Here is a 72,089-nt window from a genome sequence, read left to right on the forward strand (position 1 = left end):
AGTTTCTGTTCTGTTCCATTTGTCTACATGTGTGTTTTTGTGCCAGAGCCAGGCTGTTTCAATTATAACTGCCCTGTATTATGTCTTGATATCAGGTATTGTGATGACTGTAGCTTTGTTTTTCTTATATAAGATTGCTTTAGCTATTCAAAGTCTCTTGTGTTTCCATATGAATTTTAGCATCATTTTTCTATATCTGTGAAGCATCCTATTGGTATTTTCTTTGGGATCATTTTGAATCTGTAAATTGCTTTTGGTAGTATGGACATTTTGATGATGTTGATTCTCCTAATCCCTGAAAATGGAAGATTTTTTTTCCACTTTTTAATGTAATACTTTAATGTAACACTTTAGTGATTTGTGATTTTCTTTTTTTTAAAATTTTATTTAATAAATATAAATTTCCAAAGTACAGCTTTTGGATTACAGTGGCTTTTTCTTCCCATAACCTGCCTCCCACCTGCAACCATCCCATCTCCCACTCCCTCTCCCATCCCATTCACATCAAGATTCACTTTCAATTATCTTTATATACAGAAGATCAATTTAGTATATGCTAAGTAAAGATTTCAACAGTTTGCACCCACACAGAAACACAAAGTATAAAATAATGTTTGATTACTAGTTATACCATTAATTCACCTAGAACCACACATTAAGGACAGAGATCCTACATGGGGAGTAAGTGCACAGTGACTCCTGTTGTTGATTTAACAATTGACACTTATTTATGATGTCAGAAATCACCCTAGGCTCTTGTCATGAGTTGCCAAGACTATGGAAGCCTTTTGAGCTCACCAACTCCAATCTTATTTAGAGAAGGTCATAGTCAAAGTGGAAGTTCTCTCAGAGGAGGTGGTTTTAAAAGAAGACTTCAGAGTCAAGAGTAAAATAAAATTAAAAACAGCAAAAATATATTTTCACTCAAATTTACTAACAGGCTACTGTTAAAGTTTATTCCAGGTTACTGATTAGAAAATAATGTTGTATTCTGTCTTAGAGATTATGTTGAGATATATATATATATATATATATATATATATATACACTTTCACACTATACTTTTAGTATTTGCTTTTCATTTGAAATTTTACCTTTTTTTTTTTTTGAAAGACAGAGTGGACAGAGAGAGAGACAGACAGAGAGAAAGGTCTTCCTTTGCCGTTGGTTCACCCTCCAATGGCCACCATGGCCGGTGCACTGCACTGATCCGAAGGCAGGAGCCAGGTGCTTCTCCTGGTCTCCCATGGGGTACAGGGCCCAAGCACTTGGGCCATCCTCCACTGCACTCTTGGGCCATAGCAGAGAGCTGGCCTGGAAGAGGGGCAACCGGGACAGAATCCGGCACCCCGACCGGGACTAGAACCCGGTGTGCCTGCAGCGCTGGCCTGAAATTTTATCTCTATTTTACAGGCTCTCAAAAATATTTTTTTTGTACAGGCAGAGTGGACAGTGAGAGAGACAGAGAGAAAGGTCTTCCTTTGCCGTTGGTTCACCCTCCAATGGCCGCCACGGCCAGCACGCTGTGGCCGGCGCACTGTGCTGATCCAATGGCAGAAGCCAGGTACTTACCCTGGTCTCCCATGGGGTGCAGGGCCCAAGTACTTGGGCCATCCTCCACTGCCTTCCCGGGCCACAGCAGAGAGCTGGCCTGGAAGAGAGGCAACTGGGACAGAATCCGGTGCCCTGACCAGGACTAGAACCTGGTGTGCTGGCGCCACAAGGTGGAGGATTAGCCTAGTGAGCCATGGTGCCAGCTGGCACTCAAATTTTAATAAATAAATATGCACTCAAATTTAATAAAATCAGTTTTCTCATTTAAGCCACTACTACCAAAGACTGAAATTATAAATGTTAATGTATGAAATAATTTTGTCTGGTCTTTGTTGTAAATATTAAGGACAAGTTTGCTTTTTAAAGATTTATTTATTTATTTGAAATGCTTACAGAGAGGCAGAGGCAGAGAGACAGAGAGAGAAGTCTTCCATCTGCTGGTTCACAAATGCAGAAGTTGTGCCAATCTGAAGACAGGAGCCAGGATCTTCTTCTGGGTCTCCCATGTGGGTGCAGGGGCCCAAGGACATCTACTGCTTTCCCAGGCCATAGCAGAAAGCTGGGTCAAAATTAGAGCCTCTGGGACTCAACCAGTGCCCACATGGGATGCCAGCACTGCAGGCAGTGGCTTTACCTGCTACACCATAGTGCTGGGCCCTGAGGACATACATTTTTAAACAGGGAAATGTGGGGAGCAATCCGGACTAGACTGAGTTACTGGAATTAAGACTTATTCTATGCATCTGCTCTCCCACAATATGGCGCTGGGAGAGAAGTAAACAGCTTCCGCACAGCTGCCTCCAGTTCAACCAATAAACTGTAGGACTTGCTCCTGATTGGAGAGCAGCGTACTCGGCGTGTGGGCAGCCGAGTTAGGATTGGCGGAGGAGGACTATAAAGGAGGAGAGAGACGGCATGCACGAGGGAACATCTAAGGGGAACATCTAGCTGAAGGAACACCTGTGCAGCCCCCGAAGAGAGCCGGCCAGCGGTGTGCCGCTCCCCTGCGGAAGTGGGGAATGTGGCCAGGGGGAACTGCCCTTCCACGGAGGTGGAAGGGATAGTAGCCAACCCGGGAAGAACCAGCAGCAAACCCGGGGAGGGCCGAGCAGACGAAAGAACAGCGCAGGGTCCTGTGTCGTTCCTCCACGAAGACGGGGAGCGACATAATGGTGCCGTGACTCGGATATGAAGCCTAGGCAGGGCTTAGTGTCGTTCCTCCACGAAGAGGGGGAGCGACATAATGGTGCCGTGACTCGGATAGGAAACCTAGGATGGATAGCAAATTTAGGAGGGAAGAAACGGGAAGAAACGGGAAGAATTGGGGAAATATCGGAGAGACTAGCAAACAGCCTAGGGAAAATACCGGAGAGAGAGACTAGCAAACAGCCTAGGGAAAAGCCGGACGAAAAGGGTGCCGGAAGAAGCTATTGAAAGCCTAGGCATAGACTCAGATACGGACTACGGGGGGAAGCTGGGAGAAATCTCTAAGGTCGAAAGCGAAAGTGAACGCTAGAACAAACAGACTCGGATGCAGACTGTGGGGAGAGGCCAGGAGAAATGAGGGAGGAGTATTGTTGGAGGAAAGCTTGGGGAAACATACCGGGTAGAGAAAAATGTTAGGGAAATTGAAGCCGTGGGGGGCAGGCCAAGGCAGACACGAAAGCCACTTTGGGGTTCTCAAGTTAGCCCGGGAATAGGGGGCGAAAAGTTGAAACCAGAAGCTGAAACGTAAGCCAGATTGGGATCCGTCTGATTAGCCCGGGGAGCAAAGGACGGGAAGCCAAACCGTGGGGCGGAGACGTATGCTGGGTTGAATTCGCCAGGCTAGCCCGGGGAACTTAGATTGAATGCTAGTGGCGGACACGTAAGCTACGCTGTGTTACTCGCGGAAGCCGCCGCGTGCAGAGAGAGCACGGGGCGTGAATAGATAGGGAACGGGGCTGGCGCAAGGCCGTGGTGCAGACGCGAAGGGCGTGGAGACCGCGGAGCGCGCGAAGCCAAGCCGCGCAAAGCCGGGAAGCTGCGCAGATGAAAGAGGCGCGGGCTGAAGCGGCTCAGCCGGGAAGCTGCCGAGAAGTAGCCTCGGGGCGGGCACCGGGAAGCTGCGGGGATAAGAGAAACAGAAGTTTTAGAAGTAAAGTGAGAGAAATAGGAATGCTGGAAGATAGAAGTGGAATGGGAGAAATAGGAATGCCCGGAGATAGAGAAATAGAGAAATAGAAAGGCCTCCCCTCAACATGGCAATTAGAAGGCTTGGATTCGGTCTGCCCGATTAGTGAGGCGATGAGCACCTGGGCGGCTAGCAGCTTATGCGCCGCAGGTCACCGAAGACAGGCACGAATTAACATCAGTAAGGCCTCCCCACAAAAAGGCAATGAGAAGGCTTGGATTCGGTTTGCCTGATAGGGCTTGTAAGCCCCTGCAGGCTCGACCAGAGCATGCGCTGCAGGGCACCGAACACAGGCACGCATCAGCGCCTAAAAACCTCCTCACAATATGGCGAAGAGAGGACCCGGATTCAGTTTGCCTGATTTGATAGGACTTGTAAGAACCTGTGGCAACTCTAGCAAGTAGAGCAGAGTGTGTGCCACGGGGCACCGAAGACAGGCGCGTATCAACGCCAAAAAATAAAAAGAAAGGAGGATCTGTGGGGAGCAATCCGGACTAGACTGAGTTACTGGAATTAAGACTTATTCTATGCATCTGCTCTCCCACAATATGGCGCTGGGAGAGAAGTAAACAGCTTCCGCACAGCTGCCTCCAGTTCAACCAATAAACTGTAGGACTTGCTCCTGATTGGAGAGCAGCGTACTCAGCGTGTGGGCAGCCGAGTTAGGATTGGCGGAGGAGGACTATAAAGGAGGAGAGAGACGGCATGCACCAGGAACATCTAAGGGGAACATCTAGCTGAAGGAACACCTGTGCAGCCCCCGAAGAGAGCCGGCCGGCGGTGTGCCGCTCCCCTGCGGAAGTGGGGAATGTGGCCAGGGGGAACTGCCCTTCCACGGAGGTGGAAGGGATAGTAGCCAACCCGGGAAGAACCAGCAGCAAACCCGGGGAGGGCCGAGCAGACGAAAGAACAGCGCAGGGTCCTGTGTCGTTCCTCCACGAAGACGGGGAGCGACATAATGGTGCCGTGACTCGGATATGAAGCCTAGGCAGGGCTTAGTGTCGTTCCTCCACGAAGAGGGGGAGCGACAGGGAAATAATCTGAAGTTTAGTTTGTTTACAGAAAAGCAGATATGTTGTATCTTTTATTAATCTGGATTGTGTGATTACATTGTAAACTGGTATAGCCATTATGTAAGTCAGTATAGTGATTTCTCACAAATCTGAAAATAATCTACCATATGACCTAGCCGTCCCACTTTGGGGAATGTACCCAAATGAAATTAAATCAGCATAGGAAAAAGTTATCTGTACCCTCCATATTTGTAGCAGCTCAATTCAGAATAGATAGGTTATGGAATCAACCCAGATGTCCATCAATTCATGATTGGATAAAGAATATGTGCTTGGGCCCCTGCCATCCACATGGGAGACCTGGATGAAATTCCTGGCTCCTGGCTTCTTCCTGACCTAGTCCTCGCCATCATGGTCATCTGGGGAATGAACCAGTGGATGGAATATCTCTGTTTCTCTGTCTGCTTCTTTCTTTCAAATACATAAATAAGTCTTTAAAAAAAGAAGACACTTGGCTTGCTATATGTGCCCAAGCACATTTGCACCTTATCAGGGAGCTGAATCAGAAGTGGTGTAGCTGGGAGATGAACAAATGTTCATATGGGATTTTGGTGTTACAAGCCACGGCTTAACCTATTATGCTACAAGGCTGACCCCTCCAACTGATTTTATGCAATTAAGAAAAATGTGTACAATAAAACAGTACTTTAAGGTTTCCACACAAGAGGAGTTCCTTCACTGTTCTTCTGGAAACCAATCCACCAAAATCAGAGGAAAGGACACAAGTTGAAATTTGTATTCCTTAAAAAAATTAATTAATTAAGAAAACTACTAAAAAAAGAAAATGTCAACATTTTTAGGCTAAAGAATTTTACCTACTAAAGAAAAAGTATAATGTCTAGGATATCTACCATGAAGGCTATACAAAATGTTGGGCCTGTCATCATGTACTTATTTGTGGGAAAGTTGAATAAAATTTGACACCTAAATTTTTCCTTTCTATTGGCATCCTAAATGAAAAAAGGGGCTGGCCATTGTGGCACAGTAAGCTAAGCTGCCTCCTCCAATGCCAGCACCTCATATTGGAGTGTTAGTTCTATTCCTAGCTGCTTGGCTTCTGATTCAGTTCTCTGCCAATGTGCCTGGGAATGCAGTGGAGCATGGCCCAAGTACTTGGGCCCTTGTCACCCACTTAAGAGTTTCAGGTTCATGGCTTTGGCCTGGACCAGCCCCAGGCACTGCAGACATTAGTGGAGTGAATCAGTAAATAGAAGATCTGTCTCTCTCTTTCTCTCTTTGTCAATTTGTTTTTCAAGTAAATAAAATATTTCAAAATAAATAAGCAAAAAATATAGGCAGCTATGGTATATATAATAATGTCAATACAAAATATTTAACTAATTTCACAATAATCTCAGAACTATTGAGCATTAATTTTAACATAAAATATGTAAATTAACTATTAAATTCAGTTTAGTTTCCATTGTTTTATTCATAAGACATATGCTAAGCTTTATCTGTGCCAAGATTTAAAATAAATAATCTCTGCTATAACTATTATAATTTATTTTAAGATGTTGTAATATTTTTCTTTGCTTTACATCTAATTAAATTATTTTCAATAAAGGGCTATTATAAGTAATAACAAATACAGCTAGAAATGCCAAAGTGTCATCTACTTGATTCACATTATTTCTTGCAATCCTCTGTCACATCTCTAGGGTTCTAAAGATCAACTTCAACCTTCTTTTCTCTTTAATTCTTTCCCAGTTTTTCACACAATATATCAGCATTGTTTCTCTTTTTCTTTCTTTAAATCTGCAGTTAAATATGGTTATCTTACAAATCATCTTGTTAGAAAAGTGTGATTCTATTCCTAAATTGTTATATTTGCTTAATTTAATTTCTATGTTCTCAAATATTTTCCTTTCTAATTTGCACATTTTGCAATTCATATTTTACTTTCTTCCAAAAGGCAAATATTCTTGAAAATTAGTAATTTCACTAACTGATCAGTTTCTTTTAATAGTATCTGCAGTACACATTAAAAAATAATTTTAGAGTTATCTGTATCCCCATGGTTTTTGCAGCTCAGTTCATAATAGCTAAAATAATAGAATCAACCCAGATGTCCGTCAACTCATGACTGGCTAAAAAAATTATGGAACATGAAATACTACTCAGCAATAAAAAAGAATGAAATTCTGTCTTTTTGCAACAAAATGGAAGTGACTGAAAAACATTGTACTTAGTGATATAAGGCAGTACCAAAAGGACAAATACCATATGTTTTCCTTGATCTGTGGTAAGTAATAGAGTATCAAAAACATATTGTATAGAAATGAAATTGACATTTTGAGATTTGATCATTGTTTATAGCCCTTAACTCCACTGTTGAGGAATATCTTTTTTGTTATTCTTACTAGTTGTTAAACCCTTTACTAGTACAAAGTTAATCTTGTGAGTATATGGTAAACTGAAAGTAGATCATTATAAAAATTGAGAGGGAATAAAAGAGGAAGAAGGAAGAAATGTGGGATTATGCATGGGAGGGAGGATAGGGTAGGATGTATCGCTGTTTTCTTAAATCTTAAATATAAAATAAAGGAAATTTGTTGACCTTAAATGAAATGAAAAATATAAATAAAAATAATTTTAAAGTATTCAGCTGTTACAAATTACATTTTTGAAAGATTCGTTATTAATGCTTAATTAAGACAAAATTTAAAGATAGCAAATTTTAATAAGTTACTACTATGAATGTCATATAATTATTAAAATTAACATTCCATCTTCATGAACTATTTCAATATTTTTTGAAAATTAATCACAATATAGGACATCACCATCCAATGTCTTTCATACAGCATACATCTGCAAAGTACTATAATCCATGGATAAAGAATATTGTATATGTTACCATACACATAATAATTTTAAGTTTATTTCTTGGTAATACTTGTTTTATTATATCATTGGGGTGGGGAGGAAGATGGACAGGGAGAGAGAGAAAGAGAAATCTTCCATATGCTAGTTCACTCCCAACATGGCCGGTCCAAAGCCTGGAAGCAGGAGGTTCTTCTGGGTATCCCACATGGGTGCAGGAGCCCAAGGGTTTTAGCTAGCCTCCACTACTTTCCCAGGAGAATTAACATGGAGCTAGATTAGAAATGGAGCAGTTGGGACTTGAATCAGAACCCATATGGTATCCTGGCATTGCAAGCAGCAGCTTTACCCACTGTGCCACAATACTGGCCCCTATAAACAGTTTTAAAATTCTTTTTGGAGCAAGACATTGTCTAATTTCATTAAAGAAGAGTAATAAGTCATTTAAGTGTAGAACTTTGAATTAATTTTAACTGTGTGAAAAGATTTCATTTTATATTTATTCCAATTAATAATAAAACAATAATTTTAAAAAGCATTTTGGATTTAGAAAATGGTCATTTTAAACAATTACTGGAGTTGTAAATGAATACAGACTTGCTTGAAAATTTAAGAACATTAAAGACTTTTCAGTAAGTTTCAATATCATAAACTAATACTTAAATATTGAAGAATTTACACAAGATTATTAGAAATCTAAAAGAAGATTTATATATAAGATGTTCCTTGTGGCACTAATTATATTAACATAAAATGAAAACAATAAAAATTCAATTGTTAAAAATAATGAAAATTTCATATGTGGACTTCTATACTGCCATTAAAATTATGATTTTGAAAAATAAGTATTGAATTTTCAGAATTATTCAGTTATGAAATTAAAATATTATTTTCCAAGAATTTCTTATCCCACAAGACTAAGAAGGTTTTCCTCCAGTAAAAATCTCTGAAAGTGTGCCAGCACCCCAAATTCTCCTGTTCATTGTCAGTGTAAATTACACAGCTCAGAGATGAGCATTTGATCCAGCAGTTATGATGCCTGTGCCCCATACTGAATTACCTGCATGCGATTCTTGGCTCTGGTTTCTGATTCTGGCTTCCTGCCAGAGCAGATTCTGGAAGACAATGGCTATGGGTCAAGTAAATGGGGTTCTTGCCACTCAGGTGCAAGACTCAGCTTCTAGCACTGGTGCTTGTCCTGCCCCAGGACATTACAGGCTTTTGATGAGTTTACTAGCCCATGCAATCTCCCACTCTTGCTCAAATTAATATTTTTTAGAAAATATATAGTTTAAACATTTCCTTAAAAATAGGATGTCATTCCTCAAACTTCAGCATCCCTATTCCCATTCTACTGTTTGATGCTCCAGTTATGATTTCATTTTTTTACTACCAAGAGCTTTTTTTGTACTATACTAATCTTACTTTCCACATATCTAATTTTTCCTATCAGCAGCCAAAATAATTTTTTTGATTCTATTAATCTGTCATAGAAAAGTATTGCATCCTGGATTTTTAGTAAATTTACAGAATCTGTTATAAGGGAGAAAAGAAGAGGTATAAATTATGGATTTTTTTGCATATAATGTTCAATTAATTTTCACATACATACATTCATATGTCCTTCATGTTAAACATCATACTAAGCTCTTCAGATAAGATAGATAAGATCCTTATTCTTACTTAGCTTAAAGTCTAATGGAGAAGAAAAAATAAAATTACAACTCTAAATTAAGATATGCTGTAAGAAAACAGAATTCTATAACCACATAATGCAATTTGATCTACACTGATCCCAAGGAAGAGTTCCCTGAGGAATGGAATGGTACACTGAGAAATGAAAAATCAAGAGAGAGCTGCTAAGCAAAGGGAGAAGAAGACAATCCAGCCAGAATACAGTATATGCAGGCATTCAGCTGTGGTTTGCCATTGATCAAAATGGTTTAGCTTCTTACATGAAACAGTAAAAACCAAAATAGGTGAATAACATTAAGTAACACTTTTCATAGAATAAAGCAATAATTGATAAAAAGACAAAAAGTGAACAAATCAAGTCTCAGAAATATCCCAGCTCCCAACATGAAGGAATTCTAGGACACGAAACAGGAAGATGGATCTGAGGCAGACATCATGAACCTGAGAGTCTGGTAACACCGAGGCAGTTGGATATCACAGGATACCAGCAAGGAAAGAACAGTACTGGGAAGGAACTCTGGAGGTCTGTGGAGGTCCCACTTGGGTATTGAGCAGAGCCATGAGCAGTGCTTGACCATCAGAAAACTGCCTAAAACCAAGGGTATATACTGGAAAATGTTACAGGAAATCCTTCCTGGTGCACATGGAATTCCACGGCAAGGCATCCACTCCCATCAGCCAGGCTGACAAACTTCTAAGTCATGTAATGATTAATGAATTCATGAGAATGATTTTGCCTTAGGAGTGGGGAATTGACCCTATGCTGAAAATTGCTCTTACCCATCCATCGCAGAATAAAAACAAGACTGGAAAGGAGCTAGCTGTTTATAAAGAATTTAATTATATAATAAAATAAAGCTCAAGAAATAAGTAGATAGATAGAAAGTATTTTATTAAGACAAAATTAGAGTTGTAGAGATTGAAGTTGCGTTGTCATTGATTGTCATGATACCAGATGGAAACAAACACAAATTACATAGTATATGAAAAGATAACATCTCTGAGGCATTGTGAACTGTGAGAAAACTTCAAGTGTCTAATACAAACCGCAAAAGAAAGAGAAAAGCAGAAAAAATCTGAAGGAGAAATGGAAAAAATATTTTCTCAACTTAATAAAAACTATAATCCCACAGACCCAAGAAGGATGAAGGTGGCAGAAAAGAAAATGAAAGTAGAGTATTACTGTTTTCGTAGGCTATTACTATCATATGATGTTGTGTATGGTTACTTGATAGAAAACTATGGTAATCTTATACTATAAGTGCTAAAGCAATTATTAAAGTTGCAAAACCAAGTATTAATCATCCTCCCCAAAGAAGAAGGAAGACAAAATCATAAAAAGTGCTTGATTAATCTAAAAAGAAACAAAGAAAAAGGAAGAAACAAATAAAAGCTGGAAGTAAGATAAATCAAACAACATAAAGTCAGAAAGACCTAACTGTACCTAATAAGAGCATCAATTTGTCTTATGAATAATGTTATATTATCATAGACTCTATACACATTAATATACATATTAAAAGAATAACAATGTGATGATATGAAATTTATGTGAATAAGCATCACAACTTATATAAAATAAGTAAATTCATTGTAAGACAGAGACTACCACATCTCAGTCAAGAAGGAATAGATAACTGAATTGCTCTGCATGTCTAAATGTAAATAATGCCATAGTTACAAACCTTTCCACTAAGAAAATGTCAGATTCACCAGATCTACACTGGTGAATACCCTCAAAATTTTAAAAATAATGAGACTATATAAAACCATTTCCAAAAGAATAATGAGGAGGATCGAATTTGACCTCACTCTATAATATAAGCATTACCCTGAACCAAAATTAGAGGTAGCTAATTCAAGAAACAGAACTTCTTCATAAGAATATACAAATTCAACTATTTTTCAAACAGACAAGATAACTCCCAAAAGGTGAATGAATGAATAAACAACATCTATCATAAACAGAATAGTATTTAGTGCTAAAAAGAAATGAGCTAGCAAACCATGAAAAGACATGGAGGAACTGTGAGGCATATCTTCAAGTAAAGGAAACCAATCTGAAAAGGTATAAACTATATGATTCTAAGTATGTGACATTCTCAATGAGGCAAAAGTCATGCAGACAGTATAAAGATCAGTTGTTGACAGGGTTTGATGGGGGAGGAAGGGATGAACCATCAGAGAGGATTTTTAGGGCAGTGAAAATACTCTGTAAAATAGTATAATGGGAATAGTATAAATTGCAAAATAGTATAAATGGAAGATCCTCCCTTCTCCCCTCCCCCAACTTTGTAATTCTTTCTTTTTCCTCTCTGTAATTCTGCCTTTGAAATAAATAAATAAAATTTGCATTAAACTTAACAGTAAATAAAATTGAACAGTACATGGAAAATAAAATAAGTAATGTTCAAATGAATGAGGGTTTATACTTGAACGTTATTAATGTTATTCATATCAATGTTATTTACAACATCAAAAAACTGAAAGAGAAGAACTGTGTGATCACTATAGTGGGTAGTGGCATTTGACACACTCTTAACATTCGTTAGTGACTAAAGATCTCAGGAAACTAAGCATAGAAGGAAACTTTTTCAACATGATAAACAGCATCAATTATAAAACTACAGCTAATATATGTAATAATGAAAACTGAATACTTTGCCTGTAATATCAGAAACAAGACCATTTATGTTTTCACTACCTTATTGAAGATTTAAAAGGCATGCACATTCTATTCACAAGCCTTATCAAAAATCATGGTAGGAAAACCCCAACCTCAAACTCTAACTTGAAGGACAGCTTCTTATTTTAGTAATAAAGTTTTATTGTTTTATTGGAGCTGATTTACAGATTAACTATGGCTTCTGTCACATTAGAATTGCAGACAAGTTGTTACAAAATCCCACAAATGCAGGGGCCAGTGCCGTGGCTCACTAGGTTAATCCTCCACCTGTAGCATCGGCATCCCATATGGGCACCAGGTTCTAGTCCTAGCTGCTCCTCTTCCAGTCCAGCTCTCTGCTGAGAGGGCAGTGGAGGATGGCCCAAGTGCTTGAGCCTCTGAACCCACATGGGAGACCAGGAAGAGGCACCTGGCTACTAGCTTCAGATCGGTGCAGTGCCAGCCATTGCGGCCATTTGGGGAGTGAGCCAACAGAAGGAAGACCTTTCTCTCTGTCTCTCTTTCTCACTGTCTGTATCTCTACCTGTTAAATAAAAAATCCCACAAATGTGAAATATGGACTGTCTTTAGTAAGATATTAATTGGAGAAATAGAGTAATTGATACTCCACATTAAAAATCTGATGGAATGTGCCAAAAAAACTCATAGAATGAGTAGATAATTTTAGCAAGATTGGAGAATGCATACTCAAGATTAAAAAATCATCTGCATTACTGCATACCAGAAAAAAATCAGAATTTTACTATTATCTCAACTTTATTGAGAAATATGAAATATAGATCTATGAAATAACAGTTGCAAAGATTATTGCCTAAATATTCTCTATAAATGAAGAGAACTTTGCTCATTACTATTCTCTAAGAATTATTTGTTTATTTATTTATTTTTGTGTATTTACATATTTATTATAAAAGGCAGAGTGATACAGAAAGAAGGAGACAAAGTGAGAGAGAGACTCCATTTGCTGGATCAGTCACAAAAGGAGCCAAGGACTCAATTCTGATGTTCCAAACGGGTGGCAGGGGTCCCAGTATTTGAGACATCCTCTGCTACTCTCCTAGGTGCATTAGGAAAAAAAAATGGATTATAAGTGGAGCAGCTGGGACTCAAACCAGCAACCCAATACAAGATGCCAGTGTCACAAGCAGCAACTTTACATAAAGTGTCACAACATGAGACCCAAGATTCACTATTATTAAATCATTCCTCTCCCCACCTTAACTTTTAGAATCAACCAATTTCTAATTCAAAGCAGGCCGATATGTTTTTTGTTAACTGACAAATTAATTTTGAATTCATATGGAAGTGCAAAGGATTTAGGTGAGCCAAATAATTCTGAAAAAAGAATAGAATCAGACTGATTTCAAAAATAATTATAAATATATACTAATTGTAAAAAAACAAAAATATAAAAAAATAATAATTCTAATAGAGTGGTAATGATATAAAGAACATGACATATGTCAATGGAACACAATAGAGAATTCAGAAATAGATGCACACATGAACAAGCAGTTATTTTTGACTAATGCACAATAACAATGCAGTGAAGACATGCAGTATTAAAATGCATGTATTGACATGCATGTAATTAAAATACAGTATTAAAATGCAGTAATAAAATGATTACATATTTATATTGAAACAATGAAATTGCATTCATACATAACATCTTTTACAACAGTGAATGCCAAATGTATAATAAAACCAAATTTTTAGCTGAGAACAATAATAAAACCGCTAGAACAAAGCATGGAATAAGATATTTTGACTTCCCTCTAGGAAAGATCCATTAGATATGACAGAAAAATAAAAATCTATAATTGAACAGAGACAAATTAAGCATAATGAAAATTTTAAACCTGATCAAAATATATTATTTTTCAATTAATTTTCATTTAAGTTTCTTTATTTTCTCTTCGTTGCTTTGTAATTATTTTTAAACATAGAAATATTTTATGTAATATGTACAAACTTCATGAATTTCATATACACAAGTTTAGCAACATAGTGATTTTTCCCACACTCTAACCCTTCTTCCTCCAATTCAAGTTAAAATATCCTTGCAAAAATGCTTGATATCTATCTATCTATCTGTCTGTCTGTCTATGGGTATCTATAATATAAAGAACTCTTAAAGCACAATGCATTAGAAGCAATCTGATTCTAAAATAATAAAACATTTTTATAAAATGGTTCACCACACAGAAGGTGTACAAATGACAACTAAGCACATGGGAAGGTGCTCAAAATCACTAGTTATTTTGGAAATGAATATTAACCACATAATATCAGTTCTAACATAATGCCTAGCAGAATGGGCTAATGTTTTTAAAATAGACAATACTTTGTATTTGTGAAGATACTTAGAAAGTGAAATTCTCATATGATGTTGGTGAGAATTGGTAATGGCTCCAGTATTTTGGAAAATTATTGGCAGTTTCTTGATTAGCAAATATGAGGACATACAAGGACACTTTTTCTGGGTGATGGATATGTTAAGTAACTTGCTCATGATGATGGTTTCACATGTGTAGACATATCATAAAAGGTACCAAATTGTGCATTTTATAAATATGACTTTTATTACACAGAAATCACACTTACATAAAGATAAGGGGGAAAACTATGATGTGGCAACAAACATCTAAGACTGTGGCTGGAATATAGAAAGAAGGATATAAAATGGTATAAGAGAAAGGCTAAAGTATCAAGATTCTTAACTTTATTGATGTGACAAGTGATAGCTGAGTTTCAAAAAAGAAGACAATATAACTAGATCAAAGTTTTTGAATGGATGTAATTATTTAAAACACTGATTTATAAGGAATCCACTGGCAAAACAATTCATTCATTAATTAAAAAACATTTAGGATGTACTAACCATATATAAGGAAATGCACACGAGGATTTCAATAATTTGTGGGAAATTGGCATTAGAAATGTATCTGTTACAAAACACATTTGACCCCCATGCACGATATTTCACAATATTAATTTCCTTGAAGGTTCCACATGTATACTCTCCTTCAGAAATATGTAAATATACAATTTTGATACTATGTGATATATGAGTTGATATTGGGATGAGTGTTTTCCATAGTGGTTAAGATTTCAGTTAATATGCTCCCATATCATACTGGGATCCCCAATTTTAGTTCTCAGCTTGGACTGCCAGTCTAACTTCATGCTAGTGCAGAAGTCAGAGGCAGCAGGAGAGGGATTAAGTAGTTTGATTGCTGCCACCAATGCAGCAGTCCTGGATTGACTTTGTGACTTCCAGGTTTTTCCCTGTACAATCCTGGCCATTGTGGACATTTGAGATAAACAAGAGGATAAAAGTGCTCCCTCTCTCTTTCTCTTTCTTGTTCTCATTCTCCCTATCTCTCTCTCTCTCTCCACCTATCTCTATCTCCATCTATCTATATCTCTCTCCCTGTCTCTTTATCAGTGCCACATGAAAATATTTATAAAAAATTATAACCAACCACAAGGAAAATTTTGAAATGGAGATAATATATAAAAAAAAAGAAAGGAAATGAATTGAAGAAAATAATTTTACTTATGTTACAAATGTGAGCACACATACTAGGCACATTACATCTGCTTTTTTCCAGCAAAGTTGAAAAGAAAAGTATAAAATACATGAAAACAAATTGTGAGATGAAAGATACAATAACTGTGAATGCTACATTAAATTGCTGGCACTCACTGATTAAAACACTGACTTAGAAATGGGAGTAATAACTATATAAGCATTTTGTTTTGAGTTTAGTTTTTAAATAGTAATGTTTAATTGAAACAAAGTTTTTAAAATAAATTGAGTCATGTGTGACAAGAAAGAAGCAACTAAGAAATATATTGGGCTCTCTCTCTCACTATCCACTCTGCCTGTAAAAAAAAAAAAAAAGAAATATATTGGGGGGGGTCCATTACTCAAAATATCCACATATCTTTATATATAGGCTGCAGATGAGAATATTCAGTTCTTAATTATTTTGATTGAAAATCAAAGAATTAACATTTTTATAATAATTTACCCTAGTATCCAATTCTAGCATAAAACCTGTATTTACCAATAGGAAATTATAGTTAAATTTTTATGAAGCAAACACATGCAGAAGAATACCACTGTCATCTACTTACATAAATGTTTAAAAACTGAAATTTTAATAGAGTTTATTGTGTTAGGAGTTGATCATGAGCCCCCAAAAGTACTGAGAATAAAAATGATGTTAATGATTAATTACAAAAATATGGACATAACTCTTCTAGTTCGGACTAAACATCTAAAAAAGGAGCTATTGTGGAAAGCCATTATTAAACAACTAGTCTTGAGTTGGCCTTCCAAAATAGATCTACAATTTTAAAATTTTGGATAATGGAAGGCAAATTTTTATTTTTGAGATGCAGAGATAGAAAGAGAAAGAGATGCTGAGACAGAAGGAGACAGGATGAGAAAAGGGAGCTCCCATTTGCTGAGTCACTTCCAAATAGCCCCAACACTCAGGCTGGGCTAGGACTGCTTGCACTGAAGCCTGGTGCCATACCAAAGTCTCAATCAATGTCTTTCACACGGTGCCAGGAGCCCAGTTACTTCAGATGTCACTGCTGCCTCCCAGGCATTGGAATTAAGATGGAATTGGGAACCTGGGCTTAGGTAATCTGGTGTGAGAATCAGGTATATTAACCAGCATTTTAACTGATAATCAAAATGCCCACCCAAAGAGGCAACTCTTAAACAGAAAACAACTGATTAATGTTGCCTCAAACTTACGAAAGAACTGACCTGTAGCCATAAGAAGTAGGCTTCCAGAACCAGATTTAAATGTATTCAATCAGTGACTTTGGGCTTCTCTCATCACCCAATGTCAGTCTCTTGTTTCTGAACGACAGCCAATCAGACACTAGCTCATACCAGAAACACAACGTGAGTGCCAACCGATTAAAAACAGTCTCACCTTAATAAGCAGGCTTCTATGATAGACAATCGCAAAACTTTTATGACTTTTAAAGTCTACCAATTGTTAAATTCCACTCTTTTCCAAAGACTACATATGACCCATAGCTTATCTGTTAAGGAAGACTATGCCTAAACAGCATAGGTCTCTATTACTATACAAGGTAGTAAACCACAGTATTATCTTTTTATTTGAAATATTGATGATTTATCACACCTTAGTGATACTTTTCTAAGTCCATTATAACTACTACCCATTTTTTTTTTGACAGGCAGAGTTAGACATTGAGAGAGAGAGACACAGAGAAAGGTCTTCCTTCCATTGGTTCACCCCTCAAATAGCCGCTATGGCTGGAGTGCTGTGCTGATTCGAAGTCAGGAACCAGGTGCTTCTTCCTGGTCTCCCATGCAGGTGCAGGGCCCAAGCACTTGGGCCATCCTCCACTGTCTTCTTGGGCCACAGCAAAGAGCTGGACTGGAAGAGGAGCAACCGGGACAGAATCTGGTGCCCTAACCGGGACTAGAACCTGGGGTGCTAGCACCACAGGCAGAGGATTAGCCTAGTGGGCCATGGTGCCAGCCTACTACCCATTTTTAAAAACTTTTTTTAGTAAAATACAAATGGCAGAACATGGCTGAAAATAGGATCTGCATCCATCTCAGCCAGGAAAAGTTTCAGAACAATGAGAGAAAAAACACATTTCCCAAGATTGTCTGAGAAAAAGCATTGGTAAAGAAGTGATGAGAACTACAAATAGCACTGAGACAAAAAAAAAAAAAGCAGAGAGGAAGAAACAGAGCATGCTTCCACTCCTACCCAGGGCACTGGCCAGGGAACACCATATCTCTGGGAAAAGACTTCTAACTATACAATGTTAGAACTAATAAGACTGACTAAAGGAACACTTCACTAAAGAAGTGATGAGAACTGAAAATGGAAGACTCCAAAAACCAGCAGGAAAACAAAGCCCAGCAGTACTGCTGCTGCTTCCTGCATCTACTGCCCTACACTCCTACCAAAGCCACTTAACTGGTGAATATCAGCTTTCTGGGAAATGATTCTGAATATCAGAAATGAGGAGACAGCTAAGGGAAAAACTTCAGTAAGGAAATGGCAAGATCTGAAAACAGTATGAAGACTCTGAAGGCAAACCATGGGAGGGAAGGAGGGAGAGAGAGAAAGAGAGAGGGAGATAACAGCTGCTGTTACCACCCAGGGCTCCATAGCTTCCATTTTAGGGCCCAAAATCTTGTCAGAACATGCAAGCAGAACACATCACAACCCCCATCTGTTGCCATTGATTTCTCAACAGTGTTGCAGTGGATTCCTTTCTGAGATGAACAGCGTGGTGGGGGCAAGAGGCCCGGAGTCACCACACAGACCCCGGGAGTTGGGTGAAAGCAGGCTTGAGGTGAGCAGCCCGCAGACTCGTTTATTTCAGTTGAAACTATGTCTTATATAGCCAAGACCAGCCAATCTGGTCAAGGGGCGGTCTATGCCCCATCCAATCACAGACTGCCAGGCAGTTTCCAAAGCCATCCAATCACAGCCTGTTGCCAGGCAGTTTCCAAAGCCATCCAATCACAGCCTGTTGCCAGGCAGTTTCCAAAGCCATCCAATCACAGCCTGCCAGGCAGTTTCCAAAGCCATCCAATCACAGCCTGTTGCCAGGCAGTTTCCAAAGCCATTCCTGAGTAACTAATGCTCGCTTGCCAGTGGCCACCTTGGCATGGCCCTCTCATTCCACCACACCCATCAACACCCCTGTTGCAGAGTGGGGGGATTACACACCCTCACTGATTTTTTTACAGTCTTGAGGGCTGAGTTGTGTCCACAAGAATACTTTGCTCAACCTGCCTTAGGAGGATCAAGAAACCCCTCTGTACCAGAAGACCCCAGAGACAGCAAGGGCAATTTACAGAAAAGAGAACAGGCCCCTGTGAATCCTGCACTCCTGGGAGTTCTGGGTCAAAGCCCTAGAACTAAACCTGCTCGTTCTGTCTCATCCAGGAAGTTCCCTGTGATTTTTTGAAACTAATTGTCAGGAGCAGCTGGGATTCATCCAAGAGGACCAAATCTGAGAAAGGACATCCCAGAGTTATTACCATAGGGTGCTAGGGGGCCAGAGGAAAACTCCAAGTATCACTTCTGCATGTCCTGTGGGAACTGAACTCATCTGCTATTACCCTGAAACTCTGGGACTGTTGCTGCTGGTGCTACAACTCCTTGAGTAGCTTGTCTTACACTTTCATCAAAGAGAAATAGCAAATTTCAGAGATGAAAACTTCAATAAAAATAATCATCTGGGAGCTTGAAAAACAGAAAAGGTCAAATAGAGGAAATAATTTCTAATCTGGAAATACTTTAAAATAATCCAGTCAGGTGAAAATAAAGAGAAAAGATGAAAAAATAATAAAGGAAGACTGCATGACATGTATGAAACCATTAAATAAATAATCATATTATAAGGACACCTGAAGTAGAGGAAAAGAAAAAAAGCGTTGAGAACATACTCTTTGAAATAATCAAATAAATGATCTAATAATGTAATTCAAGGACTTATGAAAACAAGAACAAACCAAATCAAAAATTAGCAGGATGTAAGAAATGAATTAGAGTAAAAGTAAATGAAATTAAAACTAAAACAAATATAGTATTCAAAAAGCTATTTATTAATATGAACAAAATAAACCTTTAGCCAGACTAACAAAGAAAAGCAAGAGTGGAAAATCATAAGAAACTACTGTAAACAGCTATTGGCTAACCAATTGGACAACCTAAAAAAAACCGACAAATGCTTGAATACATATAATCTATCATGTTTAGATAAACAATCTAGGGCCTGGTTATGGTATGGTAGTTTAAACTGTCTTCTGTGATGCGGGCATCCCTTATGGGCACTGTTCTCAAATCCTGGCTTTTCAAATGTTCTCAAGTCCTGGCTTCTAATGCAACTCCCTGCTAATGCTCCTGGGAAAGCAGGATAAGATGGCTAACATCCTTGGGTGCCTACTACCCATGAGGAGACCCAATTCCTGGCTCCTGGCTTTGACGTGGCCCAGCCCCAGCTGTTGAGGATATTTGGGGAATGAAACAGCAGATGGATAATACTTTTCTCTGTCTCCCCCTCTCTCTGTAGCTCTACCTTTCAAATAAATAAACACATAAATGCTTTAAAAAGAAAAAGTTATCTTTCTATCAGCTATCCATTGACACTCTATGACTAAGTTGCTTGCACAATCCTATCCATACCCTTACACACACATCACATGTACATCAGAACATCAGAAAACTGAGAAAAGAGGGAGAGGTGAGGGTTCACCTGCCCTACACCAGCCTTCACTATAGCTCAGCAACCTCCAGTCCCTGAGTAATCAAGAGGTGCTTTATCACCTAATACAAATTGGGGGTGAAAGTACAAGATATCACTTTATCATATGCTCCACAGACTTCTCTCAATGGTTCAAAATGCTTGGACACCCTTCAACAGAAACTTTGAAGTTTATTAGTTCCTCTGAAAAAATCAATATATTTTCCAAATTCCATTGAATATATTACCATTTAAAATGTAGTTATTTTAAAGGCAGAGTAGCAACACAAACACACGCTCATGCACACACACACACAGAGTGATGGGAGAGAGAGAGACAGAGAGAGAGAGAGACAGAGAGTGAGAAAGCAGTTCCATTTGCTCACTCACTCCCCCAAATAACTGCAATAGCCAGGGCTGACCCACACTAAAGCCAAGAACCATGAATTATATCTGGATCTCCATGTGGGTGGCAGAGACTCAAATACTTGAACTGCTGCTCCTGAGATACATTGGCAGGAATATGCATTGGAACCAGAGTAGTCAGGACTCAAACCAACACTGATATGGAATGCGATAATCCTTAGCAGCATCTTGATCAGCCACACTATATCATTCTTGCCCCAGGAATTTTTACCTAAATAATATACCTCTCTAGAAAATTCCCCAAATCCTGTATCTTTTGTTCTTCTAATTAACCTCTAATCAAAATTGTCAGAAAACCCCAATTCTTATTATTTGCCAAAACCCTTATTCCTAACCATACCAGTATTATTCTTCTGAAAACCTGGTTCTCACTTCTTATTCTTAGATCTATTCTTATCTTTCTCCACTGTACATTCTCTCCTTCTTATCTTTGTACTGAGTACTCTAGACCTGCTTCCTCTCAAAAAAAAAAAAAAAACAACTCATATACACAATGACAAATAATATGGAGTCCTGGGATTGAAATTAAGAAACTTGAGTTCACATCTCATTCCTGCTAATTACTATATCCAAATAAATCACTATAGACCCTGAATTCTAAGGTTCCCAACCATCTAAAACATTGTGTGAATTGGATGTTAAATGCAGGATGGAGTAATACATATGTTTCATTAGTCCCCAAGATTCATTAAAATCCTGAAATTATCTATGTGCTTTTAATTCTGCCTACAGAAAAGTGGTAAATATTCAGTTGAAAGAAAAAAATAGAACAAAAGAAACAAGAAAAGCAGAAAGAAAGTGAAAAATCAAGAAAAGATGATGAAGAAAATCATGTAAGATAATTAGCATTAGAAAAAGAGATAAAAGACACTTCAGAGGAGTAAGCCAGGAGTAGTATCTTTATTACCAAATTAGAAAGTCAGGAAGTAGACAAATCATGAAGAAATGTTATATAACTATATGCTATTTAAAAAGAACTTAGTGTACATGTAAATATTCCTTAAATTATTTCCTCTCTAAGGTTTATGATCTATGGTGCTACAGTTATAAATAAGTGAGATCTATCTCAAAGGTTTCATGGTGAAAAGATAGTGGTTGCCACCGAAGAAGTCAACTATATAGACAAACACTTGGACTATCTTGGCTAATTAGGAAATTTCTAAAGCAAAATTAACACATAACTGGCTTTTAGAATTTATCTCACATGCATCTGTTATTTTAAGATTTATTTATTCCTTTAAAAGTCAGAGCTACACAGAGAGGAGAGACAGAGTGTGTGTGTGTGTATGTGTGTGTGTGTTTGTGTGTGTGTGTAAGAGAGAGAGAGAGAGAGAGAGAGAGAGAGAGAGAGGTCTTCCATCCCCTGGTTCACTTCCCAATTGGCTGCAATGGCTACAGCTGAGCTGCTCCGAAGTCAGGAGCCGGGAGCCTCCTCCAGGTCTCCCACACAGGCGCAGGGGCCCAATGACTTAGGCCATCTCCTACTGCTTTCACGGGCCACATCAGGAGCTGGATCAGAAGTGGAGCAGCCGGGACTTGAACCGGCACCCATATGGATGCCGGCACTGCAGGCGGCGGCTTTACCTGCTGTGCTACAGCACCGGCCCCAGATCTGTTTCTTATCTCTGTGCTGCACATGTCAATAGAAATTAGGCTAAGGGGCAAGAAAATGGATTTGGGATCCAGGCAAGGTGAAAACAAAATCATGGGTCAGATACTTTTAACTACAGAATCATGGACTAATAATCCATATTTCTGAACCACAGTTGCCTAATAGTAAAAAGTAATTACAATAACATCCTTTTCAAAACAGTTGTGATGACCATGAGAAATTACAAGTTACAAATGTTAAACACATAATAAGTTGTCTGAAACTATAACAATCAGCAAATACTAGTTTCTTATCTCTGCTTTCTCTTATAAGGTAGAATACAAAAATATTCTGAAAACTTGAGGTGGTGATTGCTCACAACTTGGAAGAATTTGTTACTGAAAACAGATAATTTATGGGAGCACATTGTGGTGTAGCTTTGGAAAAGAATGGCATGGGACATTTCACAATCTAAGAAATGGTGCTAATACAAGATATAAAGGGGTCTTTGGGTAAACATCTGGTATCAGAGAAGGAAAATTGGTTTCTCCTCACAACATTATTTGAACTTCTCTGACAGTTTAGAATGTGCCTTAATAATATTTCCCAGCAGAAAAAAACAAGAACCTCAAATGATATCATTCAGATCCAGGCTAAGGTGTGGACTCCACATGGGATTTATTTTATTTATGTTTTTTCATTTTATTGAAAGGGAAAGGAGTGATCTTCCATCGTGGGTTCATTCCCCAAGTGCCTCCAACAGCCGAGGCTCACCCAGGTCAACATTAGGAGCATAGATCCCAGTCTGGATCTCCCTCATATATGCTCCATCTCAGCTCACAAGCACTATTGCCAAGGCACAACGTTAATGCATGCGACCTCCTGCGCCTCTCACGGTCCATGCTCTGCACATGCATGCCAAATCCCAGTGACCAGGAATGGTAAGCACCTAATGGCAGGGCCCTCCAGCTCTGATTGATTGGTTTACTTTCAAAGGGCAGTGGGTATTGGTTGACTGTTGTGAAAGGACCTTCAGGAGGCTCCCTGCACCTGAGATGGAGGAACAGTGCCCAGGCCACCTCTCTGAGTAGTGATGGGGGGAGGAACAGCTGTTTCTAAATCCCCATATAGAGTACATGGCTGACAAAATGATTTAACTAACAAAATTCTGTCTGTACCATGGCTTATTTTTAATGTATACATCCTACTGGGTATACTGTGTACATGATAAAAAATGGATCTGTAACAAAATATTTTCCATACTTTATCATCTTGTGGGGCCCCATCATTCTTTTGATAATATCCAACACCTGACTCCTGTAAGTTCAGAATCATGTATGCAAATCCATTAATGGGTCTGACACTGTGGCGTAGCAGGTAAAGCCACTGCCTTTGGTGCTGGCATCCCACATGGGTGCCAATTCAAGACTCAGTTGCTCCACTTCCAATCCAGCTCTCTGTTATGGCCTGGGAAAGCAGTAGAAGATGGCCCAAGGCTTCAGGTCCCTGCACCCATGTGGGAGACCCAGAGGAAACTCCTGGCTCCTGGCTTTAGATCAGCGTAGCTCCAGCCATTGTGAACATCTGGGGAGTGAACCAACAGATGAAAGACCTCTCTCCCACTCTCCCTGCCTCTCCTTCTCTCTGTGTAACTCTGACTTTCAAATAAAATAAATAAATCTTTAAAAAAAACCCAATCCATTAATGGGGGGCCTCAGACGGTAAAGTGAAGCTGGTTCTGGCCAGCCCCATGGGAGACCCAGATTATAATCTAGCCTTTCAGTGCCTCCCTGGCCCAGCTCTGGCTGGATCAGATCTTTTGGGAATGAACCATAAAAGGGGAAATCTTTCTGCACCTTTCAAGGAAGCAAATCAATATCTTCAAAACCTGGATAATATTATACTAGATGAAGTAGTTTCATGTAGAATATATGGTTTTCAACTTATCCAATGTGTATCTCATGATACCCATTTGCATATATTGTATTTTGTTACAAGTGGGGTTTATATAATTATAGTATCTTCAGTTCTTTTAGCTATATATTGTTATATATTAAAACTGATTTGCAAGCCAACACATACCAGTTGCTGACATGACCAAGATAAGAGAGTTCCTGTCATTGTGAAATTTAGTTTATAGACGCACAGTTTGTGAAACATAGGAGACAGTAAGTCCAGAATGGTGCATAAGTTGGAAGCATTTGTTTGAATAGAGGATAATTTTGAAGTCTTAAGAATGCTTTCACATGCATTCTGATTTGTATCTTTGACACTTTATTAGTCACCCAACAGTTTTTAAAAGCAACAGTGTTAGTAGTAGCAATATTTCCATCATTCTGTTGCAGATAGAATTGTATTAGATATCTATAAAATATTATGTTCCACAGATATGTTACAGGCAGCAATGTGAAAGCATGATTTACCTAAACTTTAGCCTTTTTACATTATAATTTTTGTTTGTTAATAATGTAAAATATTCATCAATTATGTGACAATAGTTTTAACTCCAGCATTATATGTATATGTATATTATATAATATGTAAACATTATTGTATATGTATATGGATTTGAAGCAGAGTTTCCAGGACATGAGCTGTCATTTGAATGTGCGTGTGTAGTGTTACAAGTGGTAGGTGGTACCCTAACTCACTGTGCCACAAGGCTGGTCCTAAATTAATTGCTTCTGCTGTGGAGCTCCACTAAGCATCTCTTGTGGAGCTCATGTAGTCGGGATACATTCCGTTTGTTTTTGTTTATGTGGTAAACAATTATTTCTCTGTCATTTCTAGAGGATCAATTTGGTTGGTATTTTATCCCTGTTTATTGGTTTTTATTGTTTCTTTTCGTCTTTGTCTTCAATTTTTTAAATATATGACCCAATGCTTTTCTGGCCTGTAAGTTTAATGGGAGTAAATCTGCTGTTACCTTAATGGGTTTTCTGCAGGCGGTTCTATCACTGTTTTTAGGATTCTCCACAAGTTTCCAGATTTTGAGAGTCTGTTTATAATATGCTTTGGAGACTGCTGTTTGGGGGTTGAGTCTGGTTGGATCCCACTGAGATTCCTGTGTGGATATGTATATAAGGATTTAGGTAGAGAGATTTCTAAATGAATTTCTAGCAAAAGAGTAGTAAATGGTAACTATCCTATATATATATATATATATATATATATATATATATATATACCTTTTATAATCCCAGCTAGGATCATATATATATAATATATATATTATATATTAAATATTTATTTATTTTACTTAAAGAGTTACAGAGGAGAGAGAGAGAGAGAGAGAGAGAGAGAGAGAGAGAGAGAGAGAGGTGTCTTCCATCTGCTGGTTTAATTCCCAATTGGCCACAATGGCCGGAGCTGCACTGATCTGAAGTCAGGAGCCAGGAACTTCTTCTGGGTCTCTCATGGGGGTGTAGGGTCCCAAGGACTTGGACCATCTTCCACTGCTTTCCCTGGCCATAGCAGAGAGCTGGATTAGAAGCGGAGCAGCTGGGACTCGAACCAGCACCCATATGGGATGCCGGCACTGCAGGCAGTGGCTTTTACCCACTATGCCACAGCGCCAGCCCCAAAAGGTATATATATTTAAGTCTCAGAAAATACCAAAATTTGTTGTCAGAAAATTTGAATAATATACATTTTAATTTGAGGGCACACAATATATCACTAGAAAAGTCTACCTCTAAGTGATTTTAGATGTGAAGTTTCATTGTAACCACTGCCTGTGTCGTTCCCCCTTTTTGTTTAAAAGTGTCATTTATCAAACATCTAAATGACTCTTTTAAATAGTATATATTTGTATGCTTGGGACTCAGGGTTATGTAAAAATTTCAGAGAAGATACATGTAGCCAATGGGAAAGTACAGTGGCAATAATATGCAATCTAAACTTGTGGATTTATTTTGGTTCTTTTAGGGGATCTGCAGCTTCTATAAGCATGATTTTTTGAACAAGTTCTTAACTAGTGTATATGTTTATTTACACACTTATAAAACAAAATTAATAAAGTCAAACTCATGTTTTTCTAAACAAAAGCAAGATAGTAAAATGTATGTCTTAAAACAAATGCTTGTTAACATGCTTTTCCTCTCTATGTACAAATTTATATTATACTGCAGTCTGAACCTACAAAATAGATAGGTATTCAAATAATAATTTATGCTTACCATCAAAGATGTGGAAATGCTAAGTCATGCTGAGACAATAAATATTAGAAATTCTTTGAAAAGAATCAAATAATAACTTACATGAACTAAGATAGAGCAAGTACACATAGTTCCCTTTGTACTATTTCCAAGTCTTCTATAATATTGTTATGTTACTGTAATACAAAAATATTAAGTGACATGCTGTGAGCCCATTAACAGCACTCAGGGACATCCAAACAGTGTGTCCCAATCACACAAGCGTGCTGCTAGGATTGACAGACCTGCAGAAATAGAGGATTATCAAGTGGGAAGTGTCAGAATCTGTCTTTGAAGTACACACACATTCCTGTGAGCTTCTAGATCTCTGTATTCCTCTCTTGCTTGCTTCATCCTAGAGTTTGAGACCCAAATACAGACCGAGTGGATTCTTAAACCACAACTACATCTCCAATGGTACACTAGACCTCATTGATGGCACATATCCTGCCATGGATTCTGGCCAGAAACCCCAAGGAAGAGTGCTTACCAGTTTGGCATTGGTGTGGTTTGGTGTGGTAGTTTGGCAATTCTTGGCATGACTTGGGCAGATATCAGTGTCTACCTCAATAAGACTGTGGCAGGTTGCCACTTCAGGGGAGTGTGACATATTTAAAGGCCCCAGAACAGGTAGGATTGATTAATGGCACACATCCTCCTGAACTGAAAACCAGGGCCTTAGATCACCCTGTAGCTACACAGTGGGCACTGGGACAGAGAGCAGGGAAGACCACCACATCTCCTTGCTTCATTCCTGAGCACTTCATACTCAGGCCCACACAAGCCTGAGGCCACTCACTGGAGCCAGGATGGCTGGAATGCTGGAGCCTAGGAAAGAAACTGGGAAGTCTTGCCTGACCTAGACTTGCAAGGCCAGACCTTGGGAGTAGACTATGCCTGAGGTCACTCATAAAATCCAGGACTACTGGAATGCCAGAGTCTAAGGTAAGACACCCTGTCCTGATCTACAAGGCCCTACCCCTGCAAGTCATGACCTTGGGAGATAACCATGCTTTTGACCTCACTGTTTCCTTCCACTGCTGAATGACATGGTGCTGGAGACCCCAACAATGAGCCCTGAGATTTCAGCAGGCCGCAGAATTCCTTGGCTGTGCTGATGGCAGCAGAAACACCCAAGAGGTAAGACAGTGGCCAGGAGAAACCCTGCCCTGCTAGAATTTGCTGAGATGGGAGTTTCAGGACAATTCTGAATGCCCAGGTGCTGGCCCAAGAAACTCAAAATCTCAGAGTCCTTATGACCATGCCAAGAGCATGGCAGACAGACCAAGGACCAGATACTTTGATCATGTCTAGCACCTGCTTTTAGAAATCTGGAGCAGGCAGAGCTGGCATCATCACCAGTGCTTTAAGGGACACTGTAGGCTTGATACCAGTTCTTGCTCTCTGGGGCCCTGTGACCTGGGATTTCCAGGATTCCAAGGTTAGAGGTTGACTTGCCCACATTCTTCCATGTTCATACACTTAGGACCTGCCTTTACAGATTGTCCTATCTTGAGCCTGAACTCCAAGACCTTCTCTCCCATATCCAGTTGTGGTATCTCCACTGCCCACACATGTGGTTCTGATCTGCTCAGGCACAATATCTCAGTGCACAGGATTATCCCCCTCCCAGTGCATGGGACAAAGGCCCTGTTGGTCTCAAGTGGGGACAAGAAAGCCATATCTTTCCCAGGTCAGCAAAGATCAATATGCCTGCAGGCCCTTAAAGAGCACCCTGGGATATGTGGACAGCAATGCAAGCATGCCTGCAAAGATCAACTGGAAGAGAAAGTGAGATGTTTCAGAGCTCATATCAAAGCACATTCACATTCCTGTGAACTTGTAGATGTCCGAATTCCTCTCCTTGGCTTTGTACCAGCATTTGAGAAATGATGCCAAATCAGGTGGACCATTATACCAAAATTACAGGCTATCTTGGCAGGCTGGAGCACATAAACCTTGGAGCATACTCCCATTCTGATTCCGACAAAAAGTCTCAAGGAAGAATGTGTACCAATTTGCCACACTGGTATACAGTTAATCTGTTACTAATTTGTGTGCTGTGGAGATATATCAATGTACAACTCATTAAGGGTTGAGTAAGTTACCACCTCTGAGGGACTGTGATATAATAGAAAGGATAGAGGGCAACAGCCCAGTACTGTAGTAAACCAACTGTTGTGATGACATAATCAATTGTGATGTCATTTACAATTATGATGTCAAACCAATGTGATGCAATAAAAATTTTAATGTCACTCACCATATCATATCACATATGATATCACCATATGTGATATCACAAGCCAAACATTTGATAACATAAATGAACCTTTAAAATATCATTACAAATTTTGACACTATTCACCATTGTGATTTTACAAACCAAAAATTTTTATATAATAATGTTGTGATGTCATTCACTATTGTTATTTCCCAAACCAACATTTGTGCTTTCATAAACCAACCATTGTGATGTCATAAAAATTGTGCTTTCATTCAATATGATGTCATAATCCAACAAATGTGATATCATAAACAATTGTGATGTCATTGACCATTGTGATTTCATAATCAAACAACTATGATGTCATAAAGTAACCATCATGATATTACAAGCCAACCATTGTGATGCAGTAAAAAGTTGTTGTGACAGTCAAAAATGTGATGTCAAAACCCAAACATAAAGCATTCATTGTAATGTCATAAACAATTGTAGTGTCATTCACCATTTTGATGTCAAAAATCAATCGTTGTAGTAGGATCTATTGTGATGTTATAATCCAACTACTGTGATGTTGAATAATTATGATATCCACAATTCTGATGTGATAATCCAATGTTTGTGATTTCATCAGTTGTGATGTCACTGTGATGCCATAAACCATTGTGATGTCATAAACAGTCATGACATAATTTACCATGACCATATCATAACCACACAATAATGATGCCATAAACTAATCACTGAATTGTGAAAATTGTGATGTGATTCATCATTGTGATGTCATAAATTAATCATTGTGATACCATTAACAATGAGAAACTGGCAGAAGGGACCTCTGAATAATAAAGATAAAAGGAGCTGAGTCTCTGATCAAAATGCATGTTGCCACCTGTACTCCTAAGAACAGTTAACAATGAATGCCACACATCTGCTTCTTTAATGTTTCTGAGTCCATCCTTTGATAAGTATTGGTCGCAGATGGGCTAATTTCTCAATCAACCATTGTAATGTCATAAAAAACTGTGATATCATTCATATTGTGATGTTATAAATCAATGATTGATGCCTTTAACAATTGTGTTGTCATTAACAGCACTCTGGCCTTGGAATCAGCCCTTAAGGCATCTGGATCTAGCTGAAGAGCCCATGAGAGTATTTTAGGCATGGAAAGAGGACCTAAATGAAAGATCTCTGCAAGTGAGATCCCAGTGGAAAGAACGGGACATCAAAGAAAGAGGTACCCTTCTCTGAAGGGAGGAGAGAACTTCCACTTTGACTATGGCCTTGTTGAAATAAGATCAAAGTCGGCGAGCGCAAGGGTCTTCCATGGCCTTGGCAACTCATGACTAGAGCCTGGGGAGATTGCTGATGCCTTAAACAAGAGTGCCAATTGGTTAAGGCAACAACAGGAGTCACTGTGCACCTACTCCTCACGTAGGATCTCTGTCCTTAATGTGTAGTTCAATGTGAATTAATGATACAACTAGTGCTCAAACAGTATTTTGCACTTTGTGTTCTGTGTAGGGGCAAACTGATGAAATCTTTACTTAATATATACTAAATTGATCTTCTGTATATAAAGATAATTGAAAATGAATCTTGATGTGAATGGAATGGGAGAGGGAGTGGGAGATGGGAGGGTTGTGGGTGGGAGGGAAATTATGGGGGGGGAGCCATTGTAATCCATAAGCTGTACTTTGGAAATTTATATCTACTGAATAAAAGTTAAAAAAGAGAGAGATAAAAAAAAACAATTGTGTTGTCATTCACCGTCGTGACATCACAAACGAATATTATATCATAAAACATTTTTTGATGTCATTAACCATTGTAATATCATAAAAACCATTGTGATGTAAAAAACAAACTACTGTATTATTATATACAATTATGATCTTATTCACTATTGTGATGTGAAAATCCAACCATTGTGATGTCATAAAAACCACTGTAATGCAACTGCATCATAATGGACCATAGTGTAGTTTTTTCATTCTTTTACTTGTGTTTAACATTTTAAAAAATCTGTTGGTTTGTAGATTTTTACCAACCTCAGACATTTTTCATTCATTATATGTTCAATCATTTTATATACATAACTTTCTGTCCTGTTCAGTTACTTGAATTACACATGTATTAGGACAGTTCTTGGTTCTTCAATTCTTTTTTAAGAAAGTTTTTATTTCATGAATACAAATTGCATAGATACAGTGTTAGGAATATAATGGTTCTTCCCCCCATACCCACCTTCCCACCCCAACTCCTGTCCCACTTCCTACTCTCTCTCCCGTCCCATTCTTCATTAAGATTTGATTTTAATTGATAAACAGAAGACCATTTCTATACTAAGTACAGATTTCAACAGTTTGCACACCCCAACACACAAAGTATAAAGTAACTGTTTGAAAATAAGTTTTACAGTTAATTCTCATAGTACAACTCAACTCATTAAGGAAAGAAGTCCTACATGGGGAATTATCACAGTGTCTCCTGTTGTTGATTTAACAATTAACACTCTTATTTATGATGTCAGTGATCATCCGAGGCTCTTGACATGAGCTTCCAAGGCTATGGAAGCCTTTTGAATCTACAAACTCTGTCAGTATTTAGACACGGCCACAAGCAAAGTGGAAGATCACTCCTCCCTTCAGAGAAAAATAGATCTTTCATTGATGGCCCTTCTTTCCACTGGGGTCTCTCTCACAGAGATCCTTCATGTAAAACATTTTTTGCTACAATGTCTTGGCTTTCCATACCTGAAATGCTCTCATGGGATTTTCAGCCACATCTTAATGCCTTAAGGGCTGATTCTGAGGTCAGAGTGCTGTTTAGGACATTTTTCATTCTATGAATCTGCTGTGTGGACTGCTTCCCATGTTGGATCATTTCCTCCTTTTTAATTCTATCTATTGTTATTATCAGACACTTGGTCTTATTTATGTGATCCCTTTGACATTTAATCCTATCTATATGATCAATTCCACATTTAATATGGTCACTTTAACAAGTAAGATGGCATTGGTACCACCTACCTGAATGGGATTTGGAGTCCAATGGCAAGTTTTTAGCTTTACCCTTAGGAGTAAGTCTGTGGGAATGTGTGTTGAAATGTATAGCTCTTCCATTTCTTATTCCTACTCTTATTTTTTACTGGGATCTATTTTCAATTGGCTTTATACACCTATGATTAATTCTATGTTAAGTGAAGAGTTAAACCAATGGTATTAAGCAGAAAATATAATCAATTCGTTTTTGACTTTCATTTTAGAAAATTTCTATTATTTTCAAGTTGACATTTTTTTTCTGCAGCAACTAATCTGTACTGCTATAGAGTGTATATTTCATTTCAGACCTTACAGTCTTCAGCTCTAGGAAATTATATGTGCTCCTTGTTTTCTTGTGTATCTGCTAACATGTATAATGTTTTTTATATCTCCTTGAATAGTTGGAGTAAGTTATTAGAACTGTTTCTGCCAGCACCGTGGCTCAATAGGCTAATCCTCCACCTGTGGCACCAGCACACTGGGTTCTAGTCCCGGTTGGGGAACCGGATTCTGTCCCAGTTGCCCGTCTTCCAGTCCAGCTCTCTGCTGTGGCCCAGGAGGGCAGTGGAGGATGGCCCAAGTGCTTGGGCTCTGCACCCACGTGGGAGACCAGGAGGAAGAACCTGGCTCCTGGCTTCAGATCAGTGCAGTGCACTGGCCATAGCAGCCATTTGGGGGGTGAACCAATGGAAGGAAGACCTTTCTCTCTGTCTCTCTCTCACTGTCTAACTCTGCCTTTCAAAAACAAAATAAGGGAATTAATTTTATTCATGAGGGTTGTACTTACATGATTCATCATTTTCCAAAGTTTCCATTACTAGGAACATCTCCTTGGAGTTTGGGGTTGTAACATGGGACCATAGCCATTGGCTAAATCCTGAGTCCTGCTAGGTGCCCAGCACTGTGCTGAGTGCCAGCCAAATACAGATAAGAGATGGCTCTTTTCTTCAACACTTGTAGTCTACCAAGGAGATAGTCATATACAATGAAAATAGGACACCCTAATTTCTGCCAAAAATGATAAAAAATAAAACAAGATGATTAAGTAGTGTAAGAATAATTCAACTGATGGCATAAATTTTATAAAAAAATAAAACTTTAAGGAAGTGCAGTTTTATTGTGATAGATAAAAGAAAGCTAGGGTACAAAGTTTAAAACAAAAAGCCCAAGCAAATGCAACAGAGATGGAGATTTTTGTCAGCCCTGGAGTGGAGATTAAAATGAGACAGAAAATCAGATAACAGATAAGAGCTAAACATGGCAGCAAGAGAAAAGAGTGATCCCGTAAATAGAACATCCTGGATATTCTCCCACATCATTACTGGACTATTACTACAAAATAACATCTTGTATATAGTGTTATCACCAGGTATCAAAGAAGCAAGTTCCTTATCTACTCAGCATCATGCACACATCTATCACTCTCCTTTTAGCTCTCTGATTTACAGAAATGGCTGAAAAAGAAGCCTCATTGTTTTTAAAAGATTTATTTAAAACTCAGAGTTAGAGAGAGGAAGTGAGGGAGGGATGGATGGAGGGAGGGACGGGGAGAGAGAGAGAGAGAATCCCCCACCTGCTCTTTCACTCACGAAATGGTTGCAATGACCAGGGCTGGGCCAGGTTGAAGCCAGAAGCCAGGAGTTTCCTCCAGGTCTCCCACATGGTGACAGGGGCCCAAGTATTTGCACCATTTTATGCTGATTTTCTGAGGCCATTATCAGGGAGCTGGATTGGAAAAGGGGTAGCCATGACATGAACTGGTGCCCATATGGGATGCTGGTATCTCAGGTGCCAATTTTACCACTATACCACAATGCCAATGTCAATGACGTCATTATTAAAGGAACCAACTAAATGTCTATGGGGTAAACATTCAAATCTATATTCTTTACTAGAAACTAGTTGCCTTCATGTTAATATCTGATTTTGCAACTCTACTTGATAATCCCATAGAGATTCCTAAATGAAGTGTTTGACCATTGGTCCAAGAGAGTGTTAGGGCATGGACCTACCTGCCTAGGAGCACTATGGCATCTCGTCCTCATCTGTTCTTTAGTGACCCCATTGGGAGGGAAAACTCATTTATCAAGAATTTTTCCATCCATATCTATTACATACAGATAGTATGAGAGTAAATGTGACAAAATTCAAAAGATTTGAAACCAAATGATTGCAATTGTTTTTATTAATGAAGATTGCAATGAACTAATGATGAGAAACAAAATAATTAGCAAAATAATGAATTTTGGTAGAATTTAGTCTATTTTTTTATTTTTTCCCACAAAGATTATCTTGATTAGGACCGTGAGGTGATATCAAAATTACAACTTTTAGGGTTTGACTCTATGGCTCAGTGGGTTAAGCTGTTGCCTGCCATGCTGGCATACCATATGGGCACTGATTCAACTCCTGGTTGCTCACTTGCAATCCAGCTCTCTCCTGTGGCCTGGGAAAGCAGTAGAGGATGTCCCAAGTGCTTGGGCCCCTGCACTTTCAGATATCCCATGAGGATATCTGAAAGAAGCTTCTGGCTCCTGGCTTCAGATTGGCCCAGCTCCAAATACTGCAGCTATTTGGGGAGAGAACCAGCAGATGGAAGACCTCTAATTCTCTGCCTCTGCCTCTGTAATACTCTTCCTTTCAAATAAATAAACAAATCTTAAAAAATATATATCTTTTAAAGATTTTCTATTACAAATCCAGGATTTCACTACATTTTAAACTAATTCTAATAAGGGCCTAAAATGACATTTTTAAAAAAAAAAAAAAACTTTCAATTATTTTAAAGGCAGAATGAGAGAAAAGAAGAAAGAGATCTTGCATATGATTTTTTACTGACCGCATGCCCACCATAACTGCAGCTGGGTGAGGCCCATCGAAAGAGTCAGAAAATTCTTCAGGTCTTCCACATGGGTGGCAGAAACTTGGGCCATCAGCTGATACTTTCCAGATATGTTAGCAGAAAACTGGATCAAAAGCAATGCAACTAGGACTCCATCCTGTTCACTCTGATGTTGGGTGTGGATATTCTAAGTTATGGCTTAAACCATTTGATCACAACTGCCACCACAGATCTAAAATAAGTTTTCATTTCATTTAATCAATGATAAGCTATAAAAGAGACAAATACCAAATATTCTTATTTATTTTCTTCTTCCAGATGTAACAACTCATCAGAAATTGGTGTTATTAATTCTATGTTTGATTTTAACTATAAATGCTATTTAGTTTTCTGTGTTTGTGTGTGTATGTGTGTTGTGGATTCTGAAAAGTAAGATTGTTCCCATAATAATTTATAAAAACTGTGGTAGAATTTTGAAAAATTCTGATAATAGTAAGTTCTCTACTGCCACACTGGAAAACACAAATAACATGTAAATTTTCTTCTCTATTAATAAAACCTTCTCTTGAACTCTTCTTGTGAGCTCTTTATAGCAAACCTTCTTGTCAGAGTTATTCGTGTTGTTTCTGGTTTCTCCACACAAACTCTTAAACCCATTTCAATTGGATTTCAGCCCCACCATTCCATCTTCACTGCAAGATTGCCAATGATCTTCATGTTGCTAATGCCTCTCTTTAGATCTGTTTTCAGAGACCACTTGTCTGAGCAACACTCAATAACATTTCTATCTGCAATTACCCTAGTATTTCAAATGCAAGAGACTTACAGCTGAAATTGACACTCATCCTGTCAACCCTTTAACTGTTTTTAGTTCTTCTGCCTGCCTATCTAAATGATTACTCTTTCCTTTTAACTTCTTTGTGTAAAATCTTCTAAGTATACGATTCTCTATTCCCATTACCCCTTCTATAATTCACACCCTCCACTCCTTTTGTTGTGTAATTTCCATATTAACCCCTTGTCCCTTTTCCCTGGTGTAATCTGTGGATTGTTGCCAGGTTAATCATCCTGAGACAAAGCTCCTTGTCTGTTCATGACTCATCCAAAAGCTTTTATGTCACAGGGTAAGGCAGATCCCTTGCACCTTTTCATGATTTTCACATAGGAGCATCCCTCATATAAAATATTTAGAGTGGTTCTTTACCCACCCCCACACTTTCAAAGATTATTTTTCTTATTTCTTAAAGAATACGGTTTTCCAAGTTTTTTTGTTCTTTACATAGATTTTAAGGATTTATTTATTGCAGTTTTTTCTCTTTGCATCAGAGGTCTTCAAATTTCTCTTGACTTTTGCTGCCCATTAATTTTTTGATTTCTTTGATTTGTTACCTCAGTTATGTTCTTGGAAGCTTTATACCTTCCAAAATGTTTCTCTCATGATCATTCTCATACACCCTCAGATTTACACCCATTTAAAACTGGCCCTTCCTTACTATTTTAGTGGGGCTAGTGATAAAATGGAAATAAATGCAATTGGTTTAATCTGTCATGCCTATAAATAAGTTCCAATAATTTTCAAATTCCCACATTAACAAATTATTCACTGAAACCATATTGTGTTTTTATTGCTTTGTGCCTTTGCCCATGTCCTTTTTCAAAAATTTGTTTGACAGGTAGAATTATAGACAGTGAGTGAGAGAGACAGAGAGAAAGGTCTTCCTTCCTTTGGTTCATTCCCCAAATGGTTGCTATGGCTGGAGTGTGACAATCTGAAGCCAGGAGCCAGGTGTTTTTTCCTGGTCTCCTATGTGGGTGCAGGGGCCCAAGCACTTGGGCCATCCTCCACTGCCCTCCTGGGCCACAGCAGAGAGCTGGACTGGAAGAGGAGCAACCAGCACTAGAACCCTACACCCATATGGGATGCTGATGCTGCAGGTGGAGGATTAACCAGGTGAGCCACAGCACCAGCCCCTACCCATGTCCTTTTAACCTTCTTTCTGTCCTTGTATTAAACACAAAATAGCCTATAAAAGCCTTCCACAAGTTCCTTTCATGATCAACACACGCAAATGATTTTTCTCCCATTCACCACTGCTCCCCAGCAGTTTATTGTGCCCTGAAGTACATACATAGCTGCTGCATCTTTCTGCAAGACTCCTTCTAGGAGAGAAGGAGCTGTCTCTACCCCCACCTGAGACAGTATCTTTTGCACAGTAACAATCATCAGATGTTTAATTAATGAAATCATGAATACATTTTTCTTGCTGCTAACATATTCCTGCTATTTATCACTAAGGTAATTTCTCTTTACATATATGAATCTTTTACTTACTTTATCTTGCAAACTATCAGCAACTATGAGTACACATTATGTGTTTCTCTTTTTCTAGATTGTACACTTTGATATTAATGATTAATCAACATAATTTGAGAAAGATGTACACAAAGAATACAAAAGAAATCTGATCTACTTGGGATTTATCTAAAACACCATATACTCCATAACACATGTTGGAGTCAAAGACTACAGAAGACATCACCAAGTCTGGTTTCTACTTCTGTTGTCACACAAACACGAAAACAGTGAAAACAACAGACACTTTAATTTTTCTTAAAATCATGAAAAATGAACTATAATACTGCAAGAGTAATGGTAGGTTTCTGAAGCAGATATTTAATTGACACAACTCATCATTCTTTACGTTTAAAGGTCATAAACGTTTCTGTCAAGGAATACTTGCATAGATAGTTCATTTTTTACTTGGAGCACTATTCAAGCACATTGTACCAAATAATTCAAGATATAAGTAAACGAAATAACTAAAATGAGAGTAATCATGCTATTTCACAAGGAGAGTATATTTCTAACATACTTTCAGAGTTTATTAAAATGAAAGTAATGAATTTTACGTTAATTTTATTTTGAGTAATTGGAAACAGTATCCCAATTACTAACTTCTTAGGGGTAAAGATTTTCTTACAGAGTGAAACATACCCCTTATATAAAATTATAACTGAAAAACTCTATATGTATAAAATTAGCCCTATAAAATTTAATCAATATAAAACTATGTATGTATTCAAATACTTCCATTATCAATGGGATTCTTCAAACATAATGCTGCTTACTAGTTCACAAAATAGTTGTTGTATTTATGTTTGTTTTTACACTGCTCTGATTTTAAAAATTATTATATTAGGTAAGTGACAAATAATGAATACTCAAGGTCCTACTTATTAAAGGGTTACACCTGCAGTGGAAACACAGGCAAATATAACAAAAAGGAAGTGACAAGAAACGATGATTGATACATCCTCTGAAATGTGCTCCTGCAATTGAGTAGGAAGTGCAAAAGATGAGAAAATGCAATCGATAAAATGAAAAAAAAATATTGTATGGAGCTCAGGAAACAGAATCAGGTTTCCTTGTTCATTAGCTGAAAATGAGCTTAAGAGAAAGCTACCATATTGTTGAAGAAGTTAGCAGTTAAGAATTGCAAGAAATGCAGTTGTTCCAAGTTCTATCACAGGACATATGTATGACACAGTCAGACTGACACACTAGAGCAATCTGCTTGTGAATCTATGTGGTTGTACCAAGGAGTACTAAAGTGTAATTGTGAAAATACTTGATAGATTTTTCAATTGAAATTAAAAGAATACCCATGGAATATAGAATGTGAGAAGAATAGATTTTTTAATGTTTGAAAGGACTGCAGTCCCTTTACCAGCAGTGCTCTAGAATTTCTTTACAGTAAACACAGAGAAAAACTGGGTGGGGTGCAGCATTAGTTGATTTCATAGAGATTTTACTTACTTAGAGTAACACTGGAATAGCTGATAGAACTTATATGGGGGCCTATCTGTTTATCATGTTGAAAATCTGGGAATCCTGAAAAATATGGAACAAAAACATCTGAAAATTCCAAATGACCAAATAAACACTATAAGTAATCAACAAGGAGCAGGAATCAACAGCAGTGATATCGCTATCTAAAATTTCACTAACTTATGAAGTATATGACACATAATGTCCTTTTACCATTAAAGACAATTGGTTTATTAACATTTTTTATAAATGAATGTTCTTTTTATTCATTGATTTATACTTTATTTGCTTATTCATGAAGTCATGCCTCATATGAATCCAGGCCTAATTAGCTGTTTTTTCAATGTGATATAATGATATGGTTTAGTTTTTTCGTTTTTTCTTCTTAATAAAAAACAGTAGATGATGAAATTAATAGGTATATGAAGGGCCAATTGTTTTATTTACAAGCTGGATATCTATAATAAAGTATGTTCAATTCATGTTTAGCTTGACATTCTCTGATTTAGACACAGGAATAGATAATTACTCCACAGTAACTAATGAACACTCAAGTAACTGAAGCTCCCATCGTTTGCACTTCATCTTCATTCTAACTGCCTTGTTGGTGGCTTTCAACCATCAAGAAAGATAAGAACAATGTGGACATCAACCGAACTTCAGATATAAGCTATTCAGGAGCATCTTCTTGGCTTCTGTTCAATGGAGTCAAGTCTTACAAAGTTTTTGGTTCATGGATTCAGAAAATCATAGGCTACAATGTGCGGTTTAGAAGGAAGCTGTTTAGATATAGATTATGAAACCTTGTGAAATCTGAATAAATGTGTCATATTGAGGAAAGCATCATATTTATAGGTTTTTATCCTGTGTTTACATCAAAGAATATTGCCCATATTGGAAAGAAGGGTTAGATGATGAAAGAAGGGTTAGACAAAAAGGAAGTGAGATACAAACTCACAGCCAGAACAAGTTTATTCAAAGCAATAACCTTGAGAGGCCCAATACCAACATATATACAGGATGATGATGTGACAGAGAGCTTGCATGCTTTCACAGGCTAGGCTGATAGAACATAAGGCAGCTGAGGCATTAGGTATGGCTGAGCTGGCTTGCTTAGGAGTTTATGCAGGCTAAATGAATGAGGCAGGTTTGAATGGTTTGAGAAAGAATCCAAGGGGCTAGAAAGTCCCTTGTGGGGGATGCACTTTCAGACATTTAGGCAAGGAGATAAGACTCAAATGCTTATGTCCTGGCTCCATCATTTGTGACTACTGCTATTTTTTCATACATTTTATTTATATATATGAGCAAGTTTCATGTATTTTCATATATACAGATTTAATACCATGGTGATACTTCCTACCCTATCCTACCTCCCATCCACACTCTCAACCTGCCTCCTCTTTGCTTTTCTAATCTTTATTTTAATTTTTACAATGAAATATTTTCAGTTAATTTTATAAGCATAAGCTTAACCCTTCATTAAGTAAAAAATTCAATAAACAGTAAAAAGAAAAAAACACTCTTCCTCAACAATAGAGATAAGGACTGTAAACAATCACAAAATATTAAAATGTCTATCTTGGTCTTATTCATTACATTTTTTGTACTATATCAGTTACCACAGATCAGGAAAAACATAGTATTTGTCTTTTTGGGACTTGTTATTTCACTAACTATAATGGTTTCCAGTTGCATCTATCTAGTTGCAGAATTCCATTCCTTTTTTTTTACATCTGAGAAGTATTCTGCAGTATTAGTGCTTGTGTGTGTATATAACTATATAACTATATGTATATATAAATTTGTTCATCTTATATAAAAATGTGTAAAAAAGTAGAAGTAGTCACACATGATGGAGCAAGGACATAAGCATTAGTCTTAGCTCCTTATCTAAATGACTGAAAGCACATATAACTATATATAACTATACATATAAAATAATATAACTACATAACATTTTTTATTTATTTGACAGGTAGATTTACAGACAATGTGAAGAGAGACAGAGAGAAAGGTCTTCCTTCCATTGGTTCACTCCCCAAATGGCTGCTACAGCCAATACTGCGCTGATCCAAAGCCAGGAGCCAGGTGCTTCTTCCTAGTCTCCCATGTGGGTACAGGGGCCCGAGCACCTGGACCATCTTCCACTGCCCTCCCAGGCCACAGCAGAGAGCTGGACTGGAAAAGGAGCAACTGGGATGAGAACCAGTGCCCATATGAGATGCCAACGCTGCAGGCAGAGTATTACCTAGTGCATCACAATGCCAGCCCAATAACATTTTCTTTATCCAGTCATTGGTTGATGGACTGCTCAGCTGGTTCCATAGCTTAGTGCTTGTGAATTGAGCTGCAATAAACATGGGGGTACATATTAACTCTTTCTAAAAAAATATTTATTTATTTGAAAGGCAGAGTTACAGAGAGGCAGAAAGAGAGAGAGAGAGAGAGAGAGAGAGAGAGAGAGAGAAAGAGAGGTCTTCCATCTGATGCTTTACACCCCAGATGGCTGCAATGGCCGGAGCTGTCCCAATCTGAAGCCAGGAGCCAGGAGCTTCTTCTGGGTCTCCCATAAGGGTGGAGGGGCCCAAGGACTTGTGCCATCTTTTATTGCTTTCCCAGGCCCTATCAGAAAGCTGGATCAGAAGTAGAGCAGACTGAACTCAAACCAGCGCCCATATGGGATGCTGGCACCGCAAATTCTGGCTTCACTTGCTATGACACAGCACCAAGCCCACAAATAACTCTTCCATATATCCAAAAGAAACGCAATCTGTCATTAAGTAAGATATGTTTAGGTTCATACATGTCTATTAGCTGAATAATTCCAAGTAAAATTCAGATAGTTAGAGCAAAGGTAAACATTGCTATTTATAATTTTCTAATATTTAATTTATATACATACATACATACATACATACACAAACATATATATATATATATGTTTATATAAATGTTACACCAACATTTATCTATGTAGGTGCTCTCTACTTATCAATGCCTTGTCAATATCTTCTCTACCCTCAGGGCATCTCTTTTGGAGTAGAAATATTAATCCCAATGAGGAGGTACTAAAACTATAGTTTGAAAATTAGATTTAAGGGGCCAGTGTCGTGGCTCACTTGGCTAGTCCTCTGCCTGCGGTGCTGGCATCCCATATGGGCACCAGTTCTCGACCTGATTGCTCCTCTTTCCAGTCCAGCTCTTTGCTGTGGCCCAGGAAGGCAGTAGAGGATGGCCCAAGTGCTTGGGCCCTGCACCCGCATGGGAGACCAGGAGGAACCACCTGGCTCCTGGCTTTGGATCGGCATAGCTCCTGCCATAGCGGCCAACAGAAGGAAGTGAACCAACAGAAGGAAGACCTTTCTCTCTGTCCCTCTATCACTGTCTAGCTCTGTCAAATAAAAAATAATATTAGATTTAAAGAGAAGACAACCATGCAGAAAAATATGTAGCCATTGCAAAATGCACAGAAGCCTTGAAGAAGGTATTTAACCTAATAGGTTAAATACTTGTTAATTAGGAAGAATCTCTGTCCCTAACAAGAATAGTCAGGATAATTTGGGTGTCAGAACAGTAAAATGACCTCAGAGCTCCCAGTGGCTGAGTAACATAAAAGATTCTTCTAGGACAAAAAGCAGTTACATTCAAATAATACTTTCTAACAACATTCTTCCTTGAATGATTTTAATCTACTGAGAATTTAAATAAAATATATGCAGACCCTAATTGTAGCTTTCTCTTGGCTCTAGGGAGACCCTCCCCACATAATGACTTGAAATTTGTGATTTGACCTTAAGACCTCTCCAGGAATCTGGCTGCACATTTGCCATAGCATGAAGAGAGCTCTGAGCTTGCAGTTCAGTGTTGGATTAAGAGGAAAATAGGCCATTGCAGGAAGTGTGACAACTTACCTGACTTAAAAACATACTACCAAGATATAGTGCTCAAATCACCATGGCATTGGCATAAATACACACACACACACACACACATACACAAACACACACACATTGTCTTTCAATTAAGCAAATACATAAATCTTTTATAAAAATCTCATATCTGTTTGGCTTACATTGAGAAATGTCAATCAGCTATATGCATTTAGGTTATAGTTAGGAAAACTGCTTTAAGAAACTAAGAATAGTTCAGAGGCATTTTACAGAGAGTGTCCTTCTCATACTGATGTTTAAGAATTCAGTGAAAAATCCTTAACAACTTTGATCATATTCTTTATCTTAGTCTTTCTAGGCTGAAGAGAGAATCATTGACATAGAAAATTTGATCATAGCTTAAGAAATGATGTTGTAATATTTAAAAGTTAAGAGATAGGAAACACAGAATGAAAAAAATGAGAAAATCTGACTGACATCTAAGCCCAGAAGAATGTTGGAGACACATTATTTGAAAATATAACTGTGGTTTTCCAAATCCCCCAGTGCAAGAAACAATGTTTCCAAAGTATGGGTGTGCTAAGCACAATAAGTGACAAGAAATCTACACCTACAGATCAAAGCATAACTTCTTAATAGAAAATAGTCAAATAAAGTTATAAAATATCCATAGGAAAAAGATGATTGAAGAATGAATAACTCGACTTACAGAAAACATTTCAGTATGTGAAACCAGAGGCAACTGAGTAACATCTTTGAAGTACTGAATACAGTCACTATAATCCTACACATATCTGGACAAATTAGCTTTCAGGATTGACAAAAAAATGAAAACATTCACATGGACATAAACGAAGAGTTGAATTAATAGATCTTCATTAAATGTGAGGTAAACCATGTCCCTCAAGAGGAAAGGACGTAATTTCAGAAGAGTTAGATGCAAAAAAGAATAGTGAGAAATACAATGTGAATTACACATGTTTATCTCATCATCTATTTAAGATAATAAACACAATGTGTGGAGCTGAAACAAGAAAGAACTCCAGTTCTGAGTAAAAACAGCTGTAAGTCAGGAGAGAAGCGATTATAGTTTCATTATAAAACTCCCTACAATCTTGAAGAAAGAGGTAAAAACTTAAACTTATAATTTATTAAGAAAAAAAGTCTGAGTAATGTGTAAAGATAATGTCTAGGATAATAAAAATTGTATGCACAAATCTCCAAAAGGGGGGATGAAAACTCCATAAAATAAAATTCTGAATTACTAAGGTGGAAATAAACATAGATGTGTTAATGATAACAATAAACATAGCTAAATAAGTTCTCTGAAAATTACCAGAATTTGTGCTGCCATTGCAGTGGAGTAGGTAAAGTTGTCTCTGTGACAACAGCACCCTATATGGGCACTGTTTCACGTCGTGGATGCTCCACTTCCAAGCCAGCTCCATGTTAGTGACCTGGGAAAAGCAGCAGAGGATGACCTGAGTACTGGGGGCCCTACCATACAAGTGAGAGACCTGGATGAAGCTCTTGGCTCTGGGTTTGAACTGACTCAATTTCAGCTGTCGTGGCTATTTGGGAAGAAGTGAGCCAACAGATGGAAGATCTCTCTCACTCTTGCTCTCCCTCTCCGTCTCCCTCTCTCTTTGCTGTTCAGTAATTATGGCTTTCAAATATATCAATAAATATTTTTAAAAAATTATCAGGAAGGGTATGATCAACAAACTCAGCTTATTTGCAGTTTTTAAGAGAAACACCAAAATAGGGCGGCGCCAAGGCTCACTAGGCTAATCCTCCGCCTGCGGCGCCGGCACACCGGATTCTGTCCCAGTTGCCCCTCTTCCAGGCCAGCTCTCTGCTGTGGCCAGGGAGTGCAGTGGAGGATGGCCCAAGTCCTTGGGCCCTGCACCCCATGGGAGACCAGGAGAAGCACCTGGCTCCTGCCATTGGATCAGCGTGGTGCGCCGGCTGCAGCGCGCCGACCGCGGCGGCCATTGGAGGGTGAACCAACGGCAAAGGAAGACCTTTCTCTCTGTATCTCTCTCTCACTGTCCACTCTGCCTGTCAAAAAAAAAAAAAAAAAGAAACACCAAAATATAAAACAAAAGCCAAGGTTATGAAAATGTTAAAGTAAAAGATGGGACACATTATTTCAGCAAAACACTAAAAAAAAAAGAAACAATCACTGAATCTGACAAAACAGACCTTAAGCAATAAAAAATATTTTTAGGGAAAAATTATCAATTAATGAAAATATGCTAATCTGAGCCTTATGTACCAAATCACCTGAAGATATATAAATCAAAAAGTATAACTGAAAAAGTAAATAAAGCTAAAATCATAGCAAGGCTCTCTACTGTTAAGCAGTTAAAGATAAAAACTCACAATGAAATTAAAAAATCAAATAAACAAATTCAAATATACCTACATGTAAAATATAGAGCACTTGTACAATTCAATAACATTCTCATTCTGCTGCACCATTCCTCAAATCTGCAAAAGTCTGTGAAAATCTACGTGCTACTGCTACACCTTGAAGTAGTCTTCAACAATATCAAGACACCCTGTGATTTTGCCCATGTTGTAATTAGGTAAAAAAAAATACGTTTTAGAGCTATTAAATATTGCAAAATAGCATGGATCAAAATAACACATGGTACCTCAATTAAGCTTTTATAAAATAGAGTAAAATCACAATACTTGTTGATTGAAAATAAATCATTAATATGTTTTTAAGATATAAAATAGATAAATATGGTAGAACTTGAAGGTATATGGCCCTAAGCAGAAGGAGGATGATAGAAACTGATGATGCTGTGTTAGCCATCCTCTGAAACTTTACCTATCATTTCTGGGCATGTATTCCATTGATATGTTAAAAGCAATTTTTGATGTGAACAGATTTTCAAATTGATAATGGGAGTTTATTTTGCTTTTTTACTAGAAGCAAATAAATTCTGAAATTCTCTAATATTTAATAAGTTTCAGCAGATTCACATCAATTCACTTTGATTACTTGCAAGCTTCAGTTAATCGTGGATAACTGACTAGAATTGCAAAACCATAGAGTAAAATTTCTAGGCTGAGTTGATTAGTTTATAGAACAATAAAATGTAACATGAACTAAAACTGCAAATATCAGATGACAGACATAATTTTTTATCCTACCTAGCATCTACATTCCAGAACACTCTCCGCCTTTTCCAGAATGTGTATTAATAGCATAAGGCACTCCAAACAGAAGAGTGAGGGTTTTAAACATCTTCTTTGATTAAGATCATTCTCAGTTTTCACCCAGGTGCCTGCCTCCTTTTGCTAATTATCTCTGGGTGGATACTGGTTTTCGTTGGATACTGGATTCTTCATATCTATAAAGTCATATATGCTTGTATGATTTTTTAAGACACTAAATTGAAAATTGGTATATAAGTTTTCAATAAATTAGATTTAAATAGTTGTATTTTTTAAGTTATTTTATTAAGTAGTAATAATTTTTTTCAATTTATGTACTTAAAATTTTTTTAGTATTTTGTAAATGAAATTTTAGTGATGTTCTTCAAAAATACTCTCTTTATGTACTTGGAACTCTATGACTTTTCCAGGTAAATTTCCCAGTGCTTTTCACAGCAATCAAAATATAATGTGTAGCATTACACTTGAATCATTTTGTATTTTAGTTGGTGATTGAGTTTATTCTGTGTATCGCATCAATAACTTGTCCTATGCCATTTCTAGCACAGGGAACCTGGCTCCATTCTGGCTTGCGCTTTCCTTTTAAAGTTATCAACTACTCATTTATTCTGAAAGTTGTCCCAGCAACTTTCCCACTCATCACTTTTCAGAAGCCACTAGGCCTTATTGTCATAATGCTCATCTCCAGATAATATATATTATATTACCTATTATAGACATATTACATATATAGTGTGTATGTTTTCATGATTCTCATGGAATTAAAATATTTTCTTGGATTTTTAAAGTTTTTCAATTACAATTCTCTCTACCAGTATTTTCTCACTCAAACACTGATCCTACAATACAACTCTGTTGTGCAGGGGATTTTACATTGTTGGCCATGTGCAACAGATTTCTATTTTTTTTTTCATTGCTCTCAACTTTGTATATCATCAATATCCATGTGGAAGACAATTTTAGCATACAAACATGTTCTTTTTTTGACATTCACAGTGTAATGTCATGAAGCCACTCAAAATTGTTCTTTTAGCTATCAAAAATGTTAGGACATTGTACACACATCACTGAGGATACTTTTTTAAAACAGTTTCTTGTTAGGGACTCAAAATTCATTCACATTAAAATTTCTATGCATTAGATTGAGACAGTATTGTATAAGCTTTATGATACTGAATTAAACTGAATAAGATTTTCTTATGTTAAATGCCTGATAATTTTCTATATTTTAAAATATAATTTTGGAACTATTTTTATCTCTATTACATCTTGTGATGTTATTTCTGCATCTCCCAAATTTCCCATTGGTACACCCAACAGTAAAAAAAAAAACAATGTATATGGAAATGTACACATTTTTCTATTTTTAATGCTATATTTAAGTTTATTATAACCATCATAAAATCAATAACCTAATTTATGCCAATTCCAGCACAGGAAACTTCAGGATAACTTGGTTTTCTTGATCATTGTTTGACCATCAATTTTCTAATTTTCTGGAACTTCTCCAAACAAATTTTAGTTCACAGTATCTGAGCACAATCTTGGGCCAAGCCCATCACTTGCATTAGCAGGGGATTATTTTAGACTTTATGGACTTTTATGGAACTTGATATTAAGTTTTATTTTAGAAATTTAGTTTAATTTTTTGTTTCATATTTGAATAAATAGAGCTCACTTTTTTCATTAACAATCTATTGTAGATAAAACCCAGCTCTATGAACTGGTGGCCATGATGATTTAAATTTTCATTGTGAGATCATCACCCCAACATTCTATGGGTGTCCTGGAAACCTTCATGTACATAGTGTCTTTGAGCTATCCTAGTGAAGGTTGATCATTCTCTCTTCTCAAGGTAATACACAGATTTATATGTAAAAATAATATGTGTAAATATATATGTGCATTTCTGGATTTTTTATAGAACTCTGAGCAATCGTTTATTAAATTTTGTTGATTATTCAAGTTTTCCACTGTGGTTCTAGATACTGTGCACATCCTGGCAATTATATGAGGAAGTGGCTGGATCATGAAATGATTTTTGGCCCTAAAGTTTTATATATATATATTTTCTTTATTTAATTTTAGAAATTAGTAGACAAGGGGACAACAGAGGGACAGGGAGAGTGAGTTACAATCTGGTACTTCACTCCCCAATTCCATATTGATCAGGAACTGGATTATTAGGGAACTCTGAGCTATCATTCCTTGATGATAAAAAATATATATAAGTATATTAATAATTTATACATTAGTATATGTTTGTGCATATATAAATTTTGAAGGTATAGTTCTAGATACAAATATCTGCTTGATTAGTTATGCCTGATCTTTATTTCTATTCCTTAATTTTTTTCTTATTTTCTCTTTTTAATGTAGAAGTAATGGACTTTTTTTTTTGACAGGCAAAGTGGACAGTGAGAGAGAGAGACAGAGAGAAAGGTTTTCCTTTTTGCCGTTGGTTCACCCTCCAGTGGCCGCCGTGGCCAGCACATTGCACTGATCCGAAGGCAGGAGCCAGGTGCTTCTCCTGGTTTCCCATAGGGTGCAGGGCCCAAGCACTTGGGCCATCCTCCACTGCACTCCTAAGGCCACAGCAGAGAGCTGGCCTGGAAGAGGGGCAACCGGGACAGAATCCGGCGCCCCAACCGGGACTAGAACCCGGTGTGCCGACGCCGCAAGGCAGAGGATTAGCCTATTGAGCCATGGCGCTGGCCTTAATGTAGAAGTAATGGACTATTTATCACAAAAATCACTTACATGTGCTTGTCACATTATTTTTGTTATCAAGTAATTGAATTCCATACACAGTAATGAAAATATAATTTCTATTGTAACTAGTACACCTCATTTCAAATTTTGTTTTGGATTTCAGTTTATTCTTTTTTCTTTTTTCTTTGAAAGACAGAGTTACAGAGAAAGAGGGACAAAGATCAAGATCTTCCAACTGCTGGTTGACTGCTCAAATGGCCACAATAGCTGGGGCTGGGGTAGGCCAAAGCCAGGAGCCCGGTGCATCTTCGGGGTCCCCCACATGGGTGGCAAGGGCACAACTACTTGGGACATATTTCAACTGCTTTACCAGGCTATTAGTAGGGAGCTGGATTGGAACCAGAGCAGCTGGGCCATGACCCAGCACCCCGTATGGGATGCCGGGTGTCACAGGAGGCAGCTTAACCCACTATGACACAATGCCATCCCCTCTTTGGATTTATTCTTATCACCCCTGTATATGATCAGTAACTTAATGAAAGGCCATCTTATGCCTAAAGCTATCAGTGTGTTGGCCTGACTTTTATGTTGGAAGGTCGTCAACATACTCAAAACTGTGATACTTTTGTTGGCCACTTTTATGTATGCAGTTCCATCAAAAGCACTTTTGGACCATAATATAACTTTCCCTTCCCATATGATATAGTTTTAAGTTTTGTGGGATATGAATGTAAATAAACTTTTGATAATGGATATTTTTAAATATCTTTAGAACTGAATAGCTTTCATTTAAGGTTTTTCTGGGAAAGGGCTTGATATTTTCTTTACTTATCATTTTTGATCTTCTCTTTCACTTATCATATTTAATGCACACTTAATACACATTGGTTCACACAATTTTCTGTATATCTTTGTCACGCTGTTGTTTTCCCTATATTACTGCTTACTGCTACTTATGGTAATCAGAATATGTTATATACTGACATATGCAGTTGTTTTAATTTTTTATTCTATATACACATAAAATCATGTATACAATTATACATAATGATGTTGTAGTGCAAGCCAATCCTAGTACAAAAAACCATAGCCCATCATGGTTAACTTTTTCACTGTGGCTTCATCAATTTATGAAAATTAAGTTTTCAACTTTCCTTGATTTACTCTTTTGACTTTAAAAGTTTTCTGATAGTAAAATAATGTACTGGACTATTGTGCACCAAATTCCTTTATGTCTGTTGATCATTGTATTATTTATACTCTTCCTTCTACTAATTATTAAAATTTATGTTCTAAAACATATATTATTTTAGTTAATTATGACTTTTAATTCAACTGTATGACCTATTTATGTTATCAATCTCCGATTGGGCAGCGCCATGGCTCACTTGGCTAATCCTCCACCTGTGGCACCAGCACACCAGGTCCTAGTCCCAGTCAGGGTGCCGGATTCTGTCCCGGTTGCTCCTCTTCCAGTCCATCTCTCTGCTGTGGCCTGGGAGTGCAGCGGAGGATTTCCCAGGTGCTTGGGCCCTGCACCCCATGGGAGACCAGGAAAAGCACCTGGCTCCTGGCTCCTGCCATCGGATCAGCACGGTGCACCGGCCGCAGCACACCGGCCTTAGCGGCCATTTGGTGGGTGAACCAACAGAAAAGGAAGACCTTTATCTCTGTCTCTCTCTCTCACTAACTCTGCCTGTCAAAAAAAATCTCCTATTATAAGTTAATCCTACTACTATTAAATTTAAGCCTTCTTGGGTGGCTTTTTTTGTGATATCAACTTAATGGAAACTATATAAAATCTCTTTGTAACTCTTTTATGCCCCTAAACTCTCAGAGCTATGTTTTTTCTAAGATTTATTTATTTATTTGAAAGGCAGAGTTTCAGAGAGGCAGAGGCAGAGAGAGAGAGAGAGAGTGAGAGAGAGAGAGAGAGGTCTTCCATTTGCTGGTTCACACCCCAGATGGCTGAAATATCCAGAGCTGCACATATCCAAAGCCAGGAGCCTGAGCTGTTTTCATGTCTCCCATGGCAGTTTAGGGGTGCAAGGACTTGGGCCATCTTCTGCTTTCCCAGGCCAGAGCAGAGAGATGGATAGGACTTGGAGCAGCTGGGATAGGATGGGACATGAACTGGTGCCCATATTGGATGCTGCCATAGGAGATGGCAGTTTTACCTGTTATGCTACATTGCCAGTCCGTCTCAGAGCTATCTTGACCCATTCAGTCATTCTCAATTCTCAGTTTTTATGCTATTTGAGCTTAACTGGAATTCTAGAGGACTATACAGTTCACTTTAATTTTGAATTTCCAGATTGTAACTATAGATACAAGTTTCTTTTTCTCAAGTTTTTTTTGGTAATTACCAAGATCTTTGCTTTGATCTCATTATTTTTCATTTATTTTCCATTCTAATTGCAAGTTAACATACTTTTTTCAAAAAATGCCCTTATATATGTTTATCATTTTATTATTTATTTTTGCCTTCTTAAAAATGATCTATTTATTCATTTATTTGAAAGTCAGAGTAGCACAGCATGTGCACATGTGAGAGAGAAAGAGAGAGAGAGAGAGAGAGAGAAATCTTCCATCAGCTGGCTTATTTCCCAAATGGCTGCAATGGCTGAGGCTGGGCCATACCGAAGCCAGGGATCAGGAGCTTCCTGGAGATCTCCCATGAGAGCAGCAGGGGCATGAACATTTATGCCACACTCCACTGTTGTTGCAGGCACATTAGCAGGCAGCTGGATTGGAAGAAGACTGAACGGGATTCTCCTCAGTGCCTGTATGGGATGCTAGTACTGAAGGTGGTGGTTTAGCCCACTACAGTACAATGGTGGTCCCTGTCCTTGTCATTTAATTATTGCTCCTTAAGGTAACAGTTCTACTCATAGTAATCACAATTTAATATATACCCTAGTATGATAAAAATGTAATCTTTACTTTATACTTATATATATGAATATTGCCTGATTATGTCATCAAATAGTAGTGTATACCAGTGTTAGCATTGTGACAGGTGGTCATGTTTGTTGAATTTTCATTATGCTGTCAATTCATGAAATTTTTTTAAGAAAAGCAAGAAATTTTTTTCTATGAAACTTATTGGATCATTTAGTGCTCTTACATTAATTTCTTATATCTTTTTAGTATTGTTATGGGACTGTGTTTCCCCTTGATGTTGAACTTTTCAATAGTATATTTCTAAGTGCTGGTGTTGTTCAACTAATATCATTTTTTTACAGCCAGAGTGGACAGTGAGAGAGAGAAGGAGACAGAGAGAAAGGTCTTCCTTTTCCATTGGTTCACCCCCCAATGGCTGCTGCAGCCGGCGCACTGCAGCTGGAGCAATGCTCTGATCCAAAGCCAGGAGCCAGGTGCTTCTCCACTGCACTCCCGGGCCAAAGCAGAGAGCTGGACAGGAAGAGGACTGTGCCAGTGCCGCAGGCGGAGGATTAGCCTATTGAGCTGTGGGGCTGGCCACATAATTTCATCATTACATTTATGTCCTTTTTTCTTTTCACTTTGAATTCAATGCTGTTACCTATATATAATTTTAGTTTCTTATAGTATCTTGGTCCTAGCATCATGAGTCTGTATATTTTGATTTTTGTTTCATTATAAGTTTAGCAGCACAAGCTATCTTGGAATCTTTCCTGTAAACAATATCTGGACAGTCTAATAGTAATATATTTTTTCAAGCTATTGAATCATACACTTTCTGCAAACTTGGAATTTTTAGGGCACTCCAAATTTATCACTAGTTTTGAAATTTTCCATTGTTTTATTCTAAGTGAAGGAGATCTTCCATGAACATTCTTCTCTTCTTTTTTTACCAGGCAGAGTTAGACAGTGAGACACACACACACACATACACACACACACAGAGAGAGAGAGAGAGAGAGAGAGAGAGAGTTACAGACTGTGAGAAAGAGAGACAGAGAGAAAGGTCTTCCTTCCATTGGTTCACCACCTAAATGGCTGCTACAGCTGGCACACTGCACCGATCCAAAGCCAGGAGCCAGGTGCTTCCTCCTGATCTCCCATGCGGGTGCAGGGCCCAAGCACTTGGGCCACCCTCCACTGCCTTCCCAGGCCACAGCAGAGAGCTGGACTGGAAGAGGAGCAACCAGGACAGAATCCGGTGCCCCAACTAGGACTAGAACCCAGATTGCTGGCACCACAGGCAGAGGATTAGCCTAATGAGGTGCGGTGCCAGGCATTCTTATTCATTTTTAACTTTTATTTAATAAATATAAATTTCCAAAGTACAACTTTTGGATTATAGCGGCTTCCCCCCTCCATAACCGCCCTCTCACCTTCAACCATCCCATCTCCCATTCCCTCTCCCATCCAATTCACATCAAGATTCATTTCCAATTACCTTTATATACAGAAGATCAATTTAGTATATACTAAGTAACGATTTCAAAAGTTTGCACCCACACTGACAAAGTATAAAGTACTGTTTGAGTACTAGTTATGCCACTAATTCTCATAGTACCACACATTAAGGAGAGGGATCCTACATGGGGAGTAAGTGCACAGTGACTCCTGTTTTTGGTTTAACAATTGACACTTTTATTTAAGGTGTCAGTAATCACCCAAGGCTCTTGCAATGAGTTGGCAGGGGTAGGTATGGAAGCCTCTTGAATTCACCAACTCCAATCTTAATTAGACAAGGCCATAGTCAAAGTAGAAGTTCTATCCTCCCTTCAGAAAAAGATACCTCCTTCTTTGATGGCCCATTCTTTCTGCTGGGATCTCACTCGAAGAGATATTTCACTTTAGGTCACTTTTTTACTTTTTGCCAGAGTGTCTTGGCTTTCCATGCCTGAAATATTCTCATGGGCTTTTTAGCCAGATCCAAATGCCTTAAGGGCTGATTCTGAGGCCAGAGTGCTGTTTAAGACATCCACCATTCTATGAGTCTGCTGTGTATCCCGCTTCCCATGTTGGATTGTTCTCTCATTTTTAATTCTATCAGTTAGTATTAACAGACACCAGTCTTGTCTATGTGATCCCTTTGAATCTTAATCCTATCATTATGATCAATTATAACTGAAAGGGATCATTTTGACTAGTGAGATGGCGTTGGTACATGCCACCTTGATGGGATTGTATTGGAATTCCCTGGCACATTTCTAACTCTACCATTAGGGGTAAGTCTGATTGAGCATGCCCCAAACTGTACATCTCCTCCCTCTCTTATTCCCTATCTTATATTTAACAGGGATCACTTTTCAGTTACATTTAAACACCTAAGAATAATTGTGTGTTAATTATAGAGTTCAACCAATAGTATTAAGTAGAACAAAAAAAAATACTAAAAGAAATAAAGTAGTAATTTGTTCTTCGAAAGTCAGGACCAGGGCTGACCAAGTCATTGTTTCTCATGGTGCCCATTTCACTTCTACAGGTTTCCTTTTAGGTGCTCAATTAGTTGTCACCAATCAGGGAGAACATATGATATTTGTGCCTTTGGGACTGGCTTAATTCACTCTGCATGATGTTTTCCATATTCCTCCATTTTGTTGCAAATGACCAGATTTCATGTTTTTACTGCTGTATAATATTTAATAGAGTACGTATCCTATAATTTCTTTCTCCAGGATTCTGTTGATGGGCATTTAGGTTGATTCCATGTCTTAGCTATTGTGAATTGAGCTACAATAACCATTGAGGTGCAGATAGCTCTTTTATTTGCCAATTTAATTTCCTTTGGGTAAATTCCAAGGAGTGGGATGGCTGGGTTGTATGGTAGGGTTATATTCAGGTTTCTGAGGAATCTCCAGACTGACTTGCATAGTGGATTTACCAGTTTGTGTTCCCACCAGCAGTGGGTTAGTGTCCCTTTTTCCCCACATCCTCACCAGCATCTGTTGTTGGTAGATTTCTCTATGTGAGCCATTCTCACTGGGGTGAGGTGAAACTGCATTGTGGTTTTGATTTGCATTTCTCTGATTGCTAGTGATCCTGAACATTTTTTCATGTGTCTGTTGGCCATTTGGATTTCCTCTTTTGAAAAATGTCTATTGAGGTCCTTGGCCCATCTCTTAAGTGGGTTGTTGGTTTTGTTTGTGTGGAGTTTCTTGATCTCTTTGTAGATTCTGGTGATTAACCATTTATCTGTTGCATAGTTTTCAAATATTTTTCCCATTCTGTTGGTTGCCTCTTGACTTTCCTGACTGATTCTTTTGCAGTACAGAAACTTCTCAGTTTGATGTAATCCCAATTGTTAATTTTGGCTTTGACTGCCTGTTCCTCTGGGTTCTGTTTTGAGATGTCTTTGCCTGTGCCTATATCTTGTAGGCTTTCTCCAATGTTCTCTAATAATTTTATGGTGTCGGTTTTTAGATTTAGATCTTTAATCCATGTTGAGTGGATTTTTGTGTAAGGTGTAAGGTAGGGGTGTTGCTTCATGCTTCTGCATGTGGAGATCCAGTTTTCCCAGCACCATTTGTTGAATACACTGTGCTCGCTCCAGGAATTGGTTTTAGATCTTTGATCAAATATAAGTTGGCTGTAGATGTTTGGATTGATTTGGTGTTTCTATTCTGCTCCATTGGTCTATCCTATTTCTGTACCAGTACCATGCTGTTTTGATTATACCTGCCCTGTAGTATGTCCTGAAATCTGGTATTGTGATGCCTCCAGCTTTGTTTTTGTTTTACAAGATTGCTTTAGCTGTTGGAGGTCTCCTATGCCTCCACTGAAATTCAGCATCATTTTTTCAAGATCTGAGAAGAACGTCTTTGGTCTTTTGATTGGTATCACTTTGAATCTATAGATTGCTTTTGAGAGAATGGACATTTTGATGATATTGATTCTTCCAATCCATGAGCATGGAAGATTTTTCCATTTTTTGATATCCTCTTCTATTTCTTTCTTTTTTTAAGATTTTGTAATTCTCATCATAGAGATCTTTGATGTCCTTGGTTAAGTTTTTTCCGAAGTATTTGATTGTTTTGTAGCTATTGTGAATGAGATTGATCTGAGCAGTCCTTTCTCAGCCATGGCATTGCCTGTTTATACAAAGGCTTTTGATTTTTGTGCATTGATTTTATATCCTGCTACTTTGCCAAACTCTTCTATGAGTTCCAATAGTCTCTTAGTAGAGATCTTTGGATCCCCTAAAAAAAGAATCATATCATCTGCAAAGAGGGATTGTTTGACTTCTTCCTTCTGAATTTGTATCCCTTTAATTTCTTTTTCTTGCCCGATGGCTCTGGCAAAAACTTCCAGTACTATATTGAATAGCAGTTGTGAGATCTGCTACCAGATCTCAGTGGAAATGCTTTCAACTTTTCCTCATTCAATAGGATGCTGGTGATGGGTTTTTCATGAATTCATTAGCATTCTTCTATAAAGTGCCATTTTCTTTTCTTAAGTTCCTATAATATATACTGGTTCTTTTTTGGCTTTTAGAAATAATTTCAAGCCTTTTTTCTCTGAATTCCTTTACATTTGCTTGGTAATTTGTAATTATTCCTACCAAACTACTCAGCTCCACAAAAAGTAATCACAATTTACAGTAACATGAACATCACTTATTAATTTTTCTTTGATTTTATTATTATATTAGTATATGTCATCAGTATCCTATTGTAAACAAATAGATGCATTGTTGGTTACCATTTGTATTAAGAGTTTATCAACTCAATGAAAGCATGTAGATTTTTGGGGCAATTTCAAGGGCACAGTCTTTCAGCACTATTGATGTACAGTGTATTCTTTCATCAACTGAAGTTGAATTTCTTTTACTGCATTGTGATCAGACTCAATTTAATGATGCTTTTGCAATATTCCACAGTGTCATTATAAACTATGTCATCTTTGCATTATTATTTTCTATTAACTTAAGGAATGATATTTGCTTGATCTCTAATTCCAGAGTGTAATTTTAAAATATATATACAGGTAACAAATTTATTTAATTCACAGTTTTAAGAACATAATGATACTTGCCACTCTACCTTCACTCACTCACCCTCACCTTCCCTCCTCTTCCTTTATTATATTTTGTTTAATTTTTCTAATGACATATTTTCAATTGACTTTATCAACTTTTTCAGTTGATTAGCTTAACCCACCACTAAATGAAGAATACAAAAAGTAGTAAGTAGAAAAGCCACTTTTTTCAGGTGTATAGACAAAATCTATAAACAATAATCAAATCTCAAAATGTCAGTTTCACACATATACATCATATGTTTTGCATTCTGTGTATTAGTCACCAAAATCAGGGAAAATATATTTGTCTTTTGGGGACTGGCTTATTTCGTTAAGCATAATGGTCTCTGGTTGCATCCATTTTGTGGCAAAAGACAGGATTTTTACATTCTGTTTATAGCCAAGTAATATTCTATCATGTATATATGTCACAATTTCTTTATCCAGTCATTAGTTTATGGATGTCTGGGTGATTCCATATATCAGTTATTGTGAGTTGACCTGCTGTAAACATGAGGATACAGGTAACTATTTCATATGCTTATTTAATTTCTTTTCCCAAGAATGGAATGGATGAGTCATATGATTGAACTATTTTCAAATTTCTGAAGAATCTCAATATTGTCTTCCATAATGCTTGTTCTAGTTTATAAACCCACCAATAGTGTATCTGGGTAGCTTTTCCCTCATATCCTCAATATAATTTATTTATTATTTTTTAATTTTTGGATGATAACCATCCTAACTGTGATGACATGAAACCAGCTCATTTTGGCTTTTTTTTGACAGGCAGAGTTAGTGAGAGAGAGAGACAGAGAGAAAGCCCCCCCCCCCAAAATGGTCACTGCAGTCGGCGTGCAGCGCCAACCCCAAGCCAGGAGCCAGGGGCTTCCTCCAGGTCACCCATGTGGGTTCAGGGCCCAAGCACTTGGGCCATCCTCCACTGCCTTCCCGGGCTACAGCGGAGAGCTAGACTGGAAGAGGAGCAACTGGGACAGAATCTGGTGCCCCAACAGGGACTAGAACCTGAGGTGCCGGTGCCACAGGTGGAGGATTAGCCTAGTGAGCCATGGTGCTGGCTCATTTTGGCATTTATTTGTATTTCCCTGCCTAGTGATCTTGAGAAACTTTTCATATAAATGTTGTCCATTTGTATTTTACCCTTTGAAAAATGTCTGTTCGTATCCTTATCCCATTTCTTAAATGAATTTTCTTGTTATTGAGTTTATTGTGTATTACATTATTGGATATTAATATTTTGCAAATATTTTCTCCCATTGTGTTGGTTGGTTCTTCACTTTTGATATTTCCTTTGCTGTGGAGATGCCTCTTAACTTGATGTATTCCCTTGTGTCTGTTCATTTTTTTTAATTTATTTATTTGCAAGTCAGAGTTACCAGAGAGAGGAGAGACAGAGAGAGAGAGAGAGAGAGGTCTTCCATGTGATGGTTCACTCCCCCAGTTGGCCACAATGGCCAGAGCTGTGCTGATCCAAAGCAAGGAGACAGGAGCTTCTTCCAGGTCTCCCACATGGGTGCAGAGGCCCAAGGATTTGGGAAAATTTCTACTGCTTTCCCAGGCCTACACAGGGAGCTGGATTGGAAACAGAGTAGCCAGGATTGGAACCAGCGTGCATATGGGATACTGGCACTTCAGTCCAGGGTGTTAACCTACTGTGTCACAGAGCCAGCCCCCCATGTGTCTATTCTTACCTGTATTACCTATACTTCAATGTCTTTCAATGTTTCCCTCTAATAATGCGATGATTTCATGTCTTAGATTTAGATCCCTGATCCACTCTGATTTAACTTTTGTGTAGAGTGTAAGTAGGGATATTGTTTCATACTTTTTCAATTAAAGATTTAATTTCCCCAACACCAGTTGTTGAAGAGACTTTCCTTTCTCCAGGAGCAATTTTCGCTTATTTGTCAAAAATTAGTTGGTTGTAGATATGTGGATTATTTCTGGGGTCTATACCTGGTCCATTGGCCCACATGTCTATTTTTGTGCCAACACCAGGCTGCTCTGTAATATGTCTTTAATTCTGGTAATGTGATGACTCCAGCTTTATTTTTATTCTTTATTCTTTAGGATTATTTTAGTTATTCAGGATTTATTATGATTTTATATGTATTTTATGGTCTTTTTTTCCAAGATCAGAGATGAATGTTTTTGATATTTTGATTGGGATCACATTGAATCTCTAAATTGCTTTTGGTAAGTTGGACATTTTTATAATATTAATTACTCCATTTACTTTCTTTCCTCCTAGTATTTGTATGATTGGTTTCTGCTTTTCTGAGATGGAAATGTATTGTTAGAGCATTTATTTGATACCTAGACTCAATTAAATGTGATTTTTTTTGACAGGCAGAGTGGACAGTGAGAGAGAGAGAGAAACAGAGAGAAAGGTCTTCCTTTGCCATTGGTTCACCCTCCAATGGCCGCCACAGCCAGTGCACTGCGACCGGCGCACTGCGCTGATCCAATGGCAGGAGCCAGATACTTATCCTGGTCTCCCATGTGGGTGCAGGGCCCAAGGACTTGGGCCATCCTCCACTACACTCCTGGGGCACAGCAGAGAGCTGGCCTGGAAGAGGGTCCACTGGGACAGACTCCAGCACCCCGACCGGGACTAGAACCCAGTGTGCCGGCGCCACAAGGAGGAGGATTAGCCTAGTGAGCCGTGGCACTGCCCTTAAATGTGATTTTACATAGACATTCTTATTAAGAGACTCAGGCAAATATAATCAGTGATCTCTACTGACAATATACATGACAACAATAATAGTCATGACAAAGTGGAAATAAAATTTCTTAAAAGAAATATTTCTGGATATCTGCAGGAAAGAGTAAAAAATGGTATATTGTTGACCAAAGACTTATGAAAATTGTATAAAGAGCATAAGGAAAAGAGTACATATGAAAAGGCCATGTTGGAGCTGATGGCTCCCACTCTTCTGCTGGCCTATAGTCAAGCTTGGGACATTTTAAAGGAACTAGGATAATGCCTAAACCCTGGTGCCAGTACAAATCAAATCACTAAAAAGTCTATCAACCACAGATTAATTTGAGTGCATACTGGAAAAATGGGTCAACCACAATAGCTAGAGCCTTAGTTGATACTGGGGGTGGGGGACTTCTTAATTTATGGAAACACTAATAGCTTCAAAAAAGGGGTGCTAATTATTATTACTGGGATTGGAGGAAATGAGATAACAACTTAAAAAGTAAAATTAACAATGAAAGCAGGAAAATTACCTTGGTATTCTGTAGTATTTGTACCTATTGCAGAATGTATAATGGAATATATATACTTCAAGGTATGACCTAAATTCACTTGAAGAAAAGCATCAATTTGTTGTAACAAACAGATATTAAAACAGTTTTAGGGGCCAGTATTGTGATGCAGTAGGTTAGTCCTCCACCAGCAGTACTGGCATCCCATATGGGTCCCCGTTATAGTCCTGGCTGTTCCTCCTCCAATCAAGCTCTCTGTTATGGCTTGGGAAAGCAGAAGAAGATGGCCCAGGAACTTGGGCCCCTGCACCCACATGGGAGACCTGGCAGAATCTCTTGGCTCTTGGTTTTGGATCACTGCAGCTCTGGCTGTTGTGGCCATTAGGGGAGTGTACCAGGAGATGGAAGAACTTTCTCTCTTTCTCTCCCTCTCACTGTCTGTAACTCTACCTCTCAAATAAATAAATAAAATCTTTAAAAAACAGTTTTAGTAGGTACAGCCACTATACCACTGATGATATTACCACAGCCAAGATGGTTTCTTTAAAAACAATATTGCATTCCTGGAGGAAATAGCTGATATTATTAATAAATACATACAGTCAGGAACATTGACCCATACTATCTATATACCGCTACTAGATATCTACTGTGCTATTTACATAGTTCCACTATATGCCATAGAACAATGGGAGAACATTTAGATGAAAGTAGCATAACTGGAATGTGAATAACCCATTTTATCTAAGGCATTATTCAGGGAATGACTTTAGAAAAAGTATAAGAAACATTACATGACTTATTACACACATGAAAAGCAAAAAAGGTGGTAAATTAATCCAGATAAAATTCCAAATCCTCTCAAAATGTTAAACTTTTAGAAAAACATTGGAATTCGCTGGCACCGTGGTTCACTGGGCTAATCCTCCACTTGTGGTGCTGGCACCCTGGGTTCTAGTCCTGGTTGGGGCACCAGATTCTGTCCCCGTTGCTCCTCTTCCATTCCAGCTCTCTGCTGTGGTCCAGGAAGGCACTGGAGGATGGCCCAAGTGCTTGGGCCCTGAACCCACATGGGAGACCAGGAGGAAGCACCTGGCCCTTGGCTTTGGATCTGTGCAGCACGCCGGCCATAGCGGCCATTTGGGGAGTGAAACAACGGAAGGAAGACCTTTCTCTCTGTCTCTCTCTCTCTCACTGTCTAACTCTGCCTGTCAAAAAAAGAAATAAATACATTGGAATCAATGACATCAGAAAGATTCTCCATAAAGTCCATCAAAAAGTTAATCTTATAGACCCTATCAATGAAAAGGAAACCCAAAGATTTATAGGAATCCTCACTTATTGGAGGACTCCCATTCTTCATTTGAGACAATTTTTATAACCCCTGTATAAATTTACAAAGAAAAAAGTAATTGGGGACAGAAAAAAAGAGTAAGGCATTTGAAAAGGTCAAAGCTGGTATAAAAACTGTCTGGTCTTTGAAAGAGAGACCAATGTAAATTCAGGTTTCCGTGTAACATGGTTATGCTGATTGGAGTTTATGGCAAAAGCAAGGGAGAATTTTTTCCTTGGATTTGTGTCTCTATATGAAATGGAGCTAAACTAGATAAACATGGAGTTGCACAATTATATGAAAAAATAGGTAATGAAAGATCCTCTCTAAAAAGTGAATCAATTCCTGCCTTGCAAAAAACATCTCTCCTGTTTGTTGAAATGCAAGATACAGTAAGTTAACTGAGGAGCAGAAACAACACGCTTGGTTCACTAATGAGATGGCAAAATGCATAGGACAAATGTGTTGCTGGTTGGTGATTGTATGTAACCTTTGCACAAAAGTGATTTTAGAAACCACTGGTAAACAGTGAAGCAGTCAATTACCTGAACTAACATTAGGCCCTTGTTAGTTAGAGGAGAATGTCACATTTTCAATGACTCATGGGCAATTGCAGATATAATAGCTACATAGATGCCTATTTGGAAGGGTAAAAATGGAAATTCAGGAATGGGACTTATGGGGTAAGCAATTGTGGTAAGACATCTTGAACATTTCACAAAATACTGACATCTCAGTTTTCAGTATAGATGCCTTTGCCACTTTGAATTCATCTGAACATGAGTATAATGATCAAGGGGAACAACTAGCTAAAATTGCATCTAATAAAAAATCAAAAGAAAAGGACTATTCCCTGGCAAAATGGGTGCACCATCATTCAGGCTACCTGGAAGCACAAGCTATGCACAGGTGGGCATTAGCCAAGGGAATATCATTTATCCATTTTAAGCAAATAATAAAAAATTTTTAAAAATAAAACACCAAGAATGGGGAGTACTACTAACAATTACAGGATGATTGGCTTAAAGAACTTCACCAGCTCAAATCTGGCAAATAGATTATATAAGGCCTTTACTTACTAATAGAGGGAGTCAATGTATTTGTACTTGTGTTGATACGTATTCTGAAGTATTAGGAACTTGTCCTTATCAATGAGTTACTCTGAAGAATACTTGCTGTACATTGGATATACTCACTCTATATTTTGGGCCCCTTTACATTGTCAGAGTGACAATGGCTCCCATTTTAAAGGAAATTGAGTAATATTGCAGGGGACACAATTTAGAGCAGATATATATTCTTTACCATCCTTAAGCAGCACACCTTAGTGAGAGAATTGATGGTCTTTTTAAAGTTTAAGAAAACAGATTATTCTTGTACAAATTGACAAGATAATTTATTTTTAGGATTAAAACCAATAAAATGGACCCACAAGGAGAAAGTTTTCTTTGCACAGAAAGAAAAAGCAACTCATTTGTATGTTCAACATTTCCATGTAAAGACTGCATCATCTCAGAATTCTGATGCACCTATAGCCATGTTGGGGAGGGGGCTTTAAATAACATCCTCAGTGCAGACACTTGTACATAAATATATTATCAAAATCAGAAGTTTTATGTTCTTTTTAATATATTTATTACCTTTTCTCCAATCATGTTGATCATTAATTTGTTTAAAATATATATTAACTTCCATTTTATATCCATGAAACTCTTTACAAATTATAGTATTTTCACTTACCATAGATTTCAGCAGATCCACAATTGGGAGGGGACATTTCATAGAGTCAGCATGTCCATAATAAGGTGACAAGGCTGTAAAGGCAATGACGGTGCTTTATTTGCATTGTTCTCTCTAACACTCCCTACCTCTATCTCTATCTACCTCTATATCTCTATCTCTACCATCTCTGTCTCTATTTCTATTTTTATCGCATTGAAATCCTCCCAGGCTTAGGAAGAAATGTTTTTTTTTTAATTTTTAAAAAAGATTTTATTTATTTATTTGAGAGGTGGAGTTATAGACAGAGCAAGGGAGAGGCAGAGAGAAAGGTCTTCCATCTGCTGGTTCACTCTCTAAATGTCTGCAGTGGCCAGAGCTGAGCCAATCTAAAGCCAGGAGCTAGGAGCTTCTTCCAGGTCTCCTACATGGTGAAGGAACAAAGCATGTGGGATGGTGTGGGATTAATTAGGTCAACATTTTATATAAAATAGGTTGTTTTTATAGTTCTGCAAATAGGTGTTCACCATTCAGTTAAAATATAGTCATGAAGCCCTTGTGTAATTTTAAGGAACACAAAAATTAATTTTACAATATAAAGTACATCTTGTAAAATCTAGAGACAAAGAAACATGTATCTCAAAATATCTAATTATTGGGGAATATTTTTAGCCTGTATTCAAAAAAAGGGGGAAGAAAGAAAAGGAATACCATGGCCAAAAAGCCAGGGGAAGGAGTGATCATTTGGCAGCTGCTTGGGATGCACATATCCCACATTGATGTGCCTGGGTTTGAGTTTTGAATTTATACTGCACTCCCACTTCCTGTGAATGGGCAACTGGAGGGAAGCAGGTGATTGATTAACTTGTTGGGTCCCTATCATCTGTGTAGGAGACCCAAATTGAATTGCCCCCAGGCTTTGGCCTTGGCCCACCCTTGGCTATTGCAGATATTGGGAGATTTTCTCTCTCTCTCTCTCTCTCTCTCTCTCTCTCTCTCTCTCTCCATAAAAGATATTTAATAAAATAAAATCCAATTTTTTGGTTAAATAAAATGAGCTTATGACTAGAAGAGACTAAACTGTTATTTTATTTATGTTATATATCTATATAAAATCTACTTTTATATAAAGTTTTTCTGCTCATGTTTATATAAAATAACTGTGCATGCATCTTTGATGTATGTCACTAAATAATTTATGGCATATTTTCAAAAGAATTCAACACTGCTGTATACAGAGAGAATAAACTTGCACATTTTAGGTGTGAAATTTGGTGATATTTTTCCTGCATTGAACAGTGAAAAATAATAAATCAAATGGAAAAACAAATTTAAAATTTGGAGCCAGAAAAAAGCACAAAATTTGGTTGTGTCAAGAGTATTTGTATTCTTAGGCAAGGTTGTGGCTGTTAAGGTGATGGTAAATAACATCTTTGACAAAATCTTTTCATGTTATATGTGTATATATATGAATACAAGGTGAAGGCCTATACCTCCTGGAATTGTGTAACTGGCTTCATTTACTTCCACATATTGATATGATATTTTTAAATTCATTGTGAGACTTGAAACTTTAATGTCCCTTCCAACTTTTATATTAAACATAAAAAGAGGCTGGCACCACAGCTCAATAGGCTAATCTTCCACCTGCGGCGCCAGCACACCTGGTTCTAGTCCCAGTCAGGGCACCGGATTCTGTCCCGGTTGCTCCTCTTCCAGTCCAGCCCTCTGCCGTGGCCCGGGAGTTCAGTGGAGGATGGCCCAAGTCTTTGGGCCCTGCACCCGCATGGGAGACCAGGAGAAGCACCTGGCTCCTGGCTTCGGATCAGTGCAGTGCACTGGCCACAGCGTGCCAGCCAAAGATTCCACTGGGGGGTGAACCAACGGCAAAGGAAGACCTTTCTCTCTTTCTCTCTCTCTCACTGTCCACTCTGCCTGTCAAAAAAAAAAAAACATAAAAAGAAGAAAATTGAAAGTTATTTTTGCCTGTTGAAGAAGCACTAATGGGTTATCTTGAAATTGGTCAAGAATAAAGCCATGGTGTATGTTATGAACAATAATCTGTTAAAGTTATTGTAAGTTATCTGTATTTAGCAGCATATATTCATCAAAAACGATCTGAACTTGATTTTAAAGACTATTAAGAAGTTATGTTCAGAAGTTTTAACATTGATGAAGTAATTATTTGCTGTGAAAGAAACAAATATTGAATTAATAAGCAAAGATGGTGTGATACCTTTGGGTTTTATGAAGCTGCTGAAAGTAAGTTAAGCAATTCAATTCACTTGAAAGAAAAACATGTTTAATATCAATAGAAACTTTGAAGATATTGGTGCAAAAGATACAACCTCAGAGATTGTATTTTTTTTTTTGCTCACTCTGTTCAATGTGGATTTGAAGTACAGTGGTGAAAACAGTAAATGTGACATTTGAAAACAAACAAACAAAAAAACCCTATACTTGAAAACAAAAGTTGTGACATGTTAACATAGATTACATGGATCATCGTCTCTTTTTGCACTCATTATTCTTTAAAAATCCATAGCTGTGTTTTGCTCTGATAATTGCAAATTTTGAACATTTACTCGGTTTGTTGTTTAATGATGTTGAAGAATGGCTAAAAAGTAGATGTGTTCATTTACCAATCATATTAACTTCCAGACCATAACATACAAAGCCTTGTAGGAGCAACTCAGTAAAATTTGGTGAAAGGAAGAATGAATAATATTATTTATGCACTTCTGTGTACCAAAAACTTAGTTGTTAGTTGTTTTCTTCAACTTGTTAGCTTATTGCAATCCCATTTGTGTATTTTTCCTTTTATTACCTATGCTTTTGGGGTCTTACACAAGAAACATTTGCCTAGGCCAATGTCTTGCAGCATTTTCCCTATATTTTCTTCTAGTAATTTGATGGTTTGGGGGATTAAGTTTAGATTCCTTTTCCATTGTGAATTTATTTTGTATGTTGTAAGGAAGGGATATTGTTTCAAACTTCTGCAAGTAGAAATCCAATTTTCCAAACATGGTTTGTTTGAAAGGAGTACCCTTTTTCCAAAGTATGATTTTAGGTAGTTTGTCAAAGATCTGTTGATTGCAGATGCTTGGGTTAATTTGTAGGGTTTCTATTCTGATTCATTGCATACATGTCTACTTTTATGATAATACCAGGTTGTTTTTTCTTATAATAGCCCTGTAACTAAATAATTTCTTGGTTATCTTAAAAAGAATGCAATGTTGCTATTATAGAAATAATTATATTGCAAATTGTAGGTCTGAAATTTTGAGATATTTCCTGCATTGGACAGTGAAAATATTAAATCAAAGACAAAACAAATTAAAAATTTAAAGCCCTGAAAAGCTCAAAAATTGTGTCAAATGTACTTGTATTCTTAGGCAAAGCTGTGGCTCTCATGGTGATAAACAACATTATTTTTTGACAAAGTCTTTACCATGTAGGAATCCTGAGTTGTATGAATACCTGGAACTATGTAACTGTCCTTGTTTACTTCCACAGGTTGATGACAGACATTTTTCAGATCAATGTGAGACTTGGAACTTTAATGTCTTTTATATTAAAAACAAAAACAATAAAATTGATATGTCTTGCTATCTGGTATTATCATGCCTCTGGCTCTGTATTTATTGTTTAAGATTGTTTTGGATATTCAGGGATTTTTATTTTTCCATATGAATTTTAGGATTTTTTTTGGTTCTGTGTAGAATTTCCTTGGAATTTTCATTGGAATGACACTGACTATGTAAATAGCTGTGGGTAGTATGGACATTATGATTATATATTATTTTAATTCATGAATATGGTCAATTTTCCTATTTTTGTATCTTCTATTTATTTCAATTTTTTTGTAATTTTCATTGTAGAAATCATTCACATTCTTGGTTAAATGTATCCCATGGCACTAGAATTTTTATAGGTATTATGAATAGGACTGTTGTTTTAAGACCTTTTCCAGACAGAACATTGCTGGAGTTTAAGAACGCTATGGATTTCTCTGCATTGATTTTATAACCTGCAACGTTGTCAAATTCTCTTATCAATTCTAATAGTCTCAGTGGATTTTTTTTTGGTTCCCATGTATAAAGGATCATTTTGTCTTCAAACAGGGTTAATTTGACTTCTACCATTCCAATTTTATTTGTTTGGTTTCTTTTTCTTACCTAATGACTGTGGCTAAAACTTCCAGAAATATATTAAGTAATAGTGGTGACAGAGGGTGTCATTGTCTGATTTCAGATCTTAGTGTAAATACTTGCAGCTTTTCCCCATTCAATGTAACTTTAGCTGTGGATTTGTCATATACTGTATTGATTGTATTAAGGTATATTCCTTCTATACCCAATTTTATTATAAAAGAATATTGTATCAAATGCTTTCTCTGCATCGATTGAGGAAATTATGACTTTAGCCTTCATTTTATTGATATAATATATCAAATTTATTTATTTATATATGTTGAACCATTCTTGGCTCTCTAGGGTAAATCCCATTTAGTCTGGGTGGATTTTATTTTTGATGCATTGCTGAACTCAATTAAGTAGTAATTTGTTCAGAATTTTTGCATCCGTGTTCAACAGAAATATTGGTCTGTAATTCTCCTTTTCATTGTAATTTTACTTGGTTTTGGAATTAAGGCAATTCTAAAATTTAGCATCCTAAAATGATTTTGAAATGGTTTCCTCTTTTCCAGCTGTTTTTGGAACACTTGAGAAGTATGGATATGAGTTCTTCCTTAAACTTTTGGTATAATTAAGTAGTGGTATTAAGCATGCAGGTCAGGGCTTTTCTTTGTTGAGAGGAACTTTAACCCTGCATCAATATCAGTCTTGGTTATTGATCTATTCATGTTTTCTATGTCTTTGTGTCTCCATCTTGGTAAATTGTATGTGTCCAGAAATATATCAGTTTTTCTAGATTTTCCAATTTGTTGTCATATAGCTGTTTGTAATAATTCATAATTATTCTTTATATTTCTGTGGTATCAATTGTGACATCTTCCTTTTCATTTCAGATTTTTATTAACTTGTGTCTTCTCTTTTTTGGTTAGTTGGGTAAATGATTTTTCAATTTTATTAATTTTTAAAAAAACTTCATTTCACTGATCTTTTGTATAGTTTTTATTTGTTTTTTTGTTTATTTCTTCTGTAATTTTTATTATCTTTCCTCCTAGTAATTTTGGGGTTTTATTAAATTGTTGTTATTTTTGTATGTCATGAGGTGGATTGTTAGATCATTTATATGATATCTTTAATTTTTGTTATAGCCACTTATTGATATAAACTTAACACTGCTTTTACTTTGTATATAAGTTTGATATGCTGTTCTTTCTTTGTCATTTATTTAAAGGATTTTTTTTTTATTTGTCTTTTGATTTCTTCTGTGATCCACTCTTCATTCAGGAATATGTTGTTTATTCTCTATGTGTAGAATATTTTCTTGAATTTCTTTGGTTGTTCATTTCCACCTTGATTCCACAATGATCAGAAAAATTATATGATTTGGTCCCACTTTTTAAAAACTTGTTGAAACTTGTTTTATGACCACAGTTCATTGTAGGGAGTACTCAGTTCATTGATGAAATGAATTTCTATGCTGCAGCTGTGGGATGGAATGTTCCATTTGGTTTAAATTGTAGATGAGCTCTGTTTTTTACTTTGTTTATTTTTATCTTGTTTATCTGTCCTTTGATGAAAGTGGTGTGTTGAAGTGCACCATAATTATTGTATTGAAGCTTATGTCTCGTTCTAGAACAATTAACATTCCTTTCATAAAATTGAGTGTCCTAGCATTGGTTGCAAATATACATGCCATAGTCAAATCTTCTAATTATATTGATCCCATAATCATTATATGACTTTCTTTGTCTCCTTTAAGAGTTTTTTTTCATTTTTTCTTTTTTTTTAAGTGGGCGGCCGGGGGTGGGGTGTTGCGGGGTGCCAAGCCCCGCGCTCACACTGCCCAAGCAGCAGGAGGGGAGGGAGGAGACACGGGAGTCGCTCGCGCTGATCATGGGGACAAAAGGTGGGGTCATGAGGAGGAGAGGCACTGCCGCCACCCCTGCAGCCGCCCCTGCAGCCACGGCCTCCTGCCTCCTCCACCTGCCTGCCAGCTGCTGGCAGCCCAAGGTCCCAGGACGCGGCAGCCCCCCAACCCCGCAGGCAGCCCTCAGGCCTCCTTCCCCGGGCAGCCAGGGCCGCCACCTCCGAGACTTTGTTTTTTTGAGCTCGGCTGGCCCTGAATCAGTTTTTTTTTCTTAAAGTCTATTTTGTGTGATATAAGTGCAGGTACTCCTGCTCGCTTTTGATTTCTATTTGCATGTAATATATTTTTCCCACCTTCGAATTTCAGTATGTGTGAATGTTCATTGGTAAGTGTGTTTTGTGTAGCTGGGTCTTGTTTTTGTTGTTGTTTTTTTTTTTTTATCTACTCAGCCAATCTGTATCTTTTAATTGTGTAATTGAGCCCTTTTACATTCAAATTATTGTTGATATGTAATGATTTTGTTCAGCCATTTTCCCATAAATATCACTGTTGTTCGTTCAGAATCACCACTGTTCTATTTATTTATTTATTTATTTTTTTGGACAGGCAGAGTTTGAGAGAGAGAGAGACAGAGAGAAAGGTATTCCTTTTCCATTGGTTCACCCCCCAAGTGGCCGCTATGGCCGACGCATTGCGGCCCTTGTACTAGGCCGATCTGAAGCCAGGAGCCAGGTGCTTCTCCTGGTCTCCCATGGGGTGCAGGGCCCAAGGACCTGGGCCATCCTCCACTGCACTCCCGGGCCACAGCAGAGAGCTGGACTGGAAGAGGAGCAGCTGGGACAGAATCTGGCGCCCAACTGGGACTAGAACCCCAGGGTGCCAGTGCCACAGGCAGAGGATTAGCCTAGTGAACCATGGCGCCGGCCATCCACTGTTCTATTTTAAAGATTTATTTATTTATTTGAAATACAAAAATACAGATAAAGAGAAGGAGGGAGAGAGAGAGAGAGAATCTTCCATTTGCTGGTTCACTCCCTGAATGGCTGGGCCACGCTGTAACCAGGAATCAGGAGCTTCTTCCAGGTTTTCCACATGATGGCAGGGGTTTGAGGACTTGGGCCATCTTTTGTTGCCTTCCCAGGAATATTAGCAGGGAGCTAGCTAGAAGTTGAGCACTCAAGGCATGAACTTGTGCCCATATGGTATGGCAGCACTGCAGAAAGTGGCTTCACCTCCTATGCCACAGTGCTGGACCCACCACTGTTCTTTTGCTGGGAGTTTTCTGTCTTCACCTTCTTTCATGATGCTGATTTCTGTTCTCTGTTTCTGTATGTAATACATCCTTAAGTATTATTTGTAAGGCTGGCCCAATGTTGAAATATCAGAATTGGAGCAGCCAGGACTTGAACTGGTGCCCATGTAGGATGCTGGCACTTCAGATAGTAGCTTTACCAGCTACACCACAGTACTGGCCCCTGTTTGTTAATTTCTTATGTGAACCATTCTTTTTTTTTAAAGATTTTTTTATTTATTTACTTGACAGGTAGAGTTACAGACAGAGAGAGAGAGAGAGAGAGAGAGAGAGAGAGAGAGAAAGGTCTTCCCTCCATTGGTTCATCCCCCAAATAGCCTCCATGGCCAGTGCTGCGCCAGTCCGAAGCCAGGAGCCAGGTGCTTCCTCCTGGTCTCCCATGCAGGTGCAGGACCCAAGCACTTGGGCCATCCTCCACTGCCCTCCCAGGCCACAGCAGAGAGCTGGACCGGAAGAGGAGCAACCGGGAATAGAACCCGGCGCCCATATGGGATGCCGGCACTGCAGGCGGAGGATTAACCAAGTGAGGCACGGCGCCGGGCCCTATGTGAACCATTCTAACAGTGGTCTGGTGAAACCTCATTGTGGTTTTGATTTGAATTTCTAATGGCTACTGATTCTAAGCATTTTTTCATGTGTCTGTTGGCCATTTGAATTTCCTCTCAAAAAATGCCTGTTCAAGTCCTTTGCCCATTTCTTAACTGTATTTTCTGTTTTGTTGTTGTTGAGTTCCTAAGCTCTTTATAGTTTCTGAATATCAGTCCTTTATTAGTATCATGGCTTCAAAATATTTTTCCCATTCTGTTGGTTGCCTCTTCACTTTGGTGACTTTTTTTTTCAGAGTAGAAGGTTCTCAGCTTGATGCAATCCCATTTCCCAAATTTAGCTTTGATTGCCTGTGTTTCTTGTGTGTGTGTGTGTGTGTGTGTGTGTGTTTTACCAAGACATCTTTGCTTATGCCAATGTCTTGCAGAGTTCTCTCAATATTGCCTAGTAATTTGATGGTATTGGGTCATAAATTTAGGTCTTCGACACATTTTGAGTGGATTTTTTTTAAGTGTAAGGAACGGGTCTTGTTTCAAACTTCAGAATACAGAGACCCAGTTTTACCAGCACTGTTTATTAAAGAGACTGTCCTTGCTCCAGGGATTGATTTTAGCTGCTTTGTCAAAGATAAGTTGGTTGTAGATGCATGAATTGATTTCTGGAGTTTCTAATCTGTCCCATTGGTCAACACATCTATTTTTGGGCAGGTCTTTATTTCACCTTGAATGATGGATGAGATCTTCCCTAGGTATTCTGGGTTGGGTGTGAATCCCATTGCAAGAAATTGTTTTCATTTTTAAAAGGTTTGTTCATGATTGGTTCACTAGCTTTGTTCCTCCCTCATTCATCATAGAATACTCCAGCCTCAGATACTCCCTACTTTGAGTTGCCTCCTGACTGTAAGGAAAACTGATGTAAATGAGCTTGTGTTCTCCATGTTGGGGATTCACATGATGCTAGTTACTTAATTCTGACCACTACTTCTCCCTCCATGATGTATTTTGATTTTGGCACAGGCAACTATGGAACAGATTTCATGCTGAGATAAAATATGCTGGCACATTCAGATTCCCATCAGAAAACTCTCTAAATTATTTGGCATTGTCCATAATGCTAGTGTCCTATTATCTGTACATAGCAGAAAAAGCCACAAAATACACAAAGAAATATGGGGGAAAGTTATTGGTGAAATAACATCTGAAACCCTGTTCAATATTAATCACTATGGGCAGTTGTATCCTGCAATCTTAGTGTTTGTGTAGCGTTTGTTAACTAAAGTTGTACCTAATACACTATTACTAATTAAATATGCTGCATTGATAAATGCTGCATTATAAATGATGTTTCTGTGTAATAAAAAAGAGCAAAATAATGTAACCCTTTGATACTGAGATGCCTAATAGGAAAAAGGTACACAAAAATCTGCATCAATTGAGAGTATGTTATAAAGTCTTGCATACTGAACCATCAAGAATCATGGAGAACCATGAATGTTTGGTGTAGCAGTTAACATGCTGCCTCTTGGGATTTCTGTATCCCACATTGGAATGTCTGGGTTCTCATATTGGCTTTGATTCTGATTCCAGCCTCCTGCTAACATGAGCCCTGGAAGACAGCAGGTGTTGATTCCACTACTTTGATTCCTGCCACTCATGTGGGAGATCCAGGTAGAGGTCAATGCTCCTGGCTTCAGCTTGGCCCAGCCTTTGGCATTATGGCCATTTGAGGAGTGAACCAGTGAACGGAAGACCTCTGT

The sequence above is a fragment of the Oryctolagus cuniculus genome, chromosome 19 (assembly GCF_051225735.1).
Source record: "Oryctolagus cuniculus isolate XC-2025 breed Fujian yellow rabbit chromosome 19, ASM5122573v1, whole genome shotgun sequence".
Classification (NCBI taxonomy): Eukaryota; Metazoa; Chordata; class Mammalia; order Lagomorpha; family Leporidae; genus Oryctolagus; species Oryctolagus cuniculus.